The sequence below is a fragment of the Erpetoichthys calabaricus genome, chromosome 11, assembly GCF_900747795.2.
Source record: "Erpetoichthys calabaricus chromosome 11, fErpCal1.3, whole genome shotgun sequence".
Classification (NCBI taxonomy): domain Eukaryota; kingdom Metazoa; phylum Chordata; class Cladistia; order Polypteriformes; family Polypteridae; genus Erpetoichthys; species Erpetoichthys calabaricus.
In genome coordinates this window covers 9104263-9176351 of record NC_041404.2, presented here as the reverse complement: position 1 = coordinate 9176351, position 72089 = coordinate 9104263, and positions in this window count along the sequence as shown.

The following is a 72089-nucleotide window of genomic DNA, read 5'->3' as shown; positions in this document are numbered from 1 at the left end:
AGTCTGTGATACAGTGGCTCAGATCCCCAATGTCCTGGCTGTGTGACTCACAAACAATATCCCAGTCAGTGTTTTCAAAGGAATTCTTCAGAGCCTCCTCAACTCAGTTGTCCATACCTTCACAGTTCTGGTGGTGGAAGGCAACATCTGGACAATGGGCTTATATGCAGGAATGAGCTGTGCCAAATTATGGTCCAATCAGCCTAAAGGTGGCAAAGCAACAGAGTTGCATGTCTCTTTAATATTGTCATATAACAAGTCCAGGGTCATGTTTCCTCTTTTTGTACATTCCACAAACTGTTAAAAATTGTTAAGGGTGGAGGAAAGTGAAACATGGTTAAAATTCCCAGAAACTGTGATGAATGCACTGGGATGGTCTGTAGAGAGATTGTTTATAACAGAGTATACGTTGTCTCTTGGAATTGCCACATTTGCAGAAGGGGGGATGTAAACTGCTTGCACAATCACATGTGAAAACTCTCTTGGCAAATAAAAAGGTCATAAGCCCAATGTGAACAGCTCAACATTTGGATCACATACCTGTGCTTTAAATGTAATGTGTCCAGGGTTGCACCATTTTTCATTAACAAATCTGTCAAGTCTGCCCTTTTTCCTTCTTGCCACTTTTTCTGCTTCTGCTTCTGTCCACCCACACAATTTTAAATCTATCTGGTGCAACCGCGGAGTCCAGAGTTTCACCTCTAACCTCTGAATAAAGCACATGAAAATGCTGAGTTTGTATTCCCTTTGGCTCCTGATCAGTGTTGAAAGCTCATCCATTTTATTTACCAACGATCCTACATTTTCCAGATAAGGTCTGTACTTTTTTCTAAAGGTTGCAATTAGATCCAATACTCTAGTAGACAAAGGGCGCAGGTCCAGCAGTTGCTGTTGCTTGTGAGTCCTTCCTCACGTTTTCAGTTATCCATTGAAAAATAATAAACAGTAGCAAACAATTACAAACACAAACACAAAAATGCTGTTGCAGGCAGCCATTCATGGCAGTGCCAGAAGTATAGATGTCATCAATATAAATCAGTAAAAGTTTTCAAGCAAAACAACACCATTTTGTGTGTTCTGAAATGGCCTGCATTATGATTAGTAATGGTCCCCCACTGCTACTACATGGCCGCTGTCCATTGTGTGCATGACTAGCCATTGCTATTTAAGATGCCACTGTGCTATTTTCAGCATTGAAATGTTTTGTTTCCTTATGTAGACCTTGGTGGAATTAGCTAGCAGTTTATAACAGTAGTGAATTTACAATCCTGTGCTTGCATTTCATCATTTCGTGTTTGTTCTCTTACTGATATTGATCTCTGCAATCGTTATTGACTTTGTTCTTGCCTCACGATTTTTGTTCTCCTGGTTCAGACCGCTGCTTCATTTATACTTTTTTCCTACATATTTTCTTCCAGTCATTGTGACTTTCTTTTGCTTTGTGGGCTGAATAGGTAGCAAATATAACAAGCACTTAGTGATTAATGAGCAGGTTGGGGGCCACATAGATTATGAAGGACTTAACGTGCTACTTTAGTTAAGATGGACTTTAAGAAACATTTCAAAAGTAATGATCAGACTTAAGATGGATTTTATAGTGTTCTTGCTTCTGAGGAATGCACCTCTGTTTAGTTACCCTACAGTTTTAGTATGAATGGGTTAAGTGAATAGGAGCTGCTTGACAAAATCAAAACTCAGTAATATCCAAAATAAAGATTGGTAAATATAACAATGTAGTGTTTAATGTATTGTTTAAAGGTGTTTTGTGTGCTGTAAGAATATTAATGTGGATTATTTAGTACTGGACAGACTTTCACAAGAAGACATTTTATTTACCAAAATGTTATTTCAGCTGAACAATGAAAAATGCTACAAGAGGCTCACAAACAATTTTTTAAACATTTTATCAAATTAGTTGATTTTAAAGGTCACTTTACATTATTGGATGAACAGACTATTGAGAAGGACACACAAAGCAGTGTACTGTATAGACCATCTTTGCCAAGTTAATTAAGTGGGCATTCAGCTATTCTTCTGGTTCTTTTCTAATACAGGTTCATCCTGAACATAGCCACAGGGAGCCTAGACCTACTGTGACTAAATCAGTAAATCAATAGAACGTGAGCATACTGAAGACCAAATCTCTTTTTGCTACTGCTGGTTTCAATTCAGACTGTGGATGTTATGAGCTCCCTCAATTTAAGCTCATAATTGGACTCGGCTTCTTCCAGTCTAAAAGTCTGCAGCACTACCCATAAACCCATTAATTGCTGAATGGAGAAGTTAGTCTTGTAATTTTACACAGAAGCTGGGAAGCTTGCAATAGGAAAGCAGTAGGTCCCTGGTGAAGATCTGTAGAAGATTATGATAAAAAGTCAGTTTTGTTGTTACTTTAATAGTGTTCTGCAGCTGTACTGAACAATGAGAAGTGTTTTGCTTTGCAAACAAGAAGAAGTTACATCTGAAAGACTATAAAAGGGAATGACTTTGTAGTGTACAGTGTAAATCTTGCATCAATGCAAGTATAATTTGAAGAAATGCCACTCCAGGGAGAAAAGCAGCAGTTCATTGGGCTAATTGTTAATGATGATTAAATATAATATTAAGGGAGGAATATTGACTGATTATGAGAAAGGTTAGATTGAGATGTCAGCTTCATAAAAGATTTATACATAAGCAACCTGAAGGACTGGTATATTTAATGAATGCTAGAAATAGAAAAGATTGCTAATTGGACTAACTGATTGTTTTCAAAATGTTGAAAAAAACCCAACAAACTTAATAAAATGCACAGATGTCTCGATGAAAGTCTGACATAAGTATAATATATTTAATACCAAGAAGTAGTCTTTCCATGTACATGCTGAATTAACAAAAACAAATTCTGAATCATCAAAAAGAGAATAAATAATACAGTAAACTATTTTTTCTGAGTTCTCTTTGTGTGATAATTATGTATATGATAGTAACTACAACTCAAATGAATTTTGTGTAATCTGCTAGGAAGCAGGTGTTTTTCTTTGCAAATCAACAAACAGGCAATGACAATTTGATTGCTAAATGTACAATTTTACAGCACTCCTTTTTGTCTGCTAAGAGAAATACTGCCAAGAAATTAACCTCTTTTATAGTAAGATCATAAAGTTGCCATATGTTGTAAATAAATCTAAACTGGCTCCCTTCTTCCCTGCTGTACACTGTCAGTCACTCTGCAGGTGTGCCCTATTTGGAAAATGATCACCCAGGGAAACCTGAACGCTACATTTGTAGAAAGGCTGTTTTTAACTGAACTAGTTTTACATATTTTGCAAAAAAGGCAATAGAATGTTCAGCAACAAAAAGAGGAAAAGCACAGCATTTGCCAAATTTTCCACAGTAATGTGCGACATTTTCAAATACAATTGGTTTCCTATTAGGATAAGCAATGGTGATATGTAATTATCTGCACAACATTTTCTATATTTTATCATTTAAATAACCATATTTAATCGGAAAATTAAGATTTGTTCTTATTTACCACTCCATTATGTTAAAATGCTTTTACCAAAATTTGTGTTGAGTTACATGAAATTTGATTCACTTTTACATGTTTTTATTGTTAAATGGTGCATTTTCACAAAGTGACATGAACAGGGACCAGAAGAAGAACTCAGGGACCAATTTTATTAAATGGTGGAATTTTACTGATCTTTTTGGAGTTTGCACATGTTTTTCACTTTGTTTTATTCCTGAGAGTCTGCTTTCCGCCTGCTGTCCAAACACATTCTTTGTAATTCTAAAACAGCTCCCAGCAGCCTCTAGAACATATATGAAGTGATGCAGATATCAATGTCAATATTAATATATCACAATGGTTTAATGATTGAGTTGGGGTAGCTTTAAAGAGCACAACCACAATCAAAGGAATACTAATTTTTGGTAACCACCACAAGGTGTGCCAACTACTACTGCCAAAAAGATGCCAAAAAAGAGGAAAGGAGTTGTAAAAATGTAGTAAATGACAAGTGAAACAATTACAACAATTAATAAATTACTGAATAAGTCAGTGATAGCTCTGTTAAGAATATGCTGTTCCATACTGGTAAGAATTCTGCCTTAATTTAAAGGGTGGAAAAGACCAGGAGTCTCTAACAGTAGTAGGTAGATCATTCCATAGTGAACTCTTTTTGTGGTAGTAACTTTAGGTTATAAAAGCCTTCAATGTCTGTGATAACAACAATATCTGGAAACTATAATATTAGTAACATATTAGGCTGTAGTAAATCTAGAAGTCCATAATATGTGGCTTTTCAATTACAATTGTATCTCATATCATTATTATTATATTTTTAGTGTTTAGGTTAGGTAGACTTTATTATCCTAGAGAAAAATTTGTTTGCAACAGGAAAGCACAAAACCAGAAGATATTGTTACAGAGATCCAATAGATAAACAAAGACACAACATTTGACAACCAATGTTATACAATAACACACACTCAAGATCAATACAAAGAAGAATAATTACTATCAACAGTACAAAAAATAATAATGTGGAATTGAACATTTAGCAGCATCCCTACAAGTAACAGAATTTAAAATGCTTATATCTCTAGGAATAAAAGAGTTCTTAAGAGTTATAGGAATATAAGAGTTCTTACAAGATCCAGATATAGCATAACTGTGTACAATTTCCATGTATTGGCAATTGGAGCAAATACAAATGTATTGATTAACAGAGTTGGAGGAGACAGCCAACGCAGCAACCTTATGGTATAAAGTCCATTGTGTTTTGCCACTTCTCCTTGCTGCTTACTGTAAATGAAGGAAAAGCCTATCCAGGTGACATAAGGTGAGAGGCAGGAACTAACTCTGAATGAAAATAATTTCATTCAAGAGGAGGACTGAAAAAACAGACAGATGGTGCAGTACATTTTATTGAAGTGGGTTGCTGATGCACCATCTTGCCTAATTATTTTGTTGACCAGATGCTATAATTATGTCTTTAAATCAATATACTAAAAAAGCAAATACTTTCTTTAATGATCGGTTTTGTAAAAACATTAGTTTTGTAAGTTCTGTCTTTAATCATCTGGCATCATTTTTTAACAATTCTTTGCAGTTTCTTAAAGTTATGTAAGAAAAGATGTTGGCTTAGTGCAATAAAAGCAATAGCAAAAAAGTTCAAAAATAGAATGAATTCCATGTAATCTGTCAAATACTTCATACAATAATAAGACATAATTATGTTATTATATATTAGAGATGTGTTTCGTATGTGGGATTTTCAAGTATAATGACTGCTGGGACTGTAAAAAAAACTTGATATTATAAATGCAAAATTGTCACATCATAAGACAAGTCTGAAAAAAAAATAACAAGCAGCAGTACAAATTAACCAGAAAAGTCCCAAGTAACAATGTATAATAAAGAATCCAAAAATATTCGTCTTTGGAAGTTGCCATATTTGTATTTCTCAGCTGTGCTCTGTGGCATTATGACCTATTTTAATCAGTACACAGGTTTCTGCTCAGTTTAACGCTCACTTCATTGATTTAAAAGAAAATTACATTAATCAAGTCTGTTCAATCAATGAAGAGTTTTAAACACAATCAAATGCCACAAGATGTAATTGTATCTTTTTTATTATAGCAAATCTGGATGAGTAGGCTTTAGGGCAGCCAGTTAAATGACATTTTCTTTTTAAGAGCAACTACATGCATATTAATAATGGTCAACTATTTTTTAAGAAATACTGTATATACCGTATGTAACCATAGGATAATATAGTCTTTGTAACATTTTTGAATATCTTTCAATTTTGTATTTATAATTTGTAGAAATGTCCTCAAAAACAACTTTTCCCTCCATAAATCTACTATATTTCAGCAATTTTAAGTAAAACTAACTCCCATCTATATTATTTTTAAGAATCATTCATGATACAATGAATTTCCTTCATCAGTATAGCTAGTTGTACAGCATTTTGAATAAATGTAGATTCATTGCATCAGTTTATCTCAGTTTTACACATTCATGGTGCTTCACTAGTATTCATATTCCTTTTAAATCTGTTATATATAAAGACGAATGTGTGTTTATCTGGCAAGTCCACACCATTGAACCTATCTCTTCCAAATGTGGCACAGATTCCCCAGTTACACAGGGAAAGATAATAGGCAAGATTTGTTCTGAAAATGCTCCACTTGCAGAACTTAATTTAGTGTCTGTACCCAAAGTTAGATTCCTAGTCCGTGGGCACATAGCACATACCACATAATTTACAGAGGGATAATTTGTATTAGGATTATGATACTTTAAATGATGAGTTGTTAATTGGGGAAAACACATTAGCCCATACATGCTTTGCATTCAGTAATAAAACATAAATACAGTAAAGCCCAGTGATAACATGCCCCACTATAACAAGAACTGGGAAAAGATGTAATCGTTGTTGTGTTAAGGAAAGGAAGGGTTCAAAGTACAGCTGTTTAATGGTTTATTGTCAGACATTTTTTTCAAATGTTATTGCGAACAACTCCAAAAATTCTTGAGTATTATTTAGTGTTGTTGATGTTGTGCTTAATCCATCTGGGGGTTCTGCAAATGCTGGGTCATCACTAGGTGATGACATTTTGCAATACTTTATCAGTACAAATACTGATATCAGAGCTAACATTGTGCCTGTTGTTCAGGATCCGTTGGTGAGGGTCATTCACTCCGCTGTACTTCATCAGTTTCCGACAGTCTCCTTTTCAGACCTGACGAATATTGTAAGTTGTATGAAGCCATCTTTTTGTCCTTTTGATTTTAAGAGTTCCTGCTTGATTCTTTAACACTAGAATTCCTAAAGCCTACAAAAAAAGTCGTAATGGCAGGCCACCTAAAATTCCCTTGCATCTCCTCATCAGTGCCTTTGTTTTGCAAACGAGTCAATCAGCACTGGCAGCAGGCGGCCTGCTATCCCATCTCCCACCAATGCAGCTGAAGTCAGACACAACGTTCTCCCAGCTGTTTATCAAGTCTGTTTATCTGGGTGTGAGGTGTCTGAAATTGTATAGGGTAAATAAAATATCATTTTTGGGAATTCATACATTTCATGTGTGTTCCATGTCTAACAATCTATGTAAATGTCGGATGACAGGAAATAATAGGCAAGAAATGTTGAACACATAACTAAAACAGAAAATGTTTTTATGTTATAGTACTAAAGAAAAATGTTGATATGAAGTGTATAATGTGTGAAGACTTAAACCCAAATATGAAATAAACACTTTCACAAAAGGTATAACAAAACAAGAGTGCTTTTATTCAAGAATATAACTGAAGAAAAATAAATTGGGTTAGGATACAAGGCAAACATATCCACTTGGCTGGTGCAGAGGTAAGAACTGCTGTCTCATAGTCAAAAGATTGCGGGTTCGATCCCCGGTCCTTTTTGCAGTTACCATTTTGAGTAGTGAGCTGCTATTATTATTACGATTATAGAATAAAAACATACATTTGATTTGAGTCTGTAACAGCCAGTGTAAATTTATTGTACCTATAAAGGTTAGCGCTTTTTTTTTTTATTATTCAGTTTTATTGTCTCAGTCACATTCACACTCCCCCCGATCTGACAGTGTTAATTTTCAAATAAAGACGTGGTGTGACGATGCGGGTCCTGCTCCATGCTCCCATCTGTCTTTCGGAAGCCTCTTGAACCCAACACTGTCGGTAATGTAACCGGATGAGCTAGACAATGAGGACACCAAATGAAGCAAGGGGAAGGTGCAAAGTGCAAAAGTGCTTTTATTTAAAACAAAACCAAAACAAAACAGTGTCCAACGAAAGAGCAGTGCATCAGAGTTCCATAAATAAATAATCCATAAAAAAGGTAGAAAATTCCAAACATTTAAAACAAGGCTTATATCATATCATAGTTAATAGCTCCCTTGAACTGGCACTGTCTTCACTAAGAAATGAATACTGCAGTACTGGATTTTGCTGACGCTTATTAGCTGTGCTCTAAACAGTTGATAGTCAGGTTTGCTGCCTAGTAATTCTGATAATGTAAAAGTCATAAACATTATCTTGGTTTAATAACCTAACTCAGGAGCTCTCAATTACAACCGTGGAGGGTTACAGTGGATGAAATATTTTGCTTCAGTCAGTTTCTTAACATTAGAATCCCTGCCAAAATGTCATTCTCCCTGAAAAATCCTAATTTTCCTGACATATGCAAGGAAAGTCGTAGGTCCTTATCACCGCGCCATTTGCCAGGAAATAAGTGCTTTGGTTTTGCAACTGTGTCACTCAACCTGCACCTGCACTAATCCATCCCCCATTCAACCAGCCGAAGAAAATGTTGTAAACATAGCTAAAACAGAAAATTGTTTTATGTTATAGTAATAGCAACAAAATGTCAATGTGAAGTGTAGAATATGTACAGAGTGAAGTCAAAATATCAAATAAAAACTTTCACAAAAGCTATAACAAAACAAACTTGCTATTATTCAAGAATAAAACCAAATGAAAAGAAATTGTTCAAATGACATGTTGCTGTGAATGTGTAAAAACCAAAGTCCAAATATCTGTTGGTACAAAATAAAGATGTTTGCATACATGTGTTTGCGTGTTTCATTTCCACAAAGATGTCCCAGTGGTAGCACTGCTGCTTTGCAGGTTCACACAGGTGGTGCAGAGGTAATATTGCTGCCTCGCAATAAAGAAGTCCTCGGTTTGAATCCCGGAACCTCCCTGCATGGAGCGCCTTGAGTAGTGAGCTATTATTACTATAATATAATAAAAACATACGTTTGATTTGAGTCTGTAACAGTCGGCGTAAATGTATGGTACTTGTAAGAGTTAGCGCTGAAGAGATAAAAGCAGAAACACAAATGCTGGTGAATCAATTCTTCTTGGATTCTTGCAGAACAAACAGACACTGCAATGTCCATGGAGTTAATTTTCCTTGCATATGGACATTTGGCAGTAATTTAACTCCATAGACATTGCGGTGTCTGTTTGCATTCAGGTTCTAAAAATGTCATACTTTCACAGAAAGTTACCAGCTAATAATGACATGCCCATGGCAAAGGAACACTAGCAATCCATTTACCTTGATCCCACTTAAACCTCTTTATGTACATCTCAAAATTATCTGTGTTAATAAAATGTTTAGAAATAAATGAAAAAAACAGGGAAGTACAAATCTGTTCTGCTCCACATAACATGTGGATGTTGTTCTTGGATAAGGAAAATTTACAATGTGATAAAGAGATTTGATTTGATTTGGTAGATTCAAAGCACTAATTGGGTTACTGTTGGCTGAAGAAGAAGAAGGAGAAGAAGAGGGGGGAGATGTGTCCGGAGGCAGGAGGAGAGGAGGAAAGTAAAGAGAGTGGAACTGAGGGTAGGAACTTTGAATGTTGGCAGTATGATTGGTAAGGGGAGAGAGTTAGCAGATATGATGGAGAGAAGGAAAGTTGATATATTGTGCGTGCAGGTGGATCGGAGGTGGATTCAAATTGTTCTATCATGGTTTGAATAGGAGGAGAAATGGGGTAGGAGTTATTCTGAAGGAACGGTATGTCAAAAGTATTTTGGAGGTGAAAAGAGTGTCAGGCAGAGTAATGATTATGAAACTGGAAACTGGAGGTGTGATGATGAATGTTGTTAGTGCATATGCCCCACAAGTTGGGTGTGCAATGGGTGAGAAAGAAGATTTTTGGAGTGAGTTGGATGAAGTGATGAACAGTGTACCCAAGTTGACAGAAAGTGGTGATTGGAGCGGATTTCAATGGGCATGTCGGTGAAGGGAACAGTGGAGATGAGAAGGTGATGGGTAGGTATGGTGTCAAGGAGAGGAATGAAGAAGGGAAAGAGTAGTGGAAGCTAGGTTAAGAAGTGAGGTGATGATTAGTGAGCAGCAGTATGGTTTCATGCCAAGAAAGAGCACCACAGATGCAATGTTTGCTCTGAGGATGTTGATGGAGAAGTTTAGAGAAGGCCAGAAGGAGCTGCATTGCGTCTTTGTGGACCTGGAGAAAGCATATGACAGGGTGCCTCGATAGGAGTTGTGGGATTGTATGAGGAAGTCGGGAGTGGCAGAGAAGTACGTAAGAGTTGTACAGGATATGTACGAGGGAAGTGTGACAGTGGTGAGGTCTGCAATAGGAGTGACAGATGCATTCAAGTTGGAGGTGGAATTACGTCAGGGGTTGGCTCTGAGCCCTTTCTTATTTGCAATGGTGATGGACAGGTTGACAGATGAGATTAGACAGGAGTCCCCATGGACTATGATGTTTGCTGATGACATTGTGATCTGTAGTGATAGTAGGGAGCAGGTTGAGGAGACCCTGGAGAGGTGGAGATATGCTCTACAGAGGAGATGAATGAAGGTCAATAGGAACAAGACGAGAAGAGAGGAAGGTCAGTGGAATGGTGAGGATGCAGGGAGTAGAGTTGGCGAAGGTGGATGAGTTTAAATACTTGGGATCAACAGTACAGAGTAATGGGGATTTTAGAAGAGAGGTGAAAAAGACAGTGTAGGCAGGGTGGAATGGGTCGTGAAGAGTGTCAGGAGTAATTTGTGACAGATGGGTACCAGCAAGAGTGAAAGGGAAGGTCTACAGGACAGTAGTGAGACCATCTATGTTATATGGGTGTGAGACGGTTACACTGACCAGAAAGCAGGAGACAGAGCTGGAAGTAGCAGAGTTAAAGATGCTAAGATAGATAGATAGATAGATAGATAGATAGATAGATAGATAGATAGATAGATAGATAGATAGATAGATAGATAGATAGATAGATAGATAGATAGATAGATACTTTATTAATCCCAGGGGGAAATTCACATACTCCAGCAGCAAAAAATATTAAATTAAAGAGTAATAAAAAATGCAGGTAAAAAACAGACAATAACTTGAATAATGTTCAACGTTTACCCTCTCTGGTGGAATTGAAGAGTCGCATAGTTTGGGGGAGGAATGATCTTCTCTGTCTGTCAGTGGAGCAGGACAGTGACAGCAGTCTGTCGCTGAAACTGCTCCTCTGTCTGGAGATGACACTGTTTAATGGATGTAGTGGATTCTCCATAATTGATAGGAGCCTGCTGAGTGCCCGTTGCTCTGCTACGGATGTCAAACCGTCCAGCTCTATGCCAACAATAGAGCCTGCCTTCCTCACCAGTTTGTCCAGGCGTGAGGCATCCTTCTTCTTAATGCTGCCTCCCCAGCACACCACTGCGTAGAAGAGGGCACTCGCCACAACCATCTGATAGAACATCTGCAGCATCTTACTGCAGATGTTGAAGGATGCCAGTTTTCTAAGGAAGTACAGGCGGCTCTGTCCTTTCTTGCACAGAGAATCAGTATTGGCAGTCCAGTCCAATTTATCGTCCAGCTGCACTCCCAGGTATTTATAGGTCTGCACCATCTGCACACAGTCACCTCTGATGATCACGGGTTCCATGAGGGGCCTGGGTCTCCTAAAATCCACCACCAGTTCCTTGGTTTTGCTGGTGTTCAGTTGTAGGTGGTTTAAGTCGCACCATTTAACAAAGTCCTTGATGAGGTTTCTATACTCCTCCTCCTGCCCACTCCTGATGCAGCCCACGATAGCAGTGTCGTCAGCAAACTTTTGCACATGGCAGGACTCCGAGTTATATTGGAAGTCCGATGTATATAGGCTGAACAGGACTGGAGAAAGTACAGTCCCCTGCGGCGCTCCTGTGTTGCTGACCACAATGTCAGATCTGCAATTCCCGAGACGCACATACTGAGGTCTGTTTGTAAGATAGTCCACGATCCATGCCACCAGATATGAATCTACTCCCATCTCTGTCAGCTTGTCCCTAAGGAGCAGAGGTTGGATGGTGTTGAAGGCGCTAGAGAAGTCTAGAAACATAATTCTTACAGCGCCACTGCCTCTGTCCAAGTGGGAGAGGGATCAATGTAGCATATAGATGATGGCATCTTCCGCTCCCACCTTCTCCTGGTATGCGAACTGCAGAGGGTCGAGGGCGTGTTGGACCTGTGGCCTCAGGTGGTGAAGCAGCAGCCGCTCCATGGTCTTCATCACATGTGATGTTAGAGCGACAGGCTGGAAGTCATTCAGCTCACCAGGACGTGATACCTTTGGGACTGGGGTGATGCAAGATGTTTTCCAAAGCCTCAGGACTTTCCCCTGTTCCAGGCTCAGGTTGAAGATGCGCTGTAGAGGACCCCCCAGCTCTGATGCACAGACCTTCAGCAGTCGTGGCGATACTCCATCTGGACCTGCTGCTTTGCTGGCACGAAGTTTCCTCAGCTCTCTGCTCACTTGCGCTGCTGTAATTGTGGGTGGGGATGTCTCTCCTATGTTGGTATCAGCAGAAGGATGTGTAGAGAGTGCAGTACTCCGAGGTGAGAGTGGGTTAGGCTGGTCAAACCTGTTAAAGAAGATGTTCATTTGGTTTGCTCTCTTCACGTCTCTCTCGATGGTGGTACCCCCGCTTCGAGCTGCAGCCAGTGATGATCTTCATCCCATCCCACACTTCCTTCATGCTGTTGTTCTGCAACTTCTGCTCCAGCTTTCTCCTGTACTGCTCCTTTGCCGCCCTGAGCTGGACTCGGAGTTCCTTCTGCACGCGCTTGAGCTCATGCTGATCGCCGTCTTTAAAGGCCCTTCTGGTTCAAAAGGCCCTTGATGTCACTTGTAATCCATGGCTTGTTGTTAGCATAGCAGCGTACAGATCTTACTGGAACTACAGTGTCCATACAGAAGTTGATGTAGTCAGTAGTGCAGTCAACAACCTCCTCAATGTTCTCACTATGTGATCCCTGCAGGATATCCCAGTCTGTAGTTCCAAAACATTGTCTCAGAGCATTCTCAGCCTCCGGGGTCCACTTCCTGAATGATCGTGTGGTTATAGGTAGGACTCTCACTTTTGGTTTGTAGTGAGGCTGAAGCAGAACCAGGTTATGATCTCCTTTCCCAAGCGCAGGCAGCGGGGTGGCACTGTATGCGTCTTTAACGTTTGCATACAGTAAATCAATAGTCTTATTTCCCCGGGTGTTGCAGTCCACATACTGTGAGAATGCAGGTAATGTTTTGTCCAGCGTCACATGGTTAAAGTCTCCAGCGATTAGCACAAGTGCCTCGGGGTGCTGCGTTTGTAACTTAGCAACAGCAGAATGGATGATGTCACTCGCTATCTCCACGTCCGCCCGAGGAGGAATATACACGATGACAACAATGACGTGTCCAAACTCTCTGGGCAAGTAATAGGGACGCAGACTTACGGCCAACAGTTCGATGTCCCTGCAGCAAGTAGAGATTTTGACTTTAACATGTCCAGAGTTACACCACCGTGTATTAACATAGAGAGCGAGTCCTCCTCCTTTGTGCTTCCCACAGGTACTTGCGTCTCTGTCTGCTCTAACTGTGCTAAACCCGGGTAGCTCCACATTAGCATCTGGGATGGTGTTAGTTAGCCACATTTCGCAGAAACACAACAAACTGCATTCTCTGTAGGTTCTGACATTTTTCACCAGCGCAGCCAGTTCGTCGATCTTATTTGAGATTGAGTTCACATTCCCCAGAATAACAGAAGGCACCGAAGGCTTAAAACGCCACTTTCTCGCAAGCCGCTTCATTTTTAGCTTGGTGCCGGCTCTGCTGCCACGATACCGCCTTCTTACCTCGTCAGGTAAATAGGGAACCACACCGGCACTGGCATTTGTTCTCAGCGCTCGAAGTTGAGTACTTGAATAGGTGAGTCTCGGCGTGTAAAAATCCATGCTCACGTTGTAAAAGTAAGTGTGTCCAGGGAACAAATCCACATAAATAAAGTGGTAGGAGTGATCAATAAATAAAAATAGAAAAATAAAAGTAGAAAAATACACATACACATATAGTCCTACATGGAGCTGCTGAGATTTGCATTGGGTGTGATGATGATGGATAGGATTAGAAATGAGTACATTAGAGGGTTAGCTCAAGTTGGACGGTTGGGAGACAAAGTCAGAGAGGCAAGATTGCGTTGGTTTGGACATGTGCAAAGGAGAGATGCTGGGTATATTGGGAGAAGGATGCTAAGGATAGAGTTGCCAGGGAAGAGGAAAAGAGGAAGGCCTAAGAGAAGGTTTATGGATGTGGTGAGAGAGGACATGCAGGTGATGGGTGTAACAGAGCAAGATGCAGAGGACAGAAAGATATGGAAGAAGATGATCCGCTGTGGCGACCCCTAACGGGAGCAGCCGAAAGAAGAAGAAGAAGAAAAAGAAGATTCAAAGCACTATCAAACCATTAAATGAAACACCATGTTATCAACAAGAATTGGTGTTTAATTAGAAAACTGGTTGAAATGAAAACATGCAGCTACTGCTGCCTTCCAAGACCATGATTGAGGACCCCATCCTAACTCAACCAACCAATATCAGCCGGTGCACACCTGTGCTTAGGTCTAAATACAGTAGAAAACTAAAGAAGAAATGGTAAAGAATAATGTATAAATTAGTTTTCCTACCTTACAGAGGGAAGGAGAAAATGTAAAGCTAGTCTAGTCTAAAATGTAAAGCTGAATATGTGTTTAAATGCTTGTCCAGTATGCAAGTCCACACTCTTGTACTTATCCCTCCCAAATTTTGTACAGGGGAAGACCACAAGCTATGTTTCTTTATGAATTTTTTCTGTTTGGGGTACTTTATTAACCCATGCTGTATTAGGGGAGTGCCAGTTGGAGGCATTTTTGGAACTGTTTTTCAGGTATGTAAAGTTGCAGCCCACCATGGGTTTACTCAGTGACATTTTGTTTTGGGGCCAAATTTCTTCGCCAGGGAATTTTTATGTTGGCTGCACCAGAACTTTATTCTGCATCCCAGCAGTGCTGGGTTCCTTTTAAATCTAAGCTGAAAACCTTTCCTCAACATATCTTACTGTTTAAAATGCCTTTATTATGTTTTACTTTACACTGTTTTCTTAGTAGTATTAAAATATATTTCATTTTCCTGTGACAATGTCATATATTAGCCCAAATTTAGATATTACTAATTATTGTTTACATTTCTGATTTGGCCGTATTTTGGATACGACTAATTTCTCATTATAGTAATTTTATGGTGTCATTGCACTGTGCATGTTTCTGCACACGGCTCCTTGATAGCTACATTTAATCAGCAATCATCAGAACAAACACAGTCTGTAATTGATTATAACCTGCCTGAAGAAGGGGCCTCAGTTGCCTTGAAAGCTTGCATATTGCAATCGGTTCAGATAGCCAATAAAAGGTGTCATCTTGTTTGACTTCCCATTGCATCCATAATGACTAACATAGTACAACACCCTACTTCTGCTAACTGGTGTGCATTAAAACAAGTTATATGAAAAGAGTTTTCTTTTTAGGATTTCTGTTCAAGAATGTATATTTTTGAACAATAGACATTTGCTACACTCCTTTGGCAACAGAGCAAAAAACATAGAGCAGTCTCACCAGATAACTGTCCTGCCAAAATAGCTGCTGGTCATAAACATGTTTTACCTTTTGTTCCAAATAATGCTATGCCTTGATTCATTATGTGGTCTGTTTTATCCACTTCAAGGTCGCCAACAGCATCTTATAAGAAGGAAGGAATTAACCATGGACACAGAATAATGTTATAACTCTTAAAAAACTAAGCCTAAATTCACAATCTTAGTATTACTGATCAAAAATATTTAGCCCCCTCTTTGCAGAAATTAGTGACAGCCCTCAAAGTAAGCAGAATGTTTGTGGTTATTATTATTATCGTCAGATTTAAAGGGCTTTTTATGTAAGGCATTTATATATATATACAGTATACCCCGTGACCCTGTGTTCGGATTCAGCGGGTTGGAAAATGGATGGATGGATGTATATATATAAATATATATATATTGCATACTCTTTGCTTTATTTGACAGTAAACTATGCAACATTCCATGATCTGCTTCTCGCAAATGAAAGAGGGCACCGTGGCAGATATTTGCTGAATGGCAGACCAACCACAAGCGTTACCTGGTAGGTAACCACCCACACAATTCAGGTTGTCGAGACTCAGACTACGAATGCAATGAATGTAATTACTCCGGACCTACAGGCTGTCAAATAAACGAACTACACGCCGTGACACAGCGTAAAGGGGCTTTGTCTCTGATGCTGACGTCCGAGGTTCGATTCCCCGAGAGGGGAGCAGTAGAGTGTGTACGCCTGATGAGCCCAAATGAGGGCGAAACACGTGTCGCATACTCTTTGCTTTATTTGACAGTAAACTATGCAACATTCCACGATCTGCTTCTCGCAACTGAAAGAGGGCACCATGGTGGATGTTTGCCGAATGGCAGACCAACCACAAGCGTTAACTGTTAGGTAACCACCCACACAATTCAGGTCGTCAAGACTCAGACTATGTATGCAATGAATATATTTTATATATATATATATATATATATATATATATATATATATATATATATATATATATATATACAGTTAGGTCCATAAATATTTGGACAGAGACAACTTTTTTCTAATTTTGGTTCTGTACATTACCACAAATGAATTTTAAATGAAACAACTCAGATGCAGTTGAACTGCAGACTTTCAGTTTTAATTCAGTGAGGTGAACAAAACGATTGCATAAAAATGTGAGGCAACTAAAGCATTTTTTTAATACAATCCCTTCATTTCAGGGGCTCAAAAGTAATTGGACAAATTAAATAACTGGAAATAAAATGTTCATTTCTAATACTTGGTTGAAAACCCTTTGCTGGCAATGACAGCCTGAAGTCTTGAACTCATGGACATCACCAGATGCTGGGTTTCCTCCTTTTTAATGCTCTGCCAGGCCTTTACTGCAGCGGCTTTCAGTTGCTGTTTGTTTGTGGGCCTTTCTGTTCGAAGTTTAGTCTTCAACAAGTGAAATGCATGCTCAATTGGGTTAAGATCAGGTGACTGACTTGGCCATTCAAGAATTTTCCACTTCTTTGCTTTAATAAACTCCTGTGTCGCTTTGGCTGTATGTTTTGGGTCATTGTCCATCTGTATCATGAAACGCCGCCCAATCAATTTGACTGCATTTAGCTGGATTTGAGCAGACAGTATGTCTCTGAACACCTCAGAATTCATTCAGCTGCTTCTGTCCTGTGTCACATCATCAATAAACACTTGTGTCCCAGTGCCACTGGCAGCCATGCACGCCCAAGCCATCACACTGCCTCCACCGTGTTTTACAGATGATGTGGTGTGCTTTGGATAATGAGCTGTTCCACGCCTTCTCCATACTTTTTTCTTGCCATCATTCTGGTAGAGGTTGATCTTGGTTTCATCTGTCCAAGGAATGTTTTTCCAGAACTGTGCTGGCTTTTTTAGGTGTTCTTTAGCAAAGTCCAATTTAGCCTTTCTATTCTTGAGGCTTATGAGTGGCTTGCACCTTGCAGTGCACCCTCTGTATTTACTTTCATGCAGTCTTCTCTTTATAGTAGACTTGGATATCGATACGCCTACCCCCTGGAGAGTGTTGTTCACTTGGTTGGCTGTTGTGAAGGGGTTTCTGTTCACCATGGAAATGATTCTGCGATCATCCACCACTGTTGTCTTCCGTGGACGTCCAGGTCTTTTTGCGTTGCTGAGTTCACCAGTGCTTGCTTTCTTTCACAGGATGTACCAAACTGTAGATTTTGCCACTCATAATATTGTAGCAATTTCTCAGATGTTTTTTTTCTGTTTTCGCAGCTGAAGGATGGCTTCTTTCACCTGCATGGAGAGCTCCTTTGACTGTTTTTGAGCATCCTTTTGAATGTTGTCTGTTCACAGCAAAATCTTCCACATGCAAGCACCACACCTCAAATCAACTCCAGGCCTTTTATCTGCTTTATTGGTAATGACATAACGACAGACTTGCCCACACCTGCCCATGAAATAGCCTTTGAGTCAATTGTCCAATTACTTTTGAGCCCCTGAAATGAAGGGATTGTGTTAAAAAATGCTTTAGTTGCCTCACATTTTTATGCAATCGTTTTGTTCACCCCACTGAATTAAAGTTGAAAGTCTGCACTTCAACTGCATCTGAGTTGTTTCATTTAAAATTCATTGTGGTAATGTACAGAACCAAAATTAAAAAAAAGTTGTCTCTGTCCAAATATTTATGGGCCTAACTGTATATATATATATATATATATATATATATATATATATATATATATATATATATATATATATATAATATATATATATATATATATATACAGTAATCCCTCGCTATATCGCGCTTCGCCTTTCGCTGCTTCACTCCATCACGGATTTTATATGTAAGCATATTTAAATATATATCACGGATTTTTCGCTGCTTCGCGGGTTTCTGCGGACAATGGGTCTTTTAATTTCTGGTACATGCTTCCTCAGTTGGTTTGCCCAGTTGATTTCATACAAGGGGACGCTATTGGCAGATGGCTGAGAAGCTACCCAGCTTACTTTTCTCTTTCTCTTGCGCTGACTTTCTGTGATCCTGACGTAGGGGATTGAGCAGGGGGGCTGTTCGCACACCTAGACGATACGGACGCTCGTCTAAAAATGCTGAAAGATTATCTTCACGTTGCTATCTTTTGTGCAGCTGCACGGTGCTTCGCATACTTAAAAGCTTGAAGGGCACGTATTGATTTTTGCTTGAAAAACAAACTCTGTCTCTCTCTCTCTCTCTCCCCCTGCTCCTGACGGAGGGGGTGTGAGCTGCCGCCTTCAACAGCTTTGTGCCGCGGTGCTTCGCATACTTAAGCCAAACAGCCCTATTGATTTGTTTGCCAGAGATTGTTTTCTCTATCTATGTGACATTCTGTGCTCCTGACACGCACTCCTTTGAAAAGGAAGATATGTTTGCATTCTTTTAATTGTGAGACGGAACTGTCATCTCTGTCTTGTCATGGAGCACAGTTTAAACTTTTGAAAAAGAGACAAATGTTTGTTTGCAGTGTTTGAATAACGTTCCTGTCTCTCTACAACCTCCTGTGTTTCTGCGCAAATCTGTGACCCAAGCATGACAATATAAAAATAACCATATAAACATATGGTTTCTACTTCGCGGATTTTCTTATTTCGCGGGTGGCTCTGGAACGCAACCCCCGCGATGGAGGAGGGATTACTGTATATATATATATATATATATATATATATATATATTGTGACAGACGACCGGCTATGGACTCCGGTTGTCACCCCCAGGCCGCTAGGAGGAGCCCTCCGGACAGCATATTTGTGCCCCGAGTTCCAGCAGGGCCTCACGGACTTTGTAGTGTTTTGACACAGCCCTGCTGGATACCTTGGAGGCCGCCAGGAGTCGCTGTAGGAGGGCTAGTGGGCTCTGGCATGCCCTATAACCCGAGAGTGCATCACAGTCACGTGACTGGAAGAAGCGATGTGCTCCCGGGATGAAGAAAAGGACTGTTTGCCCTGACCCGGAAGGAAAACAGACTTGTGGGTTTGGCTTGGAGCCACTTCCGGGTCAGGGGCTATAAAAGGACTCTGGGAAGCCCAGAACACCGAGCTGAGCTGGGAGGTAGGGTGGCGACGTGTCTGGGCGAGGAGGTATTGGTTTAAAGAATAGTGTATTGTGTTTATGAGTGTGGGGAGAAGAGTGCTTGGTGCACCGTATAGTAATAAAAAGAATATTACTTATACTTTCACCTGGTCTGAAGAGTGGTACCTGAGGGTTCGAGAGGTGGACACAAGCCTCATCTGTTACAATATATACATATATATATATATATATATATATATATATATATATATATATATATATATATATATACTAGCCAACCTGCGGCGTAGCATACCCCGCATAATTATGCATTGATGGGTGAACACTTCCTGAAAGACACAGTTGTCCAAATGCGGTGGGTTTGAGGATATGACTGTAAGTGAATATACAGATGGAACTCTGGAGAGAGGGTGGGGAAGCGGGCCCGAGAGGTTTCGAGTCCTAACCGTCCAACGACGGGTCAGCACAACCGGTAACGATCCTTCCGCAGGTTCACCTATGGAACCCGTATTAGAACATTTACAACCTCTAGACAGGCAAGTTCAATCGTCTGACGCCCATTCCGCCCCCGCCATTCTAATCTGCTGATTTCTTAAGTCATCTCTTATTCATCGTTCAGTACGCACTGCCTGCTCATGTGTCCACCCCCAACTCCTCACCTGAATTGCTTTTGTCTGTGTACAGTCCACAAGCACTTGTGAGTCACGTTGACTGTTCATTTTCCACACACCACCTCAGTCGCATGCACCTGTGAGCCACGTTCGGGCTGGGTGAGGTTTCCCGTGTTGAGTCCAATTAAGCCAAAGACTCCACACCTGGTGGTGCCCTTCCGTCAATTCCTTTAAGTTTCAGCTTTGCAACCATACTCCCCCCGGAACCCAAAGACTTTGGTTACCCAGTTGGCTGCCAGTCGGCATCGTGTATGGTCGGAACTACGACGGTATGTGATCTTCTTCGAACCTCCGACTTTCATTCTTGATTAATGAACACATTCTTGGAAAATGCTTTCGCTCTTGCGCAATGGTCGGCTGTTTAGTGAATTGTTGGTGGGCGGGGCTCTGTGAGTTGGCGGGCGTGGCTGTCTTGCTTGCCATGGACTTAGTGAATTTTATATATATATAGTCATGCTTGGGTTGTACAATTGCACAGATTCATTCAGGGTTTTCAAGAAACAAACTTTATTCGTAAACACCATAATAAAGCATAATATACATCCATCCAGCCATCCATTTTCCAACCCGCTGAATCCGAACACAGGGACACGGGGGTCTGCCGGAGCCAATCCCAGCCAACACAGGGCACAAGGCAGGAACGAATCCCACCGCAGGACACACACAAACACACCCACACACCAAGCACACACTAGGACAATTTAGAATCGCCAATCCATCTAATCTGCATGTCTTTGGACTGTGGGAGGAAACCGGAGCGCCCGGAGGAAACCCACGCAGACACGGGCAGAACATGCAAACTCCACGCAGGGAGGACCCGGGAAGCAAACCCGGGTCTCCTAACTGCGAGGCAGCAGCGCTACCACTGCGCCACCGTGCCGTCCCGCATGATATATATATATATATATATTTTTTTTTTTTTTTTTTTGCTGTGTAGACTATTTCCTTTATAATGCTGAATACTGCACACTTCTTTTGCATGTGTAATTCAAAACTGTTGTTATTTTGAAGTGCAGCTATAATCTATTGTAGTGATTAAATCTATAAGGCAACCATTATTCATTTGCTTCTGCAGATGGTTCATTGATTACCAGGTTTTAGGGAGAAAATCATAGATGGAAATAATACACAAAATATTTATACAATTTTTTTTAGTTGTTATTTTTCTTTATATGATTTTGTAAGAGAACCATAATTTTAATAAATTCTCTCTCTGACAAGTTTATTTACAGTTGTGCTTGAAAGTTTGTGAACCCTTTAGAATTTTTTATATTTCTGCATAAATATGACCTAAAACATCATCAGATTTTCACTCAGTTCCTAAAAGTAGATAAAGAGAAACCAGTTAAACAAATGAGACAAAAATATTATACTTGGTCATTTATTTATTGAGGAAAATGATCGAATATTACATATTTGTGAGTGGCAAAAGTATGTGAACCTCTAGGATTAGCAGTTAGTTTGAAGGTGAAATTCGAGTCAGGTGTTTTCAATCAATGGGATGACAATCAGGTGTGAGTGGGCACCCTGTGTTATTTAAAGAACAGGGATCTATCAAAGTCTGCTCTTCACAACACATGTTTGTGGAAGTGGATCATGGCACAAACAAAGGAGATTTCTGAGGACCTCAGAAAGAGCTGTTGATGCTCATCGGGCTGGAAAAGGTTACAAAACCATCTCTAAAGAGTTTGGATTCCACCAATCCACAGTCAGACAGATTGTGTACAAATGGAGGAAATTCAAGACCATTGTTACCCTCCCCAGGAGTGGTCAACCAACAAAGATCACTCCACGATCAAGGCGTGTAATAGTCGGCGAGGTCACAAAGGACCCCAGGGTAACTTCTAAGCAACTGAAGGCCTCTCTCACATTGGCTAATGTTCATGTTCATGAGTCCACCATCAGGAGAACACTGAACAACAATGGTGTGCATGGCGTGTTGCAAGGTGTTGCAAGGAGAAAGCCACTGCTCTCCAAAAAAAAAACATTGCAGCTCATCTGCAGTTTGCTGAAGATCACGTGGACAAACCAGAAGGCTATTGGAAGAATGTTTTGTGGACAGATGAGACCAAAACAGAAATTTTTGGTTTAAGTGAAAAGCGTTATGTTTGGAGAAAGGAAAACACTGCATTCCAGCATAAGAAACTTATCCCATCTGTGAAACATGTTGGTGGTAGTATCATGGTTTGTGCCTGTTTTGCAGTATCTGGGCCAGGACGGCTTGCCTTCATTGATGGAACAATGAATTCTGAATTATATCAGAGAATTCTAAAGGAAAATGTCAGGACATCTGCCCAATAACTGAATCTCAAGAGAAGGTGGGTCATGCAGCAAGACAAAACGACCCTAAGCACACAAGTCATTCTACCAAAGAATGGTTAAAGAAGAATAAAATTAATGTTTTGGAATGGTCAAGTCAAAGTCCTGACCTTCACCCAATCGAAAAGGTTGTGGAAGGACCTGAAGCGAGCAGTTAATGTGAGGAAACCCACCAACATCCCAGAGTTGAAGCTATTCTGTAAAGGAGGAATGGGCTAAAATTCCTCCAAGCCAGTGTGCAGGACTGATCAACAGTTACCAGAAACGTTTAGTTGCAGTTATTGCTGCAAAGGGGGGGTCACACCAGATACTGAAAGCAAAGATTCACATACTTTTGTCACTCACAAATATGTAATATTCGATCATTTTCCTTAATAAATAAATGACCAAGTATAATATTTTTATCTCATTTGTTTAACTGGTTTCTCTTTATCTACTTTTAGGATTTGAGTGAAAATCTGATGATGTTTTAGGTCATATTTATCCAGAAATCTAGAAAATTCTAAAGGGTTCACAAACTTTCAAGCACAAGTATAAAACATACACTGTAAATCAGTAAACTGTTTTGGTTATGTGCACATAATTTATTTGTGTGTGTGTGCCCTGTGTCACATAGATGATGCCTAAGTGTATTTATGAAAAACATTTTAACTTTTATTTTAAATATCCCATGATTTCTTGAATTTAAATTCTTTTGAAGTCCTAGACAGTATACTTTTCTCATTCACCTAACACTTCTAATGCCAGTCACTTCCCTAATGCCTACTCCTTATCTTATTACTGAGGATTTGGTTAGTTGATTCAGACATTTATTGATTTGTTCAGATAATCTGAATTTTGTAACTACTCTCCAAATAAGAAAATGCAAGTTACAAATACAGCCATGGCTTAATGAGAGAGAGTGGTGCCATGTTGTTGCATGTTGATTGAACGTGCAAATAAGAATTTCACTGTATTCTTTACATGTGACAAAACTACTACTTCTACTACTATTGCTACTGCAAAGGTTGAGTATTCTTAATCCAAAACTCCATAATCAGAAAGTGTTTGAACAGTGGTATGACACCATAAGTGGAAAAGTCTACACCACAGGTCTCTTTTATAAAACTTTACTTGGATTTGAGAGTGAAAATATGCTTACACCAAAATGTGGATGTGAATAAGTTATGTGCAGACTCAAACATATTTATTCTTTTAAAACAGGATGGGGTTGGGAGTGAGTTTTCCTTGAAGCTTAGAACATCACAAATCAACTACACATGATTGACGATCCGGAGTTGAAGACGGGGACGAGAGTGTGGAGCACCTCTTGAAACATCAAGCCATCACTTATCAACGAAACAAAGTCAACAAGTTTGTCTCCAGTAAAGCGACATGATATCACCTGTGTTCAAATATGCTGCATGACACCGTAAAACTGCAGATGAATATCACTGCTCATGTTTAACAAAAGCAGCTCCAGTAAGTTGCTCTGATTACATTAGGAAAAATGGACACTGCTGCAAATTGATTTTTATTTGCAGTTTTTTTATAGTTGCAAAAATGTTATGTTTTATTCATGTACACCCACACCATATGAAAACTGAATGTAGCTACTGGACGGACAGTTAATGGCTTCTAGCACAGAAGGCACGATGGAGTGAAGGTTGGCTGAGATATTCCTGACCTGTCAGCCAGTTCCATGAGAAGTGATAGCAGGTAGCAGATATAAACTGACAAAAACTCAAAATTGTTCTTCAGAGCAAATACGCAGCATCAGCCCTCTTAAAAGGGATCTAAAATACAGTCTGTACATCATATTCATCACTTCTCATGTGTAATATGTTTGTCATGTCAACGCACATTATAACTACAGCATGGTAATATAAATTATTATACATGTGAGCTGTCATTCAGCTGGTTTGGCATTTCTCCTTGAATATGCAAATATTTAAAATTCTGAAAATATCTGAAATACTTCTGATTTTACACATTTTGGATTAGGGATACTCAACCTGTACTACTATTTGGGTTCCAAAATGGAGATCCTGTTCATTTGTCATTTCACAGATCAAGAAGAAGAAACAATCAAATTATTTCTCTTGACTACCATTTGTTTGGCCAACAGAAGTAATAGAAGATACCCCTGACTGCCTCACATGGGCGGTACATGGTGTATGGATTACTTGAAACAACAACGACAGCAGTTTATTTCTTGTATAGCCCAAAATCACATAAGGAATGCCTCAATGACCTTTAACAGACAGACCTTTAACAGACCTTTAGGCAGCCCCCCAGCCTTGACTCTTTAAGAAAACAATAAGAAACAACCTCCTCCAATCCCAAAAAAAAACCCTTGTTGGGAATAAAAATGGAAGAAAAAGATCTACTTTATGCTAAGGGGATGATGTTTTTTGTCTGTCTTGGCACAGCTTGAGAAGTTACTGAAGAGGATATGGAGAATGTTGATGAGAAAAGGTAAAGACAGTATGCTCTTTAACAGAGTAAATAGATGCAAAATAACTGGATGGACCACAAACGCTATGATCTAGTTTGTTACTTTCTTCTATCGATCCCATCTTATATATAATAAAATCACACCCTTTCACATTAAAAACCGAATTAATTAAGGATTACTGCATGTGTTTTTATAATAAGCTAAAAAAATACATCTTTTCTGATTCATTTTATTTGCAGTGTCATCATGTCTTGTAGTTGTATACAAATATGCATTTTGTGTAATTGCACAGGATCTAGACAACCAAATAAAAAACTACATCCAAATTTTCATCAGCTTTAACAAATGACTGTTGTACATTTTATGGCAGAGACACAAACGTATGCTCAGAGGTATTACAAATCTGGGCAAATGTATTTTTCATTGAATAATTTTTCAAAAATTCGTCAGGCCTGCTGCCAAGTACAGATAAATAACTTCTCCTTGATTAAAAAGTAATTAAGAACAATACTTGGCAATAAACCAGATATTAACATCATTAAATTGTGAAATATGTGTAATTATTTTCAAACAGGCTAGTATGAAGCACATGAATCATTCAGTGAAGGCAGTATTTAAGGGGATTCTGAAAGATAAATTTGTACACATTAATATCTTTCAGGGCACCTTGTGATTTAATTTCAGTTGTAATTACTAGGTTAGAGTGAACTGTTTGCTCTGCATTGTACATTCTAAGAAGTATTTAATATGTGTATTTTATTTAAAAAGGAAATTATGTTTTGTTTCCAGGTATTTAAGCAATCAAACATACATTTCTCATATTCTTTCCATAATTATTGTAGATTTGGGGAATGTATCTTTTATTAAATAAACCAACATTAATCTAGTTAATAAACTATTTTATTGGACAAGAAAGACAATAACCTATAGTTAACTAAAAAAATTTGGAATATGGCTTACAAATAATTTCACACAATTTGGGTTAAAAAGAGCCTGAAATTGTGTAACATTTCTAATAATGCAGTAGTGCATTAGCTCAGGACATGTGGTAATTTGACATGAACCACAATGTTAAGGGCTTTATAAGGAATACTGTGTTATAAAGCATGTCAGTACTAATCACAGTGGACTAGGGGGTTTGCATACTCCAGGGAAATTTAAAAAACCTGTTAGCGTCCTTTTTTTGTTGTTTATCATAATTTCTCATATCTCATCAATACTTCACTCCTTTTAAATTCACAGTGAAGAAGTTCACTCTTGCATTTCAACACTGCTGACATTATCTGACCCATATTTTACCTGTAATTGCACAAGAGGAGGCTAAATTTAGTTAGTTTCTCTCTCTCTTTCTTTGCTTGACAAGCTACACATTCATTGCACTGCAGTTCAAGCAGACAAAAGAGGCTAATCATTGCCAGCCTAAGATTTTATAGAACTACACAGCATTAAGTAAAATCCAAATTACAATATTTCTGCTCAAACCAATAAAATAGTAGCATTGATGGTACAGTAGTTAGAGAGAACCTCTTTTATTTGAAGAACGAAATGCAATGGCAATATATATGTAGAATCGTGATCACAAAAGATTTGAGTTTGTTTTTAATTTGGCATTTGTGATTTTCGTGTTAAACACATAGTCATGCAAATCACTTTAAGTTAGACTAGGGGGCAATGTCCCCTGCTCGCTCGCTTTGCTTGCCCTAAGCCCATCCCCCCTGAGGGGGGCACACTGTGTGTCAGCCACTTTACATCTCTGCCACTCGCGTTGTGAAGGGGTGGCTGAATGCACGCTAAGGAGATGCGGTCGGATCAGCTGCTGTCTTGCTGCTGCTGCTGCTACTGAGCTGCGTGTTCTGCTTGTCGCACTGCGTGTTGATTATTTAAAAGCCTGTGCAGCAGCTGTCCTTTTGTCTCACGGGACATTAAAGTGTCTCTGAGAAAATCATGTATCTCCTTCGAAGCCTTCCAAGATTTTTTTTTATAATAGAGAGATACAAATCTCAATTCTTAATTACTACAATTTCTCTGGAAGTGTATTGTAACTATTTAAAAAAAAATTAGCAACATTACTGCACAAAAGTATTGTTATTTTGCAAAAGTATTTATTTAATTCACAGTTACTGCAAAAATATGTTGTTATTTCACAAAGATATTGCTTACTTGATGTCAGTATCATTGCGCACAAAAATGTTTTTGTCTTCTAATAACAGAATTTCAGTACGTGGGTAGCAGCCAATCAAGTGAAAAGATCTGAACAGATGTTATGGGTATACATTTTATTTTAATTAAGGCATATTTGTACAGAGGTTTTAACAGGAGCAGAGTGGTGGCATTGAATTAGCACTCCTACCTCATAGCACATGGAGTTCAGGTTTGATTGTTAGCCCGGTCAGGGTCTGCATGGCATATTCTCCACATGTGTAAATAAATTTATTTATATGAGTGAGTGTGCCTAACTGCTGAAAATAATGTTTTATGACTGAACACGGGACAGGTGTCATTAATCAGTGCCAAATACTAAACTATATATAGTTCTAATCGTACCGTGATATGTTATATCCATTCACTTTCCAACCTGATATACAGCTTATGTTACATTTACAGCAGAATCTTTATTATATTTAAAGACTATTAATGTAAATATAAGTTCATCACAAATTCCAATAATGACTTTATAAACCTATAAAATACTTTGGATCAGTTTCGTGATAGCAGGCAGTGGGAGTGTTCTTCATGCTTTTCTAACAAGTTTCTCACTAAGCTCTTTCGACCATTTCTCAAAGGTTTGCGAGAAGTCCAATGAGAAAAGACATCTTCACACTGGTGAAAAGAAATCATGTTCAAAAATGTTCCCCTTTAAGAGGTGTAACTGCCTACACCTTTCAGGAAAGTAGCCACTTAAAATAAGGATATAACATGAAGCAATGCAAATTAAATAATACAATAACGAGAGCAGTGGCATGGTGGCACAGTGGTAGCGCTGTTGCCTAGCAGTTAGGAGACCTGGGTTCGCTTCCCGAGTCCTCCCTGCGTGGAGTTTGCATGTTCTCCGGGTGCTCCGGTTTCCTCCCTCAGTCCAAAGACATGCAGGTTAGGTGCATTGGCGATCCTAAATCGTCCCGTGTGTGTGTGTCCTGTGGTGGGCTGGCACCCTGCCTGGGATTTGTTCCTGCCTTGTGCCCTGTGTTGGCTGGGAATGGCTCCCGTGACCCTGTGTTAGGATATAGCGGGTTGGATAAATGGAATAATGAGGGCATTAAAAATATTTTTATAGGAAAAAAGTGAATACATTAAATGCGTGAGAAAACTAAAGCACAGTCTCCAAATGCAAATGTGAATGGCACCAAAAAATACAAAATATAAAACACTATGATAATTAAACTGTCAACACTTTGACAACACTATTATAAGTTTATAAATAAATCACAGTGTTGGCGAAGTGAGGTACAACAAAGGCAACTGTATAGGAAATGAACAATATCTGTACTAATGACAGAAGTGGAAAAGTCCAGAAAGAACTCAATAATTAGTAAAGGTACTGTACTGATGTCAAAGTGATGGTGACAGTGAGTAAAATATAGTCCTACACTATGGTGCGGTATCTTGCATCTCTCCATAATTTTTTCAGAAGAGCTGCTAGCAAAGCATCTTAGAGTAACCGAGACATGCGCTTCTATGGTCAGAGGACACTGCCATCTTCTTCATCTTTTAACAATGGGTTGGAGTGTAAATGTCATGTTTTTTTAAACAATATGTTTTACTATTTTCCCCTCACCTACTCTGATATTATAGATTTTCAATTCTTTTTTGTTATTCATTTGCTTCTGTGCGTTGTTGATTCTGTCAAGGGATATTTAAATGTCTTAAGAAGATGGTATTGAGTAAAGTGACTGTTTTCCATCTGACGGCTTGATGAGAAGCATATAGATTCATCAGTTCAAAAGCTTATCACCGCCTCTCATTTATTTCAGGAAGTTTGTAGTTCAAAGGCAAATCAAAAAGGCAGGCAAGAGAATATCCACAAAACAGCTAGAAAATATAATACCCAAAAGGTCAAAAATGAAACAAAGTCCATAAAGCCTTAAACAGGATGCACAACACAAACTTAAGCTTGAAAAAATCCATGAATAAAGCCAAAGGTCAAAAAAACTCAAGTGACTAAGCAAAAAGACTCCATAAGCAAAGGGGAGCCGTACATTAGCAGTTTCAGAGTTAATTAAACACTATGCTCATGCAAAGTACAGTACAATCCAGAATCTCCCAGTTTACAGTATGTCCTCTGTTTCTCCATCATGTAGTGTTGCAAAACAAATTGTTGTACAGCAGTAGACACAGATAGGACAGCACATTAAACAAGTGGGAAGGACTAAGGATGACACTTCTGGCAACCCCAGGAAAAAAGGAAGTGATGGGGAAGGGTCTCAGCTTATTCCAAACCATGTTTATGTTACCCTCAGGAAAGATTTTAACATAATTTTATTTGTTTATACTGATAACACTCATGCTTGCTTCTCTATAAAGTCTAATGTAATACTTCCTATTACATATTGAAAAATATGTGCCCCCTTGCCACTTTCCTTTGTTATTGCATGTTTTTAACAATTAATGTTTTCATATCCAACGCCAACAGACATGGTGTAATTGCCTCCTTACACATAATAAATATGTTGCCATGCTTAGCTGCAACGACTATAACGGAACACTTCCTATAATTCGGTGCTAGTCTTTTACATTACAGCTGCAGAATTTTAGTCCACTCATCCTAGTTCAGCAGCTTTGAAGGAATACTCAATCCAAAAATTACATGTTTTTATATGTTACTTACCCCAAGTACTTTGTAGTAATGGTCAAGAAAAAAAAATCTCAGATTTTCATGCAGAATGTAGAGAAAAAAAAATATATACATAATAGAAGCCAATAATGACCAATGCTGTATAATAGCGATGCAAATAACATCCATGAAGAAAAAAAAAACTACGTTACTAGTATCATATAATCTACATGTCACTAATCCAGTTGTATGCACAAAATGTGAAAAACATGTGCTTTTTTGCTACAATATTGTTAAATAAATACTTCTAGAGCTATCAGCAAATATCCTAAACAGAAAGCCTCAAGCTTCAAAGGAATAACTTTTTGACTTGAACACAGGACTCCTGACCAACAGATAAGAGGGAAAGGTGAGTCTTCAATTCATAAAACCATTCCCATGAGGCTTTAGGTTTTCTGTTTATGATGGTGGTGGTGGTGCATGCTATTAATTCCAGACGAAACTAGTTAACAAAATGTTAGCAAAAATGCATGCATTTTGTTCATTTTCCATCATCATTTTCACATTTGCGTTTTACAGCATCTTGTCACTATTGGCTTTTATAATGTTTATAATGTATACATTTTTTCTCTCCATTTTACATGAAAACATCATATTGCATTTTTATTCTTTGCCACCACTACAAAGTACGTGGGGTAGATAACACAATAAAAATATAATTTTTGGGTGGAGTATTCCTTTAATTCAGAAACATTTATCATTTCAGCATCTCAGAAGGAATACAGCAACTGTCTTGGTAGCCACCTACAGTATATTCATCCATTTGTCACCTGCTCTGCAACACAGTAGTATCTTCTGTTTCTTTCATTGTCCATCATATAAGGTATTAGCTATTTTGTGACCATTAAGCTGACAGTTGGCTGTGTTTCTGTTTTGTCTGTGAATCTAGCCAATCCTCTAGCTCTCTGCTAGCCTCCTTGTTTCTGTCTTATATGTGAAGCCTACAGTTCCACAACCCAAACAGCAGCTGCCTTCTTCTAGCCTTCTCTGATTAGTCTCTCAATTTAGGATGTATGCCCCTACTGCTTTTCTGGTCTGTCTGTGTAACCAGCTATACCAATAACTTGGATATTTTGGTCCTGTATTCTGCCAGCCTCCTGACTCTAATGCCGGTCTGTGTGGCCGTCAATTCTTTTCTTTTTGGTAAAGATTTCTGGTTCTGATGCTGGCATGTCATCTTTTTTAGGATTTTATTTTCCCTTATTTTGGGATGCCCTAACTTTCTGATATGACCATTGCCTTGAAATCTAGCTATTCTCCTAAGAAATAACTTACAATCCTGGAATAATTCTTTTGTTAAAAGTCCTGCTTTTTCATTTGAATATTATTTTAACTGGCATTTAGGTGCTAAACCTCTGCCAGTTACAAAAATCATTAGTGATCCTGCAGGCATAAAGAAGTATTTTTTATTTTCTCTCTAGCTTGACTGTGACATTGTGGAAGTCCTGTGTTAATTAAAAAAAAGAAAACTGTCTTGTTAATGAGTGAACTGAGTAATTCTGTAATGAATTAAATAAATGTGGCATTAATTATAAATGATAAAATGCTGTTCTTACACATTGTGCAGCGTGTAATAAAAATATGATTTCCTAAAATGACTGCTAGATAAGAAATGTCTCATTGGGCACTGCTTTGAATTCAACTCTGGGAAACTACATAACCAAGACATAGACCAATGGTGCAAACCTCATGAGGAAGGTAAGTGCCAAGTAAAAATGAAAGATGGGGTACAATGATGAACTGTAAAATATTAGAGAATTCTCTGCTCAGTATTTAGCAGTGTATCTTGAAAGCCAGGCTTTGTGTTTGCATGTGCTTTCACCATTTGTTGTATTTTTTCATTCTTTTCCTCCTATGGGAAATATACAACTAAGAAAGGTTCCTTTTTTCTTTCTTAATCAACTCAAGTAGTCTTAGTACAGAAATAGCATGACAATATGCCTAATACCATTACACATAAATAAGAACATATTGTTAATGGATTTGTTTTTCCCATTGGAATTTTAAAAATTTGAATGAACAAGTAAGTACGGCTTGCAAATAAATATTTATTCAGGAGAGCAGACTGTCCTCTTTCCTGCCATTAGTACTGTGACCTTCAGTGAGAAAGAACCTTTACTCAAATGAGCCTCCTGTTTTGTCCATGACACCATGCCTCATTAGCCCATTTCCAATGTTTTCAACTCATTCATTGAAAATGTGTTCTTGCTCTTCTGCACTGACCTTCCTTCTAATTAATTCATTGCTATTGCTTTATCATAGGCCTGCCTTTTGGTTGCTAGTGAAGTATGTGGTATGCAGTACAACATGATTGTAATTTGCTGTATTTTAAAATGTCATATTGCCTTATAATCTGTTTTTTTGTTCATTATAGAGGTTTAATCATTTGAACATACTCTTATGCAATGTAAACTGAAGTAGAATTTATATAACGTAATTCTTGCAAGCAAATAGCTGTAACTCCTTTTGTACATGGTACATTCCAGTGAAATTGTTATGACATATTAACTTTTTCCTAAACTTCATATGATGACTCAATTGATGTTGTGCTCATAGATAACATAACTAAAATATATAGCAGGTATGTTGCACAATAAACTGTTATTTAAAATACTGATTTTTAGAAAGCATTCTTTTAATTAAGCACTCCTTTCAGTAATTTCAGTTCTTTTGCGCTGTATGTGCATCAGAACTGGTGTATTTCAGCATCACTGTTATACACACCAACAGACCATAGTACTAAATAAAAACCACAGAAAAAAGTTTTGTAGTTCATTAGCTGCAGACAATACATCTCTTACCAAGATGGAATAAAATACATACTTTTAAAAATGAATAACTAGAATACTTTTTTGTTTGATTTGTTGAGGAGTACCATGTTCATTAATAAAAGGAAAATACAGAATGCATGCATTAAGCAAGCGACAGCAAAATTTCTCAACTTATGATGGCTGAACTGGAAAACGTGAAAGATGTGCATTTTTGAAAAGTTAACAGTGCTTTTGTCTTCCAAATTAATTTTAGAATCAGTACTAGTTGGGGGAAAGACCAAGGATGTTGCAAGGTATTAGTTAAATTAGAATAGCTCATTAAAACTTAATATCAGCTACTTAACTATCTCAATTGATTAGTTCTTGATGGCAAATTCCATAAATAATGTATACAATTTAACGATTTAGTATTTAGCTGCAGATATGCACTCAACTGTCTTTTTCATTCAGATGGAGTGCAGGAAATGTATATGTTTACAGGGAAAATAAAAAAAGACAACTTCATCTGTGGGAAAGTATGTGGAGTGATAAGAATGCAAAGGTAAGGACCAAGTCCAAAAAGTTCTTCGACATCAATTGAATTCACAGCTAAGATGACTTTTACATAGATTTTTCATATTTGTTTTATGTTTTTATAGAGACTCTTGCTTCTGTACATATTAAAAAAAGCGTTTTGACAAAGAGACAGTTCATCAATATTCCTAATCTCATTTTAAAGAAATGAATCATTGTTTTTGACATTACATGCTAGTTGATGAACCTGCTAAGCAGCACTCCTGCTGTGTATGAACACAAGGATCACTTGCACTGGTATCATAAAGGCATGGAAAAAGGAAATAGGAAAAAGAAAACTAATAAGCAATAAAAAAGCACATTTAACTAACTATAAAAGCTGACTGATGTAAGAGTTAAGAGAAATGCATGCATTTACGAGAGAGACACTTTCCATAAGCACCTGACATGTCAGCATTCCATGCTTTTGTATCTGCCTCAATTGTTTGTTGATCTGTTATTGATTTGTTACCGCTTCAGTCATTCATTAGACACCCATGTACTATGCATACGCCATTCTAATGGTAATTCAAAGCATAACATAATTCTTTCTTGATAAGGCTTTATGTTTATGGGTGGCACATTTGGCATCTGTTTGAAGTCAATATTCATTATCACCCATGAAAAAATACTTCTCACTGAAACAATACAGAGGGTAGCATTCGCTTTCTGTTAGCAAAGGATTAATTGAATGATAAAAAGTTTAAGCTGCAGCCTCAACCTTTAAAATTGACATTTTGATTTAGCTGAAACTACAAAACACTTAAAACATAAAATGTAGAGTTCAGAGAAAAAAAAAATAGAACCCTGGGTCAAATATTAAAGAAGTCAGTTGTTAAAAAAAATAATTTAACACTAACATTTTATTGAGTCTTGTGACTGAATGATTAAGAATGAATTACTGTATAACACTGTAATAGTGTATAAATGATTTGGGTTTTGATTAAAAATTGGTAATCATTTTTGATGAGCAGAGCTCAGCGTAGGGTATATAAGGAGAAGTCTGTACTGTATTTTCTTTCTAGAACCAACAACAGTTTGCGCATTGTAAGTATATTTTACTTTCTTTCATTGTCTCAAATTATGAATATTTGGAACCCAGTAGTAAAGCTGGAATTTGGTTAGCCTTCTGCTTTTCATCTTTGCATTGTTCTTCTTGTAATATGCTGCCCTTTGGCCTTCCATATAATCAAGTTTTCTGAAGAAGAATTTGTTATAAATATGAAAATATAACAAAATAAAAGTTTAATTTTAGAACTAGCTGAGGAGTTGACAACCTATTGACATCTCATTTAAGGATTTTCACTGAACTGCAATAATTATGTTTAAAAAGAGTGTTTTGTTTGATTGTAACTGTAATTCCCATATATGAGGTATCTGAACTGTTCTTAAAATTAGCAGAAAGAGCTCTAATATACTATGGTATGCTAGTGATTAAGCTGGTGAAAGCATGCTGTTATCGAAGCTAACTATAAACCTAGAGATGTTGTAAAATTCATCTTTAGTTTAATAAGAACGAAAATGCCAAATTTTCATTAGTAATGAACAAAATCGTGTTGTTTTCATAAAAGGATACTTTTTTCCCCTAATACTTTCCTTTACTTCCAAGTGTTGCAAGAGATAAATGGTCACTTGTTTGATAGTAAAGGCAAAGACCATTGATAACAGTGGACACTATTGGCATGTTCTAATATTAAGTAATCTAAAATTATATTTTTTAGTCGTACCATATATGGTTACCAATTCTTTGCATTTTTGTTTCTTAATTTTTTTAAAGCATTACTGTTGGTTTTGCAGTTTACTACAGTCTTCATTTTTCTTTGTAGTGACAGTGAAGTGTGGAGTACAATATCATCAACATACTGTAACTAACATTAACAGGGCCAATTCAGCACACCTTTTATTAAATGTCACTAGATAACTAACTAGACCCACAGTCTTTCCTCTTTGTAAGAAATTTATAGTATGTTGGATTTCATTATGCCTTCATACTGCTAAAGATAGATAGATAGATAGATAGATAGATAGATAGATAGATAGATAGATAGATAGATAGATAGATAGATAGATAGATAGATAGATAGATAGATAGATAGATAGATAGATAGATAGATAGATAGATAGATAGATAGATGCTTAATTGATCCCCAGGGGAAATTCACATACTCCAGCAGCAGCATATTGATAAAAAACAATATTAAATTAAAGAGTGATAAAATGCAGGTATAACAGATAATAATTTTGTATAATGTTAACGTCTACCCCCCTGGGTGGAACAGAAGAGTCACATAGTGTGGGGGAGGAACGATTTCCTCAGTCTGTCAGTGGAGCAGGACAGTGACAGCAGTCTGTTGCTGAAGCTGCTCCTCTGTCTGGAGATGATACTGTTTAGTGGATGCAGTGGATTCTCCATGATTGACAGGAGCCTGCTCAGCACCGGTTGCTCTGCAGTATAACAGTGTTTTAAAATCAGGAGGAGAAATATACTCAGAAAAAGAGCTGAAATCAGGGAAATCTAAACTCTAGCAACCAAAACAAAAAGGATGAGTCAAAATTGTCAAAAAAAGCAGAATATTGCTAATTAGAACTTAAAAAAAATCACAAGGAAAGAATGCTAAAAAGTTTGTTTGTTTCCACAATTCTGGACAACTAGAAAGTCCATGACACTGATCTTTAAATTGTCATGGAAGTGACATCATGTGCTATGCACTTTCAGTGTCTTTCTTTTAGTAACATGATAGCAATCATAAACAAAAACTCTCAAAACTGCTAAACCTATAAAAACAAGATGTTCTAGGAAAATGTGAATTAATTTTAACTACAATAAAACAAGACACCGTACCAAACAAAGCAAATCAAAATGGCCTTAGTTGTTTGTCCAGTTGCCCTATAAGCAGTGGGTCAAGCTGTAGCAGTTCTAATTGATTGAGAAAGATAGTAATGTGAGATCTACATCATTACACTGTGATGTATATTGAGACTTAATTATAAGTCTCAATATATATATATTCCTTTAAAATATTACTTATTAATGTCTGCAAGTCTGCAATAGAAACTTCTGTAATTTTCTTTTAGAAGTTCCTATGAACCAAAACACTAACCAAAAATCAAAACTGAGAGTCACAGAAGACTGATTAGACTGAAGATTGAAGATTGATTGGACTGTTTCTACTGTAATTCGAATGGTGCAATTTTTATATAATGAAAACTTTTTTTATTTAGTATATTGCATTGTCGTTCGATTTCTTTTTCAATCTTGAAGTTGCATTGATGTCTATGAAAAAAATTTAGATGAAATTAATTTAATGTGATTATTTTAAAAATGTATATCAAATTAGAGGATTTACAGTAACTTCTGAAAATTAGCTGTCATTACACCACAATGATTTAAGTTTTGTTAGTATGGTCTGAGGTGGCAATTTTGTTATATATTCAGGATTTAAGAAAAGGACAATGATTGCTGTCATTAAAGAAATTGTCAGTTTGTGTACTTTTGAATAGAAAGAATATTGCCTCGAATAAGAATAGAAGTCTAAAGAAGCCTGAGAGGCCATCACAGCAGTCTTAGATAATCCAGTAGCAGCTGTTGTTGACTGATCTAAATCGGGGTCTAAAGCACAATTAAAATTTCCGGCTTGTGAGAATTCATGTTAGGAACTGACAAGAGAACTTTAGTCTTTGAATTGGGTGCAAATATATTGACCAAAGGTATTTTAGTTTCATTTTGTTTCCATATCACCATATTGTATTTCCCTCCAATGTCCGCTGTTTTCTCAGTAACAACAAAAGGAACTACCCTGTGGATCAGCATTCCCACATTATGGTACAGCCAGGGTTGTTGCCCTGAATCAAGTTTTTTTAATCGTTTAATCTTTTTGTTGTTATTAAACTTTTATTTTTCATATTACACTATTGATTCTGTTATAGGTTTGTGCTGCATGTGTTTTACTTATTTAATATGGTGTTGTTTGTTAAATATTTTTCAATTTTATATTATGTCAAGTTTCTTTGTTTTAGTGTAGATGCAATCCAGGGAAGTGGTGCCACTTGTTAATGCACAACCTGAGGCTAAAAGGAAATGCCTAAAGATTTGGCTTTGAGTTTTTGGCTTCAATTCCTAGCTTCAACTCCTACTTTTGTTCTAAGGTGCTGTTTATTGTTTCTTTATTGGTTTCATTTGCTGTTAGGTTTATCTAACAGATGTAAGGGTACTGTTTTTTACACTTATGATAGAGACCATTAATATTTTAACTGGCTAACTTTAAAGTTCAATCAATATTATGTATTCTGTATTTCTAAAATCCATCTTCCTATACAGTGTAAGACAATTAAATACTTCTCAAGGTTTGTGAACTCTTAGTAAAATTGTACACTTCTAATGTTTGAGTCCTGATGATGAGTGCAATATTTTGATTCCTGAACTATTATAATTAGAATGTGGGCATTGAATGGGAGGTGTAAAGACATGTTTCAAGCAAATATTTTTTATTAGGGAAATCAAATTTATTCATTTAGAGATGGCTTATTCTATTGGGCCAGATGCCTAGAAGGCAACCGTAAAATGAAAACATGAAAATACCTTGGGTGCATTTTATGTTAATATTATAATTTATTTATTCTAATGCCCCAAGTCTCTCAAAAAAAGGTGTTAAGTTTCACATTGAGAACTTCTTTCTGGTGTCATGTTCCCTATGGTGAGCTCTGACAGTTGTAACATAAAAACGAATCATAGATTTGCTAGCTAGGAAGAGAAAAGTAACAAGAAGACAAAAAACACATGAGGAAAAACAAGTCTGTAGCAGCCATTTACAAAGTAATTGGCTCTCTTGGAAGTCCTTTGTGTTTAATTTACATGTTTTACCAAGAAATATTTCATCTCTCCCATACACACTCAGCATATTGCCCTCCTTTCTACTTCTGCAGTAACAAAAATGAAGATCACCCTACTTGGCAGGTCAGCATTTTATCAAAATAACATTAGAGATTCTAGATAACATCAAATTTATTGAAGGTAAGACTCCTTTTTAATTTTGTGCTCTGGGAGTGAGTAAATGAAAAAGTAGGATTTGTTTACAACAGAGTTCATGAATTTTGCATTACACAAAAAGCTGGTTTTGTTAATATTTTCTTTACATATACAAAATGCTTAGAAATGGGAAAGAGAATTGAAGCAGCAAATAATAAAAATACATCAATAAAGTAATTTCTCTTGTTCCATAATTAGTTTTGATTAAGACAATGGCCTTTGATTCATTTTTAACACATTGACATTTAGTGATTTTGTGTCTGTTAATCTCTGTTTCACCATATCACAAACCACACAAAAAAGACAGTATTTGAGGAGATGTGAATGGTAAAGATGAAATATCTATGCTCAAGATAGTAACATTGTCAGAAACAAAGCAGTCGCTTTTGCCCGAATATCTCATACACACAAATACACAACCAGAATTCGGAAATTCCAAAATCAACATCAAGAATATTAGATTAAGCACCAGAATCACATTTAGGGAGAGCAGGGCTAATAGCCAGAAGTTTTAAATAGAGGGTTTTGTGCAGATACCTGAATTATGCTGCAGGTTGTCCAAATAAACAGATGCTGTCCACAGGAAGGGGATACATAGGGAGAAAGGAAAGAAACAGAATTTTGCTGAGGCTCTGGTGTGTAGACCACCTAAAGCAGGATGACATAGTACCATTCTATGGGCTGGAAGAACATGTGGACAAAATGGGAGATTTAACTGTAGGGTGTGTTAAGCAGCTGCTCTGACAAACAGATGCAGCAAAACAAACAAAATGGTTAAGCTGAATGGACACATCACAAATCAATGCAAAATTTAAAACAAAGGAAAACCGACTGAACTCTTTTTTTCTGAAATCCCTACTCAATTGAAATTTCTTTTGTCTTAATTCATTTTATCTATTTTTGTAAGTATTACAGTTGTTTTTTGTTTTTGCTTAATTTTATTGTTTTTTTTTTGTGACCTGATTGTGCCATCATTTTGTTGATGTTTTTTCTCATGGGCACTACTCATAGGCACCACCATGTGGTTGTTGACTGAAGTTCTAGTTGCTATCATCTGAGCAGGTGGAGACATGACACACAAAACACTCAAATCACTTTTATAAGAGACATCTGAACTTTGCAGTAAGCAAAGGGAATAGACGCCTGAATGTTTAGTACTTGAGCCATTAATAAACTAACTATTTTAAGGCTTAATTAGGAACTGGCTTTGGAAAGAATTTTTGACTTTTGTATTTTATGGTAATATTTTTGTTTTAGTGCTGATCTCTGTACTATATCCTTGACCACTCGTTGAATGTCCTTTAAGTCTTGGCTTGCCTTCCCTGTTGCTAATACTATTTTTTCAAGTTCATTATGTTCCAAATAAATACTACGCTAATACTTGTGCTATGAAGAAAACATTTTTTGTCCTTTTCACCTAAATAATATAATATGCCGTGAGAGATGGTCACTTGTAGTAATGCCTCACATTTTAGATTCTGTGTCCCAAAAACCAAGACATGATAATGGGGAAAGTAGTTATATCTTATGAATATTCTGGCTCTCACAACAGAAGGTGGATGGGATGAGTGGTACGGCGTGGGTCCCATTTTGACACAATGCCCCTACAAGAATGTTGTGCTTGTCATGTCACATTCACACGTCTGTTACTTTCAGAATTATCAGTATACACATACTGTAAATAGGAAACCTAGTCACTGAGGCATTTTTCAACAATTCATTATAAACATTACATTTTATGCGTTTTCACAATTAGCACAATGTTCAGCATATACTTTAAACCAAATTCCCACCACACTAGAATAGTTAAAAAGTCTAAGATGGAGATGGTGAAGACCCTCTCTCCATGAAGCTTCTACAGGGTACAGTTTCCCTGTGTTTTTTTCAAGATGCACCACATTCATCTTGTACCCTATGCTTCTGGGAAATTGCCTAGGCTAAATTGATTCATTTTGGGAATTACATACAGCGGCACCATGATACTTGTCAGGTCCTGGTACAGAACTATACTAATGGGCCCCATTTAGCTTCAACATCAAAATGTATAGGCCATTTAACAACAGATTTTCCAACACAACACTACCAATATGTATTTTATAACATTTTAACACAAATGCAAAACATGTATTATTTTTACATTTTAAGTCAAATGCAAAAGGTTATCAACTTGTATTCTGTAACACTGCAAGTCAAATGCAATGTTTTCCTTTTACCATTATGTAAAATTAATATAGTACATTAAATAACAGGTTCTGTCTTACTGTATAGAATCCTGCTTCAAGCTTTTGTAACTAGATGTTGCTAGCTTGCTTATGGAACATTATTGTTTCAGTTATTAGCTGATTAACTGGGAACTTGCATATATGGAGAAGAAGCACACCAAACACAACATAGTACGTCAAGAAAAATAAACTACTTTTCAAAACTGAATTCACCCAGAAATTTGATCAACAGTCTGATATCTTGAAGGCAGGAATAATTACATCAAAATATTCAGGCATTACAAGAAGGTATAATCAAAAGCAGCAGTGACAGTATGGAGAAAGTGGGCATTTGAAGGTAAGTGTTCACAAAACAAACTACAGCCATTTTAGGGCTCTGTTCAGGTTGGAATTCATCCATCCATCCATTTTCCAACCCGCTGAATCCAAACACAGGGTCACGGGGGTCAGCTGGAGCCAATCCCAGCCAACACAGGGCACAAAGCAGGAACCAATCCCAGGCAGGGTGCCAACCCACCGCAGGACACACACAAACACACCCACACACCCAGCACACACTAGGGCCAATTTAGAATCACCAATCCACCTAACCTGCATGTCTTTGGACTGTGGGAGGAAACCGGAGCGCCCGGAGGAAACCCACGCAGACACGGGGAGAACATGCAAACTCCACGCAGGGAGGACCCGGGAAGCGAACCTGGGTCTCCTAACTGCAAGGCAGCAGCGCTACCACTGTGCCACCGTGCCGCCCGGTTGGAATTCAGACTTTAAAAAATTCAAATAAACTGTCATTAGCTGAATGTTAGGGTAGCTGAGAAGAAACAAAATAGTCAACAACTGTAACAGATTTTGAATTGAATGAAAGCTGGATAGAACCGATAGGTTAAATTCTCTTACATCTATTGCCAGAGGCTAATACAACTCTCTTTCTCACTTGGACACATTTAGGATATATTACAACCACAATTTACTTTTATATTGCTCTTTTAAATGAGACCTAGCCTAGACCGTTGTAAATGCTATCAAGGTAAACTCATCAAACTGTATATATAGCCACTTAAACACAAAATAGAAAAAAAAATACAAAATTACAGCACATGATAATAAAAAAAGGGGCAAGGTCCTTGCATTAAGTACATTTCATAAATAACAACCAGCTAATATTCTAGTTCAATCAGTATAACGACCAAAGTGTCCAGGCAAGAAAATCTGACACTAGACAGCATTTCAAACTCTGAATGATTCTGCTGTGATATACAAACAGCCACAGGTTAAATGTCTACTAAAAATGCTGCATAAGGGGACTTTGTTGAAATGGATGCTATAATTATCAAGTCGTTGATGGTGAGGAACAATTGAGGATAGTATTTGTATAGTTTTAACACAAATTTTAATGTATGCACATTTAAGAGATACGTATTCTTTGAATCAAATCAGTCTTTAGCAGTGCATTCAAAATCAACAGTTGTTTCGTTTTTTTACTTTGACACGTCTGTGTCTTATATGCTATGCCAATTTGACAATTAATACACTGGCCTCGCTCACTTATTGTCTTCTTTTAAACTTGCCTTTTAGGAAGCCTGTATTTGCTCAAGTAGTATTTTGTTAAAGGTTCAGGTTTAAGATCATTGTTTAGTTCAAACTATGCCATTCATTTTTTTTATTCCTTTGTGTTGATTCTACATTAATTTTCCGATTTAGTGTGTATTTACTTTATGATTTATGTATTAATTTTATAATTACAAGTTTTAATGTTAGTTCCAAATTTATGTGATTAATTAGTTAATTTTTTAATTGATTCCTAACCCTAAAATAAACATAACCTGATGCAAGGGAAATCCCTTTCTGTAGCATTAGGTTATACAAATGCTTTCAACGGCATCAATAGACGAATACTAAACATGAAAGATACGTTGTCACAGGTCTAGGTCTGTGCTGTCTTTTGTTCAGCATTATGGCGATACTGTGAGCATCAACGTCAGCTTGAAAGAGTTGGCTGCTGTTTTCATGAAAATATGATTTGAAAAACATTCATTAGAAGTAAACAATGTGTCACGCTCTAAAAGAATTGCCGTTAAGAGCAGTGATAACAAAGAGCCACAGGAGATGCAGATTTCAGTACTCAAAACAGCCTAACAACACCAGCAGCTGCACCGATGAGGCTGAACAGCATTCACCTTCTGACTGCACGTCTAAACAAAAAACTTATAAAATTTGACATTAAAGTCTAATTGGAAATACAGACATGCTACAACCAAATAGTTTAACACATTGCATATCCACAGACCACAAAACTTATCTAAACTCTATTTGCTGTTGTTATGTCATACAGTGGTGCAATAGAAAGATATGGTAGCAGGCAGAGGCCATTTTCAAACATGTGGAACACAGTACCTGCGGTGGTCTGGCATGTATTTGTGTCTGTTGGTGTCCACTGTCACAGCACTTATTACATTGCACAAATCAATTATTAAGCTTCAGTTACCTTGTGATACTAAGCTTCGGAATAGATAAGAGCAATTTTAGCTATTTATTTTCTCTCAGCATCAAATCTTTTGTTCAGTATCTCTCTCCCTCTGCTTTCTCTCTCTCTGTCTCTCCTTGAAACCCCAGCAGTGATTTAAAATGCACTGCCTGGAGAGGTTGGGAGCAGGTATTCTAGGAAGAAGCACTGTGTGTGTAGCCTTTGCAGCACAGGATTTTGTCGCTATTAACGTCACACTTTTTAATGGGTTGTCCCTAGACATGTATTCTTGTTTCTGAGAATTATGTCTGGCCTCGCAAGACTGCTTTAGGGTTACGTGAGGACAGTTCAACACCTAACAATTTAACAACAAAAAATGGTGGTACTTTTAAACATTTCAATACCAAGGTGTCGTATGCAAAAAAAGGTTGAGATCTCCTTGTTTACAGGAATTGTGTCTATTTAATTGCATTTCTTATTTGTAAGAATAACTTACAGTATGTTTTAAATAGCAGAATTATTTTTGTTTAGATTGTTAAGTCTGAAATCACAAGCAATGTACACCATCTAAACCATATTTTCTATATTTTTTAAAGCTGCCATTCTATTCCAAAAGTTTAACTTTTTGTTGCATTCCATCCATACATTTTCTTGATAGTTTCCTTTGTCTGTTCATCCATCCATCTATTTTCTAAACTCACTCAATTCAGTTTATAAAAATTGTATGATTTCCTTGCAGCAAAGAGCCTTCTATATACAGTATAATAACCATAAGACCTGAGTTGAGACCATTTAGGGTGTTGATATTTTGAGTAATATGACAACATTCAATGTATGATGTTGTCATTTTTGTCCATTGTTGATATTGTACTACTGTCACTAGTCTGTGGAAAACATGAAGGTATGAATTTCATTGTAGTTAGTACACATAACAATAAATGTTTGCTTTCTGTCAAATAAATACACTGAAAAAGAAACTGACATTCTTGTCTGGGATAATGTCTGAAATACAGAAAAAATGTATGTAGGAGCATAAAAAATTCATTCTTATTCTGGAAAAGACTTTAAAACAAATGCACAGTAAAGGTAATTCTGCATAAGGAGAAGTCCAATACAAGGTTTTCTGTTTCTTTATAAAAAAGAACAGAGAACTGTATAAAAGACAGCTCTCTTCTTTGCTGTCTCTTTCACTTTCACCATCTCATAAAATGGAATTACTTCATAGGTTAATACATCCCTTTGGGCAAAGTCTTGAATAGGCTAAGGTCTTCCATTACATTCAGATGGTAGAGAATTTTCAAAAGAAAAACTGATATATTTTTTATGCCGCCGGTCCTAGAAGGTCAACTTGTTTTGCTTTTTATACAAGCATGCATTGTGAAAGAGTTACATCAAAATACATTTGATGACATGTCCAATATAACATAAATTGTTTTTATAACATTTGTGTTTCTTTTTCATAAATGAAGCTATTAATTCAGATGTTGAAAAGCAGTGTCTAAAGAATGGTAATATTGCTGGAAAAATCTAGTATCACTGAACCAGTAAATGAAGCATTAAGGAGCAAGAACTTGTGGTTGCAAGTTTTGAAATAAATAATTAACAAAGGCCTATTGCCACAAGCAGTGGTAGCACTGCTGCCTCGCAGTTAGGAGACCTGGGTTTGCTTGCCAGGTCCTCCCTGCGTGGAGTTTGCATGTTCTCCCCGTGTCTGTGTGGGCTTCCTCTGGGTACTCCGGTTTCCTCCCACAGTCCAAAAACATGCAGGTTAGGTGCATTGGCGATTCTAAATTGGCCCTAGTGTGTGCTTGGTGTGTGGGTGTGTGTATGTGTGTGTGTTTCCTGCGGTGGGTTGGCGCCCTGCCCAAGATTGGTTCCTGCCTTGCACCCTGTGTTGGCTGGGATTGGCTCCAGCAGACCCCAGTGACCCTGCAATTAGGATATACTGGGTTGGATAATGGATGGATGGATATTGCCAGAATGGTTAGTGGTTGCCTCTCAGATCCAGTGCTCTGGGTTGAAGTCCTGTTTTCTGTCACTGTCTGTAAGGAGTTTGCACATACTCCTCATGTCTGGGTAAACAGGTTTCATTCCACATTTCAAAGATGTGTGTGTTATATCTGTTCTTCTTCTCTTAGACTTGAATGTAGCATTTGACACCATTGATCACAGTATTCTTATAAATCACCTTAGTCAATTGATGGACCTTTCCGACAATGTCTTAAATTGATTTCAGTCTTACTTAACAGGTAGAAAATTCTTTGTTAGTTGTGGTGATTATACATCAGAGACCAATGATATTTTATATGGTGTACCACAAGGATCTATTCTGGGTCCACTGCTCTTTTCAATCTATATGCTTCCATTAGGTCAGACTATCTCAAAGCACAAGGTAAGCTACCAAGCTATGCAGATGACACACAGCTGTATTTATTGATAGTGCTTGATGACCCTGACGCTCTTGGCTCTCTGATCCTTTGTCTTACTTGTATTTCCAAATAGATGAGCAGTAACTTTCTCAAACTAAATAAGGAGAAAACAGAAATCTCAGTTATTGGCAAAAATGGATATACTGAGGGTATAAACTTGATCCCTTAGGCTGGCAAAGGGACAGAGATGCTGTGACTAAATGCTGTGTCTGCGAATGCTGATCTTGGAGCTCATTTTTTATTTGCTTATCCAGTAATCCTGCCCCTTCCGACAGTTAAGTAGTATACCTTGGGATGTTTTTGGTTACAAAAAGTGTGCCACCCCAGAAAAAAGGTTGGGAAACATTGCTCTATATGATTGTGATGGTGATGTTCTTCTTTGCAACCTCTGGTTGTCACATGGTAGCAGTGAAGCTAGCAGCAATCCATAAAAATGCTTCCCAAAAAAAAAAAAACTAAACAAAAACTAAACTTGTAAAACATGACTAATATTCAAAACCAAAACAGAGAGAAAATAAAATTCATAACTAATGCAATAATTTAACTATGATACTGATATAATAGTGTTGACAAAGGAGAAATATGTCAAGATACTGTACACCTCAAAAAGTCTGGATAGAAAGCTTACATTTAATAAACACATTAGAAACAATAATTTAGGTAAAAGGAAATATATGGATATTTTGAAAAATTAAACTATTTAAATAGAAAGTAACAGAAAAAATAAGGAGAAAAATAAACACAAGAAGGACTTGTAATTAACAGGGTTGTTTCTACAAATAATTTGAAAAAACAAGACTAACAACACCAAAGACCATGAGTCAGAACATCACTTAAGTGAGATGCAACTGTAGCTGCCTTTCCCTGAGGTTTACAATATTCTACTGTTATTGGGAAGGTTCAAACATTGAGTATGATGTGTATACCAAAAAACAAAAAAAAAGTTCCACAGTCCAAGCATATGCATTTTAAAAGTTTTAGTGAGATTCCAAGCAAACAAAAAAGTTTCCACAAAAATAAGGAAAAAAACACACACACACACAAAAAAAAACTTGCCCGTAATCTTTCCATTTGTAAGCAAGCAAATGGTCTAATGTTTCTTTCTGATTGTTACATCAGAATTTAAGATGAGTATCAAGAATGTTCCAAAAACATGTCAGTGTATAGGGAACAACACAAAACCTCCTGTTTTCTGTGTAACTTTAAGCTAACATTCTTTTCTAGTTAACCAAACACTTATGTGAATTTAACATTACCTTTTGAAGATTGGCTCTTATAGAAACTGTAAATAAAACCAAGATCATGTGCTAAATCATATCCATAAAACTAAAGGAAGAAGTTAATAAAAAATGTAATTTTCAAAGGAGCTAGGAGCCTTGGAGAGCGTCAACTGATTGTTACAGAACTGCCCAATGACAGTGCACAATTTTTTGTTTACCTGAATCTCTTCAGCTGACTGCCAAGCAATTACTTATTTCACTTGTAGGGCAAGTAACCATTTCAGATCATAATCCTCTTTAATAAAATCCCTTTGTGCATCCAGGTGTCCGTGTGTGTCTTCTGGTGAAGTGCGCATGCACAGGGCTTCTGGTGAAGTGCGCATGCGCGAGGCACAGTGCGATGCGCGATATTACTGTCAGAGAAAGTTAGAGGCGTTTTATGGAAATACAAACCAGTATTAATGTGAGAGGAAATTAAAGGCACACAATACAGTGACGCATATTACAGCCACATACAAGCCAGTATTACTGTCAGAGGAGATTAAAGGCATATTACCGACGCGCACGCCTGTATTACTGCCAGAGAAAATTAAAGGTATATTACGGACGTACAAGACAGTATTATTGTCACAGAAAATTAAAGACACACAATACACGGCGGCAGCCCACGAAGAACAGTCAGCTCAGCAAGTAAACATCAACAAAAGAAAGGCTGAAAAAAAGAAAAATACGACCAACAAAAAGAATGAGGTCAAAGTCCCTTGCCATTTAATACAGACTGTTCCTACTAATGTTTATGCACTACTGTTCTAGCGCCCGTTATTGTAACGGGCTACATGACTAGTCTATAATTAACAACAATTAACAAAAAGCACAACTAATGAGATATGTCAGAAGATGGCCCAAATTAGTTCTACTCTTTTCAAAGAAAAACGGGAAGTTTACACATTCATGGACTAAGCCATATAAGCAGTGAGGACTGGAGAGTTGTAAGCACATTATATGTGTAGACCAGTTTTGCTTCATAGTAATTCACACAAACCATAGGGCAAGTATATTGCAAAAACCCAAAAAATCCATGGATCCACAGTGCTGCTTCACAACAAAAGTAGTTGTAATAATGTGCACTGAGTTTTTGCGGCATATGTTATGTCTCTTATAGAGGGTGTTTCATAAAGTACGCAGTTTTTAAAAATGTAATAAATCAGCCGAAATCGAAGCAAAATTTATTTAATTTCATTCAACATATACTTAGATTTAATAATGAAAAATGATGTCGAGCATATGTCCACCTCCACATTCTTTGCAGGCAGTCACCCAATCGTGGAAATTAACGATAACTTTTTCGCAGACGTCCCTGTCGATTTCGCCGATGACCCGTTGAATTTCCCTCTTCAGTTTGGCAATCGTTTGAGGTTTGTTCATGTAAACTTGTGACTTTACATATTCTTATAAAAAGAAGTCAGAAGGTGTGAGGTCACATGACCTCGGAGGCCATTCTTGGTCACCGCCGTGAAGCTAGATCAGACGCTCAGGGAATTTTTCAAGAAGCAAGGTGATTGTCTCCGGGATATATGGCAGGTAGCCCTGTCCTGCTGAAACCACATTTCATCAATTCCGTCATCCTCCATTTCTTCCAGAGCAGGCCACAAAATGTTAGTATGACCATGTCCCGAAAACAGTTGCCATTTACAGTAACTGAATTTCCATCATCATCTTCAAAAAAGAAGGGGCCAATCACGCCTTCTGCCCAAAATCCACACTAAACCATGGCACGTAGGGGATGCATTTCGTGCTCTTGGATCACTCTAGGGTTTTTCGTCACCCCAAATGCGGCAATTTTGTTTGTTGACATACCCTGAGAGATGGAAATGTACCTCATCACTGAAGACTATTCTTTTTGAAAAATTGTCTCCTCTTGTTCCAAAATCCAATCGGCAAATCTTCGCCGTTTTGCATGATCTGCTGGTTTCAGCTCTTGTGTCAACTGAATCTTGTAGGGGTGCATATGAAGATCTTTTTTCAGTATTCGATACACCGAAGATGGTGACATACCCAGCTGTTGTGAACGATGGCGAATTGACTTCACGGGGCTCACATTCACACTGTCTTGCACTACTGCAATGTTTTGTTGCGTTCCAACATTACAGTTTCGACCGGGTGATTTTCTGGTTGCAACTGACCCAGATTCTTCAAATTTCTGTAAAAAAACTGTTTTGGCGGTAGGGGCATTGTCACGTCCAAAGATCACGCAAAGTTTACGGACAGTCTCTGCGTAGCACTCCCACGTTTTTGTAATGAGTTTTCACAATAAGAATGCATTGCTCGATACTGAACCGCTAAATGGCTACTAAATGGAAAAACGACAAATGGTCTTCTAATCGGAGTGATAATAGATAACGAAAATGATAGGAACAGTGCTGACAACCTTCAAACAAAAAAATCCCACGCAATTCAAAAACTGTGTACTTTATGAAACTATACTGTCTAAAATGTAGTACAGTGTTTGAGTAATTATTTAATAAATTTGTAATACTGTTATTTTACCTATTATTTGATTTATGTGTAATAAAATATTTTTTTACATAATTAGGCAAGGATATTGTATGCAGTGGTGATTTTTCTAATTAGCTTTGGTTACTTAAAAATATCAAGTTCACTTTAAGCTGTATTGTATATTTATGCAAAGATGTGTGGGAAACTAAGTTCAGAGATTATTTCTAACTTGTAAAACATGACTAATGCACAGATAGGTGTTGCAGTCATGATTCAGATTGTCAGTATTATAATAGTACATGATTATACTGTATCTCTGCTTTTGTTACTGATTAAATCTGTATATTTTTATTTGTTTGGTGAAGTATGAAAACTAACAGCTGTGGTGGGTGGCTGGATCCCATACCTGGACGGGACGCCCCTTTGACACTGGATCCGGGGGAACACCCATGGGCTACACCCTACGTTCCCTGGAACACTTGGTGGCAGCTCCCCTGTGTTGCATCAGGGCCACAATGGTGGAACGCTGGAGCTCATCCCTGTTGGGCTCTGTGGCCACCACCAGGGGGAGCTGCATGGCTTAACGAGCCCATGTGGGCTGGACTGCAGCCACACCTGGAAATGCAGCCTAAAGTAAGTCAATGAGCACCTGGAGCACTTCAGGGGGTGCTATAAAAGGAGCCTGCAGCCATCTACTCTAGGCGCCAGAGTCAGGAGGAGGAGGAGGAGGAGGAGATTGACGACGACGACAACAACAACAACAACAAAAACAAAGCTGCCCTGGGAGGAGTGGAGGAAAAGAAGAGAGGTTTTTGGGTGTTTTTCTTTGGTGGTGTTTTTGGGACTGTGTTGTGCCTGTGGGGATTACGGGGAAGACGTGCCTCACAGGTGAAGAAAAATAACATCTTTTTATTTATTTTACCGGTGCCTCTGGTGTCTGTCTGTGTTGAGTCGGCGCCAATAAAGCGCCTTATATCACACAGCATGTACATGCTGTAAAATATCATAGAAGCAGTTAATAAACAGTGGTATGAGACATCAGGTTCGAACTGAATTTGTAACAGCTTTTTCTAATAATAATAAGTACAGAGTTTTAATAATCTCAAGGGTGAATTGCAGTATTTACATTTCTGAAGTCCTCTGAAAGTCAGTAGACTGGAAGCAGTTCTTAAAATGTTTAGAAATTTATTGAAATGTTAGCTCTATATTGTCAATCTACTTCCCTCCATATATCCATCTTTTTTTCTGCTTTGTCCTGTGTATAGTTTTCGGAGCCGGAGGCTAACCTGGCAGCATCAGACAAACTAGCCCCAAGTTAAGAGAACACCCTAGAGGCTAAGGCCTAAACTGTGTAAAACACCTTTCCCAAACACAACATCTATTCATATTTAATTTAATGTATTAATTCAATAAAAAAAAAATTCAAAATCAAAAACATGTATACAAGATTTAAAATATAAACAAAAATTTCAAAAATGCAGAATAACAAAACTGAATGTACCAATATTGAAAAGAGATACAAAATACAAAAGAAAAAAGGAATACAAAATTAACAGAACTATGTTCACCAATCCTAGACTCAGATACCAGAAAACCACAGGTAAATTAAAAACAAAGAAATCCAATTAAAAATGTCAAAAGAATAAATAAACGCAAAAAAGAGAGTTTTGATATAAACTCTATTTTATGGTTGGATTACAGATACCACATAGTAACAAAATAACACTTAAAAAAATTAAGTGTTTCCTCTGAACGGTGTGGCACGAGATTCTTGCGTACCCAGAGGTTGAGACACGGACTCTCTGAAACATCCACTAGGTGAGACACATGCACCTTCTTTGGACTATCTACTGACTAAGGTGCTGACACTCCCTCTGATGTGCTCACTGACTGGGATGCAGACACCTATTTGGGAGTGCACATTGACTTGAATGTGGACAGTCTCGGAATAGGCCAGTTTGTGAAGATTTAGATAACAATTCTAAGATTTTACCTTTTGTCGTCACACATAATAGTGCTAGAAGGAACCCTTCCTCTTCTGAGACCTTCAAGGCAGCAAGACTTGAAAATCCCCTCCTGGAACCAGAGGCAACCTAAAAGGAACACCACCAGGGATATCTGCGAGCAGGATAGAAACACCCCCTGCTGGGACTACATGCACTAACACAGGTTCTACATCTTCTGTTTGGGACAACTGGATAACTTCCTAGGTAGGATGACTGGACCACTTCCTGGCTCTGTATTGTTTTTCTCTGGCAGGAGCATGGCTTATAGTCTTATCACAAACATCTATTAATGTTCTGCTTTTGTAGAGCATTGTATAGCTCTAAAAGTTCCAACAACACATTATTTTATCCACTCTTTTTTGAATTCATGGTGCTAATTTCCAATAATAAATCATATTTAATTTAAGCTCAGTTGATTTACAGTCTTGATGGTATTGTTTTGGCTAGACTGTGGAATTTTACTATAATTATTCCCAAAGGGAAATTCCAAAATCATCCAGAGCACCTTACTAAACACAAGAACTATTAATATTTCATCAAAACAAAACTCCAAAAAAGTTCAAATAAATTCAAAAGTTTACAACAAATAAAACTAAATACAAACATATTCAAAGCAAAACCAAAATGCTAACAAAATGAACCAAAAATGGCAGTGCAGTAAAAGAAAGAGCCAAGTCTACTAAACACAGAATCAGAATTCAGATAATCAGAGCTAAATTGAAAACTTATAAAATACATACATAAAATGGCCAAAAGACAAAAATAAAGCCAAATACAACTCACTAATAGTTTAGCTAATGCCACAGTGCTGAGCTATGGCAGATGGTGCATTTAACATTTTTGGGACAGCTTTGCTGTTATCTAAAAAACCATGCTTGATGGACTGAATGGTCTCCTCTCATCTGTCAAATTTCCTATCTTCTAACATTGCTTCCATTCTACACTTGAAAGGGGAAAATTGTACAAAGGAGAAACAATAAAAAAGACTAAAAGAGATTATTAATACAGTTGGGGCACTGCTCCATTACAGAGTATGCTCACCAACAGCTGCCAATAAACCTAACGCACATAACATTTGGGAAAATCAGGCTGCTTGGAGAAAAACCCATATAGAACCAGAAAAATATTGTTCACAGATGATGACAGGGAGAGATATTCAAACCTGTAGTCCTGAAGCTTTAAAGTAGCAGAACTAATATATTACCATGTCCCTGATTGAATTATCCAAGTTTCATTATTAGAAAAGACTGACTTCTAAGTAAGCAGCTACATTAGAACAATTACTCTGCCAGTACTGTTACCTGTGTCATGCATGCATCTCTGGGGCTTGCCTTCTAGGCTTATCAGAGGTAAGCACTACCATGAGGGGGCAATGTTGCTGATGACATTATCTCTTTTTCACCCAAAGCCCCAAGAAACTGTCCAATAAGGGTAACTGACTCCACCCCTTCTGGGGACCATTATAAAGCTGAGGTGCACCCCGCAGGAGTTGTCTCATTCCGGAGACAGCAGACCAGGTAACGGCACTTCTACCTGAAAAGTGACCACTCTACTGAGTGTTGAAACACCTCAGCCCTAACTGGCTATATATAATTGCTTTTGTTTGGTTATATATATTCAGACCATCAAGGGCCTGTTTAATTTTGGGACTTTCCATTTAATAAAAGGGATGACCCAGTTGGCACTCCAACATTTCTTTTCTGGCCTTTGTGTTTTCTTGGTTAACAACACCCTTCAGGGCTGAATCTGAGTACCAATCCTCTCTATGTATATTTCTATGTATATATCGCACTGCATTCTTGTGCCCGTCATTGTGTTTTTTTGTTATATAGTATGTTATTTTGTGTCATAATTTAACTACACAGTAAATGACTGCAGTGCTCTGGGATTGTATATGGAAGTGTTCAATGTTAAGGGAAACTGAATAGAATAAATTAATACATAAAACATGTTCAATGAAAAGAGATATGAATTGAGATGCCGTAGGGATTTGATTACATTCATTTTAATGTATTCATCAATGCAGACATCTGTATGGAAAATGAGCCTATTTTTCATTAATGTGAGGTGTTGATCACTTGTAAATGAATGCTAGTATGTAAGTGACCATTGAGTATAAGTAAATTATTGCTTGAATTGTTTAAGAATCTGCTTTAAAGTATATAAAGAAAATCCTCTTGGTTATCCACATTTTTGCAGTCTATTGTCAAACCAGAATGAAAAGTTAAAGATATAAATATAGATTCTTGGGGAAAATATGCTCATAAAAGTTAATTATAAATAATGTTGCTATTAAGAAATGTGAAGAAGAGTTACAAATAGATGTATGCCTATCCCAAAGCACCTTTCTGAAAACTAAAATACTTCAACCTGTATTAGTGATTAGCTTTTAGAAACAAATTAATCTTTCATACTGTTTGCATAACACAGCAAATAAAGCTGCTGAAAATAGTATTAACATGAGTAAGATGTAAGAAATAGTTTACATAAAAATATTCTTTTTATGCCAGTTATAAGTAGTTTTTTTTTTCTAATGCAACAGTATACAGTGCAGGGTTAAACTTCAGACCAGCTTTTTCTCAGCATTCATCAAAAACCCATTTAAGGTCAGACACTTTTAGAAAGTACTTTTACCAAAGTGTGATATTGACATGCTACTGAGACACAGAAGCTTGTGCCACAACACCTGTTAATGACTCTGACCAATAACTGTCAATGCTAACCAGCCAGTGTGACATACAGACTAAATGTGCAGTGCTTTCAAGGCTGAAAAACACTGTGTTAACTTTTTACTTTGTGTTCTAATGCTAGTGTTCATACCCTCTGTCCAAAGGAATTCCAATTTTTGCCTATTCAACAACTGTTTATTTTTATATAGGTCTCTTCAGATTCTCTTTATAACAGTTTGTTGACAAAATTGTTTCTCCTCAAAGTTTAAATGTGTTGGATTTTAATCCCAGGCTACCAAGTATTTTCTTTTTGTGTTTCAGTAGTTTTTAAACATCCCAAAGACTTTAATTTTTGAATAAGCAGAGGCAATTAAGAAATAGAACCATATAAGTGGTGTTGGCTCTTATAATGTTATCCACATTACTAAACAGGCACTTATAGCATGTCCGCGATCTTTTCGGATTCGCTTTTATGGTGAACTGCTACAGTGCTGGGAGACTGCGATTGCTTTGGGACGCTCTTCCGCGTGTCGTCCCGTTGGGTGGAATCCCACAAGAGTTTAGAAACTCACTCACACCAGCCATGATTCTTTTCAAAGGTAAAGTGCAAGTTAATTTGTTTTATGTATTTTTACTTTATATTTTGTAGGTTCTATTCAATAAGGGCGCGCACAAAAAGACGACTTTCAAAAGGGCGCCCTCAATTGGGCGCGGAGAATAAAGGCGCACGTAAATAAAGGCGACGTTAATAAGGGCGACCTCAATTGAGTGCTGAATAAAGGCGCCCGTAAAAATAGGCGAGCTTCAAAAGGGCGACCTCAATTGAGCGCGGCAAATAAAGGCATTCATAGATAATTTAGTTGAAATGGCTCTGGAATATGTGAAGAGCAACAAAGGTGCAGATCTACTCATAGTCGAAGGCTATACATTCAGAAAGGAGAAAACTATCAACGGGAAACACATCTGGAAATACACTGAATATAGGATTGGAAAATGTTCGTCTCACTGTCATTCCAAAAATATAGAGAGCTTTAGAAATAGTTCGTTAGAAGTTCATGCATTAATTAATTGGATGTTTTAATATTCTTGCTTTCACCTTTTTATACGTTCAATCATTGCCTTTATCTAATAAATTTTCTGTAATAATTTTGTTGCGTTTGCCTTTATTCGCTGCGCCAAATTGACGTCACCCTTTTGAAGCACTCCTTTATTTATGCGTGCAGTTATTCGGCGCTCAATTGAGGTCGCCCTTTAGAAGCTCACCTTTATTTACGCGCACCTTTATTCGGTGCTCAATTGAGGTCGCCCTTTTGAAGATCGCTTTTATTTATGTGCGCTTTTATTCGCCGCGCCCAATTGAGGTCGCCCTTTTGAAGGTCGCCTTTTTGTGCGCGCCCGTATTGACGGATACCTATTTTGTAGGCTATTAATCATTTTTATATGAATAGTTTTGGGTTGTGGAACAAATCATCTGAGTTTCCATTATTTCTTATGGGGAAATTCACTTTGATATACGAGTGCTTTGGACTACGAGCACGTTTCCGGAACGAATTATGCCACTGTATATATATATATATATATATATATATGTATATATATATATATATATATATATATATACATATATATATATATATATAAATGTATATATATATATATATATATATATATATATATATATATATATATATATATATATACATATATACATATATATATATATATATATATATATATATATATATATTGTAGTAAGGCGCTATCTTAACACAGTCCCAACAAGCACAAACAAAAACACACTCCTTTCTGGCACCACCACTCCTCCTGTCAAGCTTCGTCCTCCTCCTCCCGACTCTGGCCACTGAGTGGTAGTTGCTGGCCCCTTTTATAGGCCACCCAGAAGTGCTCCAGGTGCTTTATCACCTGTTTCTGGTTGCACTTCCAAATGGGGCTGAAGACTTGTCCAGCAGGGCTGTGGAGAACTCCATCTCCCTTGGAGCCCTGCGGGAAGCTGAGGCACCACCGTCAGCCAGGGAGGCTGCCACCAAGCGTCCCGGGGGAGGTATTGAGCAGCCCATGGTATGAGCAGCCTATGTATATTATATATATATATTTTTAAGTATGCATCTAGAAAAGGAATGTATTCATGCGTGGAACATACTGTAGAATTCTTTAGTAAAGTGAAGTAAACACTTATTTTTGAGTTCAGAAAATAAAAGAAGACCCACAAAAAGAAAGTCTCAGATTAAGAAATCGGTCTCAACAAAAGACAACAGACTCTCAAGGGTTTCTTTGTAATTGTCAATTTATTCTTAAAACTGCACTCTAAACACTACTGTACTACAAGTACAGTACAGTACAGTTACAACAAAACACTTTATTATGTGCAAAAGCCACAATACAACATACAGTATGCTTTACTGTATTTTCATACATTTTAAAGATAATAGTACTCAAGCATTCAAATGACAATAAAGAAAATTCCTGTCACAAACTACAACTGTTCTTATACCGTCATCACACTTCATTAAAGGCATTCTGCACTGTGCTACGGTGCAGGCAAATGCTGATGATGCTAGTAGACTATGAGGTCTAACTCCAGCATGACTCCAACTTTTACACTGATGACACATTCATTTAAAGGTCCTCTTCCAATATTAAGAGGGATAATGTGATAACTCGATCAAAATTCCCCCACAAGATACAGAGATAAGAAAAGGAATGGAATTCAATGACCAATGAAAATAATTGCTAGTTATAAAGCAACACAAATTGCACTTGTAGTGATAACATCAGTATTTTATTCTAAAATAATGGGTCTTTTGCCTGTGCTTAAAGGCTAAGACCACTGGAGAATTTCTAATATTAATTGACAGATCATTGTAAAGTTTGAGAACCCTATAGCTAAACGTTCAGCATTTATCTGCATTTTATGAATGCAAAGTGAGTACTGAAGTACTACACTAGGGAATTTCACTTTCTTTACTGCAAATGCCATATACTAACAGGTGATATAAGAATATGGGATATGAAAGAGAACCCTGGGAAGTCCAGTGACTTAAGTATTGTTCCTGGTGCAGCATACTAATTGACAGTTCTCCAGTCTGTGTAGGTATCACTCATCAAAAAGCGTTCCTGAGAGGACTGCAGCAGTAAGCTATGATATTTTAGCTTAGGTTGGCAGGCAATAATGTAGCGAGCCTTAGCCAAAAGTCAAAGAGGCACAGATGGAACAGCAGCCCATATGTGGAGACAAACAGGGTCATTTAGCACCATACATCAACCTGTACTGTTCAGTTTAGATGAAACTGGCAATTAAAGCCACAGCAGCCATGAGGAATCCAGTCCTCTGCACAAATCGGCTGTCTCGCTGGTGGCAGTTACTGGCTTTTGGGTAAATGGTTTGATTTTAGTGGATATAGTTTAACATCCTAGACCCAGCTACCACCATCAGTGTCACTCTCCATACTTACACGGACTCCCATTTAGATGAAATACTGTATATTTATGGATTCAAATCCCCATAGTCATTCAGAGACAATTAAAATGTGCCCATTCTTTCTGGCACAACCCTTGATTGACAATGTAGTTAATCAATAAATATAGCATTACCTAATAAAATACACGTTACTTAAGTCTACATTTGCTTTATAAATAAATACTCAATGAACCCACTTAAATGTGATAAATAGATCATAATTTCTAAAGCCCTATGTTTACACATAGAGACATTTTTTTGATATTTTCAATAGCCACTTTCATGAAATATTGCATAAGTAAACAGCATCATTTGCCAGAACAAAAATGCTAGCCTAATCAACACAGTGACTACAAATCTTACTGCTTATTGACAGGAATTAAGTGTTTTGCTTGAAGGCTAAGTCCATAATACAAAAATCATTTAATGCAGATGTAACATCAGGTCCTTCAGCATCTGAGAATAGATGCTAAATTGTAATGATCATCAATAGGCTAAGGTCCCAAGATACTGCTTAGGATTCAAAACTATCAATAGCTATCACAATTACAGGAACCTATATATAGAGTTCCTAATTATGTTTTTTCCTTGTTTAAATTTGTTTTTTTTACTATTTGTTTACTATTTTACATTTTGATGTAGGATAAATACATTTTTTATACAGAATATTGTACATAGAGGATAAAAATAAAATATTGTGTTTGCATCTTTACTATCTATCAATCTAATCCTTTTTATTATGGTTCAATAGAGAGGTGCAAATACTGCCAAGGGCTGTATAATATTTTTGATTCTCTGTATTTGCATTCATTTCACATGTTATTGTATTCATATTACACCCATCAAGCTGTATGTTTAACCAGCTTTAAGTACATTTTTTTTGTTCTGTGTATTTGCAATTATTTGACATGTTTTTGTATGTCTACATGTGTCAGACTATATGTTGCAGAATTCAGAGTAGCCCAGATTAATAAATGAATCAAGTGTTCTAAGACTGAAAATAGATTAATAAGAATGATTTTTGCCATGCTACATAGTTGTGAGAGGTTAGCAGATGTCCTTTTGCCTTCCTATTCAATCAGCTGCATTTGCTTCCCCGCTGATATTCCTGCTTGAAAAACCAAAGAGGAAACCATTTACTTCAATGACTGCTCTATGTTGCTGTCTGTGAAAAAACTAATTTCCTGTCATTTCTTTTCAACAGCTGTCTTGTTTCATCATCTTGGTTCAGTTCATTTAACTACATCTATTCAACCTCAGTTTTGTTCCAGAATATCAGCAAGCTGATCCTGATTGTGAATACTACTTGATCCATAGTGAATTTTCACATTTATGTTCCCTTTAAAAGTAATTTTGCTTCTGGATTATTCAATAATTTTCCATTTTACAGCCCATTTGTAATACAAAAGCAATTTTTTAGCTGTCTAATATAATTTTAAAAGTCTTGTTATTGATTTAGGTGTTAGGGTGGCACAGTAGTGTGCATCGCAGCCTCAAATCCAACATCTTAAGTTCAAATTTTACCCCCAGTCATTATCTGTGTGGAGTTTGCACATTCTTCCCATACTTGCATATGTACTTCAATTGTCCTCTCACATCTCCAAAACATACATGTTAGGTTAACTGACAATTCCAAACTGAGTGTGATTGTTAGTATAAGTGTATACATGAGTGGACCCATCCAGGTCTAGAACACCCAATACTGATGAGATAGGCTGGGGTCTGAACTAGCTTTTAGGTGGGTTTGAGAATGTTATACTATGTTATTATCTATGTACAAAATATCATATAACACCTGGCTCAGTTGGTTTAAATAACTAATCAGATATGGCATTGGTCATTTGTCATTTCATCATTCTTCATATTGGTATTGATATTACTTTCATTAAAAACTTACAGAGATGTTTTCTTATGTATAACTACTAAACACAATACAGTGGGCGGCACATTGGTACAATAATTAGCTCAAAGCGAACCAGGTTAGAATCCAGTCCTGGTCTTCTTGGTTTTGCATGTTCTCCATGTGCATGCAGATTTTAGAACATTAGAATAATCTAGACAACAACAGACCATTCAGCCAAACAAAGCTGAGCAGTCCTGTCCACTTAATTCTTCCAAAATAACATTGTCTAGTTTTGAAGGTCCCTAAAGTTCTAGTGTCTACTACTTATCACACTACTTGGTAACTTATTCCATGTGTCTATGGTTCTCTGTGTGAAGAAATGTAATGTTTACTCTTAACAAGTTTCCAACTGTGTCCCTGTGTTCTTGCTGGACTCATTTTAAAGTAACTGTCTTGATCCACTGTACTAAGCCCCTTCATAATTTTAAACATTTCAATCATGTCACCTCTTAATCTCCTTTTGTCTAAACTGTAAAGGCTCAGCTCTTTCATTCTCTCCTAATAACTCATCCCCTGTACCTCTGTAATCAGCCCAGTTGCTCTTCTCTGAACTTTTTCTGGTGTTGCTATGTCCTTTTATGTATATTGAAGACCAAAACTGCATTTTAAAGCTTCAGCATAACTTCCTTAGACTTGTACTCTGCATATTATGCTTTATAACCTAATATTCTATTAGCCTTCTTAGTGGCTATTGAACACTGATCACATTTATCCTGCTATTTTGATCAGATGACAAACAGATGGATATGCATTGTGTTGGCAACTAATTTACATAGTAATGTAAATTCTAACTCAAAGTTTAAGCGCAAAAGTAAAACAGGTAACATATTAGCTTGGGTTAATGGTAGAGATATCAAAATTAAAACAAGTGAGTTGGAATTGTATGTAGCTGAGCATAAATTATGATATTATAGTAATAGCAGAAAGCTGGATTAATAACAAAAATGGTGATGAGAACAACATAGATGGTTACACATTTTTTAAGAAGAATAGACAGAACAGAAAAGGAGTGAGGGCGGCTATTTCTTTAAAAATTTAAATGCATGTCTTCTTCAGTGATGAGTCCCATCTTAGTGAGGACATTCACAAGAGGCCTTATTTTAGTAGTGTTTGCTATAGACCCCCTAAATACAGAAGTTATTATTACAATGTGAATATTTTCAATAATATTGAAAAGGCAGGTGTGCAGGGGGACATTTATAGTCACGGGTGACACCTCACATGTTAATCTGGATAACTTATAAATAGTGGATTTTCAAGAGCAGGAGTTGTTATAAATAATCAGTTGTTTAACACAGTATGTTAAAGTACCAACACAGGCGGAAGCCTTTCTAGATTTAGTATTTTGTAATAACCAGGATAGAATTCAAGGTGTTGGGGTAATTGAACCATTAAGGCCCAGTGACTATAATATAATATAATTCTCAGTGTTTTGGCAGAGCCCAGTTGCAAAGAATAAATTAAGTTTAACTTTGATAGGGCAAATTTTGAACAGATGCAGCAGTCTAAAAAGGATAAACTGCAATATGTTTTAAATGTAAAAACAGTCAAGGAGTAGTGGAACAGGTTTAAAAATGTTTTACATGTAATGCAGGACAAATACATCCCAGAATTTGGAATAAGTAGGCAGTTAAAAAAGACAACTCTGCAGTGGGTTAATAAGGAGTTGAAAAAGAAGCTACAAAGGAAAAAATAAAACAGCTGTATAAGTTGTATAAGACTAATAACTCCAATGGAAAGTATAGGGCATATGAGAACAGGAGGGCAAACATTAAGGAGGATATTAGAGAAGCTAAAATGGGGTTAGAATAATGCAGATAAGGAAAAAGATGACCCAAAGAGGTTCTTTCAGTATTTTAGTAGTAAACAGTCAAGGAGGAAGTTAAGTGTACCAGGAATATTAAAGGAGAATTAAAATACACTGATAGTGGAATAGTGAATGCTATAAACTTGCATTTTTCTGAAGTTTTAACACGTGAAGAAGTGGCTAACATCCCACCAGTAACAGGGACTACTAAGGAGATACTGAGTGAATTGAAAAGTGTGAAGGAGTAAGTGGTGCTCAGATTAGACAGGCTGAAATCAAAAAAAATCACCAAGACAAATAATATTTATCCTTAAGTTCTTAAGGAGATTAGCGAGTACGTATATAAACCCTTCAGGCATATTTTTCGGATGTCACTGCATGCTGTGGAAATTCTGAAGGACTGGAAAATGGCAAATATTCCATGATATAAAAAGGTGATTGGGCACATCAGAGTAACTATAGGCCAGTAAGCTTAACATGCATCACAATTAATGGAAAGAATTGTTAAAGATAGGATTGATTAACACATGGCAAGAATATGAGTTTTACTGAACAGTCAGCATGGGTTTAGAAGAAGGAGGTTGTGTTTTACAGACATGCTGGAGTTCTATGAGGGAGCAACATAAAGATAAGATGAAAGTGGGGCATATGATATTATTTATCTTGACTTTCAGAAAGTATTTGATAAGGTGCCACATGAGAGGGTGGGATTACAGGGTGTAGTGTTTGGAAGCTTATCAGAATTGGGTGAAGTTAAGAGTGGTGTCCCTCAGGGGTCAGTGCTAGGGTCACTGCTCTTTTCAATATACAGAATATAAATGTTTTGGATAGAAATATAATTATCAAGCTGGTTATGTTTGCAGATGATACCAATCTAGGTGGATTAGCAGATAATCTAGAATCTGTTGAATCATTACTGAGTCACTTGGACAACATACAGGCTTGGACAGATTTGTTGCAGATAAATTTAATGTACACAAATCAAATGCATTACACATAGGAAGTAAAATATTAGATTTGAATATGCAATGTGAGGTCTGAAACTTGAAAGCACATCTTATAAAGAGGATGTAGGAGTCATAGTGGACTTGTCACTGTCAACTTCCAGAAAATTCTCAAAATCTATTAAAACGGCTAACAGAATGTTAGATTATATAGAAACGCTAGAAAAAGTCCAGAGAAGACCAACTAATTATGTTATGAGGAAACATTAAAAGAGCTGAGCCTTTCCAGTTTAAGCAAAACAAGATTAAGAGGTGACATGAGTGAAGTGTTTAAAATTATGAAGGGAATTAGTCCAGTGGATCAGGAAATGAGGTTAATGAAGGGAAAAAATAAAACTTGGGCGGCACGGTGGCGCCCCGCAATAAGGAGGTTTGCTTGCGTGGAGTTTGCATGTTCTCTCCGTGTCTGCGTGGGTTTCCTCCGGGTGCTCCGGTTTCCTCCCACAGTCCAAAGACATGCAGTTTAGGTGGATTGGCGATCCTAAATTGGCCCTAGTGTATGTGGTTATGTGTGTGTCCTACAGTGGGTTGGAAAATGGATGGATGGATGGAAAAATAAAACTTGTGGAAGCAACAGTGTCACCCATTGTTACACGACAATTCCTCTAATGCCATAACATTAAATAAACAAAAAAAAATTCAAAATCAACAATGTGGTGTTTTCAGCAAAATATAAATCAGAATGTTTTAAATGCATCTCTGAATAAAACAAACACATTAAAAATAATGTGTTTAGCATATCTGGCTTATTTTGTATATTTGAGAGTGCAGTCAGCTTGAAAGGTGGGAGTAATTAAAATGTAAAGCTAAATTATTACTTCAATATAAATGAGATTAACCTAAGCATTGTTTGTCCATTTCTTACAAAGTGGGGTGAACATTCTTGGGATCTGAAAAATCCTCTGGAAAATTTACACACATATTTTGAGCTGGGTTTTGTTTGTTCCTTTTATATGTACAGTATGTGTATGTTTGTGGTGAGTGGTCAATGTTAAGATTTGTACAACTAATAAGTTTTCAGTAGTGATTCAACATGCTTCAAGGAAGGAGTTCTTTAAACAGCACTACTTAATGTTCAGTAATTGCCCATTAAAATAAGCAAATGTGAGATGGACAATTTATCTTTAATTACATTTTATATGCAAATAAAGCACAATCAGCCTGTCATACTGCTGCATGTCCTGTCTTGCAGTTTGTATAAATAAGGTCCCGTTTCAAGCTTTATGTTTAATCATCTCATATGTCTATGGAAGTGTCTATTGTTTATGTTTTCCCTGATGAATATCAATTTTGCAATGTCTGCACAGCAGACTATTCAAATTAAAAAAATAGTTTGATGCCTAACTTTTAATTTAATATATAACAAAAATCATAGTGTGGGTAGCATGGTGGTGCAATGATTGGCACTGTTTTTCACAGCTCCAGGGGCATAGGCCCAATTGCCTACCCTGGCAACATTCCATTTCTTTTTGGAATAATTTATTAGTCTGTTCAGTCATACCTTACATACAAATAAATATGTTTCTCTTATGACTCTCAACACAACATTAAATGTTTTCCATTTAATCTCATTTATTCAGATGTTTCCACTTGATAGTGAGATTAGCTTCACCTCTCATTGATCATGAAATATGCAAATAAATTACCAAGGACATTTACAATTTTAACACCTTTATTAGACTGAACTTGTTCTAGTTTTATTAGTTAATAATGTACTATAAGGGTTGAGTGAAAAGTCTTTTCAGCCATAGGCAGGTCAAGATTTATGACATCCTCTGAATTGGAATGATCCAATTACTGAGGTCCAATGTTTTCTGTTTCTTCTTATACTTTCTTTTCTATTTTGAAATCAGGTCACTCCGGAAAGCAAACCACGTCCCAATATCCTTTGCATCCCCCCCACCCCTCACACACACTCTTTATTACTTTTCCTGGTTATTATCTCCAACTTTTATGCCACTGGCATCCCTATATGAAAGTCTATATAATGCATCTTCTAGATCCCTACCTTTATTTGCAGTGTGGTAACCTGACCCCTTTTCTTTTTCATGGGAAGCTATACAGTACTTAACAACACCTCTGCACCCTGGAAAAATTCAGACAATCACCATCCTCAGTTTAAATTTGTACATCACCTGTAACTTACACCTTTTAAGCATTATGCTATTCATTTGGCAATTGATCCCATTCATCACTGAAGTCATTTAAATGTCTGGCGCTCTTTTCCAGATGTTGTGGAACTGTCCTCTATTCTTCGCTTTGTGCATTTATGTCCGCAACTATCTTTCCTCTATTTTTTCTAATAGTATTTCCTTTTGGCTTCATATATTTCTTCTTTTGTACCACTCTACTGCCTTTTGCCCAGCAGGGGATAGCCTACTGGGTACCATTATTGCAAAATAAAACCTGAAAGTAGTGACATCCATCCATCACAAACAGTATATAGACAAGATATTTTATGTTTAGACTGGTCAACTTCATCTCTTTATAAACATACTGTGGCACGCGGCTGGGGGTTGTACCAGACCACGAAGTGGCGACCGCCCTGGTGGCTTTGGGGACCACAGGTACAGAGCTTTGAAGCTCAACCCTGTAGGGGCCCGTGGTCACCGCCAGGGGCCGCCCCAATGCCTTTGGAGCCCTGGCCCTCAGCACTTCCGCCACACCCAGAAGTGCTGGGGGGAAGAAGACCAGAGACACCCGGAGTGCTTCCGGGTACGCAGCTGGCACTTTCGCCAGACTGGGGAGTGCCGGCGGAAGATTGTTTGGAGGCACCTGGAGCACATCCGGGTGGTTATAAAAGGGGCCGCCTCCCTCCATTCGATGGCTGGAGTCGGGTGGAAGAGGACAGAGCTCAGAGGAGAGGAGTGGAGGTGGTCAGAAGAAGAGGCATTGTGAAAGGGCCTGGACTTTGGGGTGATTGGTGCTGCGGCACTGGGGTGCATGATCACTTTTGTAAATAGTGTAAATAAAGCGTGTGTGGTGATTTAAGCATGTCTACCTGTCTGTGTCTGGGCTTCTTTCCACAATACATTCATTCTTGTCGTTAAGGACTGCAATACAGTCCAAAAAAGTTGAGATGGGGCAGTTGATGTTCAATAATGAGTTATAAAAACAAAATAATGATGTGAGTAGACACAGATAATATTCAACAGGTGATTGTAATCATCCTTTGGTATAAAAGTGTCATCCAGGAAAAGCCTAGTCTTTTAGGAGCAAAGTTAGGATGGTGATTGCCAATTTGTGTGAGAAAGGCATTCAGCAGTTTATAAACATTATTTCACAAAGCTAGATCAAAAGGGATTTGGGTATTTTACCTTCATCAACACATCCTATAATTAAAAGATTCGAGGAAGCTGAGAAATTCTGTGCATAAAGGGCAAGAGTGCAAGCCTAAGCCAACTAACTGCCCATGATCTCTGATTCCTCAGATAGCACTGCATCAACGGCCATCATTCATCAAAAATGTATATAAGCACATGGGCTCAGGAGTACTTTGGCAAGTCTTCACCAAATAACACAATATGTAGTTACATTTGCAAGTGTGCTGTGCATAAAGGAAGCTGTACGTTAAGAGTGTTCAGAAGTACAATCAAATTTTCTGGGCTCGGAGGCATCTGTGATGGAAGTGGGAATGTGTATCGTGGTCAGACAAGTCAATATTTCAAGTCTTTTTTGGAAGAAATACAAGTCATGTCCTCTGGAAGAAAGAAGAAAAGGACCATTCAGGCTGTTACAAGTAACAAATTCAGAAGTCAGCATCTGTGATGGAATGGGGTTGTGTCAGGGCCATGGATGTCTGTGAAGGTGCTATTAAGGCTGAAAAGTACATTCAGACCTTGGGTCAAAATATTTCCTGCCTTCAAGACAACATCTCTTCCATGGATGCACATGCATATTTCAGCAGTATAATGCCAAACCACATTCTACACGCATTTCAAAGACATGGATGCATAGAAAAGAGGTGCAATTGTCCAACTGGCCTGACTACAGTCCTGACCTGTCCCTAATTAAGAATGTGTGGTGCAGTATGAAATGGAAAATGAGAAACAACAAAGACCCCATATCATTACACACCTTAAGAATAGTTAGAAAGAAGAATATGAGAAACTTACGCCTGAAACCCTCAACAGATTGTTAACTTCAGTACCTAAACATGTATTAAGTGTTGTTAGAAGAAAAGACATTACAAATATTACAAAGCAGTAAATTCTTTACTTTTCAAACTTTTTATGAAAATGTTTCAAGCATCAAAATCAAAATAAGTATTTATTTTTGAAAATATAACAAAATTCATTAAACACCAAAATCAAACATCAAATTATAGGCTGTTATGTTGTTTTCAGATCAAAGATCATTTACAATCATTTACTAATCACTGCTTTCTGGTTTTATGAGTTGTGCAAAGTGTTGTGCCTTTGATGAGTGGCTGGTTGACCAGTGGTCCACAATCGTGCTTCTAATCTTATTTCCTAATTCTTCCCTTTTCTGATTCTTCTCTGTGCTTTTGGACTCACAGTGTGTGTCAGGCCTCTCTCATCGGTCTACACAAGCATCAACAACTCACACCCCTTAAGAGATCCTTTAACAGGGTGATTTTAGGAGGGTGGGATTGGGGTGGCGGTGGGTTGGGGTGCTTGCAATGAGGTATTTAATATTGCTCAAAGTTTCTGTTGCTTTTTCATGTTTGTAGCTTTTTCTTATTGAAGGTAAATAAAATTTGATTACAGAAACAGTTTCATATACAGTACATGCATTGTATAGATAGATAGATAGATAGATAGATAGATAGATAGATAGATAGATAGATAGATAGATAGATAGATAGATAGATAGATACTTTATTAATCCCAGGGGGAAATTCACATATTCCAGCAGCAAAAATATTAAATTAAAGAGTAGTAAAAAAAAAAAAAATGTTAAAAAAAAAAAGGCGGCGCCGGATGTCAATAATATACACGTATAAATTTTCACAGTGACGTGTTAATTCATTTGCTTGTTTTCAAATTATAAACATACTGCTGTCTAGTAATATTGATGAAAAATAATACAATTTATATAAAATGTATTTACTTATATTGCCTTTCTGAGTTTGTCTGCAATATTTATTTAAAGGTATTTCTTAGGAAAAGATGCACATCAAAGTTTAAATCACATTAACAGTTTCCAAATGTTATTTTTGCTTTCAGCATTTTCTATTTCTGTGTATGTATTATTTAAATGCTGTTTATTATTTGCAGTTCAGGGAGTTATTTTAGTGTATTTATTTATTTTTTGACAAACATTTAAAACTAGCAGCCCTCCTACAGTAGCTATCTTTTCAGAGTTAACAAGTATGCTACACTACATGCAAATAAGCAATCATCTTGGAAAAGCAGTAAGATTAAGGACAGGGCAGAACTCTGCTGCAGACGTGCTTTCAGTTTTATGAGTGGCGATTATCGTTTTTTACTATAACAAAAAGTAGCCCAGAGCAAGCCTTTGTCTGAACACAGTACCTTGATCATTGAAAATAGCCTATTAGAGGGAGCTCTCATTAGATGCTGTAAAAATACAAAGCACAAAAAACAGCAGGGAGGCTAGAAGTTTACAGTGTTTCTCAAAAATCATCTCATTAGTCTTCTTTTATGGAGCACTGACCATAAATAAGCTTGTGTTGTAATTAGCAGTTGCAACATTTCAGTGTTTATCACCTACTCTTCTGAGTGGCAGATTGGAGGCCATTTGAAAAAATGCTTACATTTAGCGGCCAGGTCTGACACTTCTCACATTTCTTATTAAAAAAAAAAAAGAAAAACAACAACTTTGTACTCACCAAATATTGATGATTATTAAAGATATTATGCAGCTCCTCCTTTAAATCATATTAATGTGGATAATAAAACTACTCAACTAAGTATACAGTATACTCTGAAATAATAATTTTCTATATTGCACTTTAAAGGTAACAGGGTTTTAAAATAGTATTTATATATATGTGTGTGTATGTGTGCTGAAAATACCTATGAGGGCAATCCCAAAAGTAAGGTCTCCTGTTTTTTTAGAAATACAAACAACCGTTTATTTTCTATAATGTTTACATCATTTTAAAGGTTAAAGACTTATTTGTTTTTCTACATAATCGCCATTTCGGTCGATGCATTTTTGTAGACACTGTGGTAGTTTTAGAATGCCCATGTCATACCAGCTCGCCGCCATGTCCTTCAGGAAGCGTTGAACCTCATCTTTCACCTCTTCGTTGGAGCCGAATCGCCTTCCGGACAAATGTTCTTTCAACTTAGGGAACAGGTGGTAGTCACTGGGTGCCAAGTCCAGACTATACGGTGGGTGATCTTTACGCATGTTTTCCTCAACCTTTGCGACTGTCTTGTCGGAAATTGACGGTCTCCTGCGCGAACCTCGCACTTGGCGGTCGCGTTCAACGGCAGCTCCATTTTCAAGGGCTTCCAAGCCAAGATTGAGCATCCCAGCGAAGCCGCACATGCTTGTTTGGGAGTGGAGGAAGCACCAATCACAACAGTGTGGCCAACAGCCGTACAAACAGTTTCTCTACGTCCCCACCGCTTTGGAGACCTTACTTTTGGGATTGCTCTCGTAAATGCATAAAATATTAAAGTGATAGATAGATAGATAGATAGATAGATAGATAGATAGATAGATAGATAGATAGATAGATAGATAGATAGATAGATAGATAGATAGATAGATAGATAGATAGATAGATAGATAGATAGATAGATAGATACTTTATTTGTTGCAAAGGGGAAATTAAAAGATTACAGAAGCTCAAGAAAAAATGTAAAATATTATTATAAACAAACAACAACCTCCCCAACCACACATAAGTAGTTATGGTTTGGATAATAAGAGAGCTGCTCTTGTCAATAATGGGCTTGTAGGTGCCAGTAACATGTGGTCAGAACTGCCCAAATGTACCACAGGTTTACTTTTACATGCATTTATATTTGAATACAGAAGGTCCAGCTTGTTGTGTCCACAAAATGAACATGCCATTAGAAGTTTGTTCCATCTTAAGTTAAAGTCACCTGCATTCAGAATGGCTCATCGTTAGTGTATCGATTATAGAGTGAACCATTTCTTTTCAAGTTTAAAATACACATAAACAGCATGATACAACACACCTCCTAGTTAGTAACACAGACAAATTCAGCTTGAATTTTAATGTGTATTCTTTTCTTTTTTTACTATTTCTCATTCACATAAATCTCCAACCCCCACCTTTTCCACTCTGTCTAATCATATCAGATGTAACTCATCCAGCATTAGACAGCATCTGAAATAATAAATTTAAGCTGGTTCTCTGCAAGACCCAAAATGCCACAATTCCTGAAGTCTCTGTAAATCTACATGGATGTGACAGTCCTTTACTTAAAAAGAAATGGAACATTCCTCATTTATATCAAGGCTGGTTAGTTTTGAATCGTTGCCACCTTACTTTTATCCTTGTCATTTCTATCTTTGGATGAGCTGCTCCTCCAATAAGATCTAAGGAGCTCCTTAGGCAGTAGTGATTGCAGTGCTACCAGCTGAGTACAGGAAAATGTAATATATTCCACTTAATGTTCTTCAGAGTTTCTTACATTCTGAGATGTTGTAGACGTAAAGTAGCCATTAGATCCTCTGTGCTCACCCTGTGACATCTCTCAAGTCCACATCTCCCCTGAAAGGCAGTTGAAATGGGCTGAAATGCAATGACAGAAGCATATCTTCAGTTTAAAAATACATTTAAAGATAATAGTAACTTTTAGTAACAAGTCAGAGGCCAAATCTAGTAATGAATAACTTAATTAATTATTGTAAAAAGAAAAATTTGCCAAAAAACAAATAAAATAATAATTTCAGCAAAAACTACTCTTTATTAAAAGCACTGTAGCAGGGTTATTCAAATAGTGGCCCGTGGTTCTTGTCATCTAATCAAAAGCAAATTTATTTGAACTTTTTTGTAAACGCTTATTAGACCAATAAAACAAGGCCATTATTCCAATTTTTCCCACCCTATTGTTGTTAACAGCAGGCTTACTCAAAAAATGGCAACATGCTCATGCTAACGTAAGCTGCCATACTTGATCTATTTCTTTCATTTTTCACGTTTTGCCCAAATTTCACTTAGCCGTGTAGTCCCATTGAAAAAATGTCTATATTAAAACACAGTAATATTCATGCAGAAAACAGGAAGTTTAACATTGAGTGAACAGAACGGTACATGTTTGTTGCAGCTGGAACAAAGCCTGTGTGTTTATGGAGTAATGAGAGCTTATTTGTGATGAAGGAGTGTAACATAAGAAGGTATTTCAACACTATCCACCCTAACTTTGACACAAACGTTCCACTAGTCTCCGATGCTTGCCACCAGACAGTTTGAGCACTAGCCTTGTGCTTTGAGCCACAATGTACCGCTCTGTTTTGGGCAACAGAGAGCTACATCGGCAACGCTACTAATGGTGTGGATATTAGCTAAGAGGAAATAACCATTGTAAACACAGAGACAGTCAAGGAATGTATTCTTGCATCAGTGAAGGTAGTAGTTACCTACGAGAAAATATGAAATTGGATTCATGGATTAAATTAAGAAAATTACATTGCCAGATGCAACATCTGTAGCATTGAATGTTTTTGAGACAAACTGAGGAATGCGAATGTTTGGGATGGATGAATTAACCAACCTCAGTAAAGTGACACATTTGTGCTTTGGGGAAGATACACTTGGACTGATTCCTTTAGAGAGGCACACAACTGATGGGATCATTTTCTCAATTGATGAAATTGAATCATTACAATTGTATATTTTTTTAAGGAGAATCGATTGGAGTTAACATGGACAAATATGCTGGTAACGGATGGTGGTCCTGCGATGACAGGTAGGCTACAGGGTTGCATCCCTTGCTCTGCAGGTGAGATCGCTGCATTGCATTATCTACCAAAGTGTGCTGTGTGTGACATTTAACAGCAAGTTAAAACAATCATGGACTCTGTCATGGCATTAACTAACTTCATTTGTTGTACTTCAAGTTTACAACACCGTCTTTTTCAATGTTTATTAAAAGACAAGTTATCATGAGTGTAACCATTTGATTGTTGTTAATATTAGGTGGCTTAGCAAAGGAAATGCCTTGACACAATTTTGCAAAGTTATGGGGGAATTACTAGCTTTTCACTGCAATTTTAAACAGAAAAAAGCAGACACTTCTATGTCTCTAATACAGAACGAAAATCTTGTTTGTTTTTTGAGTAATATTTTTTATCACTGGAATAAACTTAACATGGAACTGCAGGGCAGAGATAAAACTGTCTCTCATCTTGTTGAAAATCTCCATGCATTTTAAAAAAAGCTAAACCTTTTTTCTGCTGATTTATATCCTGGCAAATTGCTTCAATTTCCTACATTGCACAGTTTGCTCCACACTTCACAGGTACAAATCACCGATGTAATGACAAGGCTTTTTAGAGAAGCTGAAAATCAATTTTTCCACTCGCTTTTAAAATTTTTGCATCCATATGGAAGTGATGAGATTTGTAAAGGACCCTTTAGCAGTGGATGTTGAAGAAGAGCTTGCTTTGAAGCAAAGACGCTAGTAATGACATTAGATGAGGCCTCTTTACTGTTGGAACTTATTGACATTCCGTCACTGAGACGACCTTTGAGAATCTTTGCGGCTGGCTGGGTCTGAAAAATTCTGGACCAAAGAAATCAACCAGGATACATTCCCTCATTCAAGGAGGCTTATGACGTTCAGTTCAACCTATATAAGCTAGAATACTTTTGAATATGAATGCCATTAAGACAGATAATTGTGCATCCATCACTAGCCAGCTCCTGCACCACTGCCTGTGCATTGCGCTGACAACTAATGACCCTGAATTCAGTAATATAGTTATATGAAAAAATGCCATTTTTCTCATTAGGTAACAAATGCAGCAAACTCAAACATGATATGGACTGTCAGATAAAAGAGTGAAATGTATAGAAGGATGTGATATGCCATTTGAAAATGGAAATATCTTGTCTTCACTTTTATGTGTTTTGATTCATGTAGTTGACAAATTTCTAACATAAAAGAGAGGTTGAATTGTTGGTTGTTCCTTGTTTGAAAAAGTTACTTTACAGTGGAAAGGGTGAACTGAACGTGAGACCGTAAAGACAAAATTGTTTTGAAACACAATTTTTCTTCTGTAATTTCTGATGATTTAAACCTTAAAATTAAAAAATTATGAAAAGACAACTTATGTTTTTCTGCTTCTTGAGAGCAAAATGTGTAATTGAATAGCCATGTC